This window comes from Coenobita brevimanus, chromosome 5 (assembly GCF_032717465.1).
Source record: "Coenobita brevimanus isolate Jiangsu-jjx chromosome 5, ASM3271746v2, whole genome shotgun sequence".
NCBI lineage: Eukaryota > Metazoa > Arthropoda > Malacostraca > Decapoda > Coenobitidae > Coenobita > Coenobita brevimanus.
In genome coordinates, this window is record NC_136958.1 from 39,798,091 (window position 1) to 39,870,179 (window position 72,089).

The 72,089-nt window shown below is 39.0% G+C and overlaps 4 protein-coding genes across 5 annotated transcripts in view; 2 read left to right on the top strand and 2 right to left on the bottom strand.

The window, feature by feature from the left end:
- Positions 1-4,911: 4,911 nt before the first annotated feature.
- Positions 4,912-17,015, bottom strand: LOC145398091 (WD repeat domain phosphoinositide-interacting protein 4-like). Its single transcript, XM_080271049.1, has 8 exons — positions 16,833-17,015; positions 15,468-15,542; positions 10,752-10,944; positions 10,395-10,575; positions 8,931-9,139; positions 8,378-8,479; positions 6,559-6,677; positions 4,912-5,339 (listed from the first exon to the last, which is right to left on the bottom strand). The coding sequence occupies exons 1-8, from the start codon at positions 16,897-16,899 to the stop codon at positions 5,230-5,232; spliced, it is 1,056 nt and encodes a 351-aa protein (XP_080127175.1). The 5' UTR covers positions 16,900-17,015; the 3' UTR covers positions 4,912-5,229.
- A 14,343-nt stretch (positions 17,016-31,358) lies between these two features.
- Positions 31,359-43,741, bottom strand: LOC145398102 (alpha-1,6-mannosyl-glycoprotein 2-beta-N-acetylglucosaminyltransferase-like). Its single transcript, XM_080271060.1, has 9 exons — positions 43,544-43,741; positions 42,722-42,880; positions 40,540-40,683; positions 40,079-40,176; positions 39,098-39,199; positions 37,824-38,022; positions 34,267-34,481; positions 32,021-32,150; positions 31,359-31,587 (listed from the first exon to the last, which is right to left on the bottom strand). Exons 1-9 carry the CDS (start codon positions 43,739-43,741, stop codon positions 31,444-31,446), a joined length of 1,389 nt encoding a protein of 462 aa, XP_080127186.1. The 3' UTR covers positions 31,359-31,443.
- A 2,794-nt stretch (positions 43,742-46,535) lies between these two features.
- LOC145398113 (D-2-hydroxyglutarate dehydrogenase, mitochondrial-like) lies at positions 46,536-60,283 on the top strand. 2 transcript variants are annotated; one of them, XM_080271076.1, is made up of 9 exons: positions 46,536-46,631; positions 50,173-50,360; positions 50,696-50,934; positions 51,929-52,165; positions 52,540-52,715; positions 53,674-53,902; positions 55,972-56,143; positions 56,906-57,056; positions 58,085-60,283. In XM_080271076.1, the coding sequence occupies exons 2-9, from the start codon at positions 50,179-50,181 to the stop codon at positions 58,292-58,294; spliced, it is 1,596 nt and encodes a 531-aa protein (XP_080127202.1). In that variant the 5' UTR covers positions 46,536-46,631; positions 50,173-50,178; the 3' UTR covers positions 58,295-60,283. The 2 variants fall into 2 exon arrangements, with proteins under 2 accessions (XP_080127202.1, XP_080127197.1); XM_080271071.1 differs by lacking the exon at positions 46,536-46,631 and having other exon boundaries at positions 49,994-50,360.
- An 8,102-nt stretch (positions 60,284-68,385) lies between these two features.
- Positions 68,386-72,089, top strand: part of LOC145398904 (D-2-hydroxyglutarate dehydrogenase, mitochondrial-like) — a 7,854-nt gene continuing 4,150 nt past the window's right edge. Inside the window, exons 1-4 of the mRNA XM_080271629.1 lie at positions 68,386-68,558; positions 69,323-69,561; positions 70,084-70,320; positions 70,852-71,027. Coding sequence (XP_080127755.1) covers positions 68,386-68,558; positions 69,323-69,561; positions 70,084-70,320; positions 70,852-71,027 — 825 coding nt within the window. The remainder of the gene's footprint in view (positions 68,559-69,322; positions 69,562-70,083; positions 70,321-70,851; positions 71,028-72,089) is intronic.

The following is a 72,089-nucleotide window of genomic DNA, read 5'->3' on the forward strand; positions in this document are numbered from 1 at the left end:
GTTTCTTTTAAGCTACATAAATTCTGATGGTAACAAGAATAAAATAAGCAAAAAGAAAATGGCATGGTACTGGAAGAGTCAAATCCTATAGCAAGCTGCTCCCGTCATATCCTCCCTCCCTTAACTAAGCAACATCTCCTCACAGTAAGTTAGCAAAGGGCCAGTCTCCTCAAAAGGCCTCAGCACATAAGATTGGTACAGCCTGACTCCTTCCACATATACAGTACAAGGTGGTCTGTAAACTGCACACCTCTATCTAGTGTGCTGTGGGAATGGCTCAGTTTGCTGGTGGAAGGAAAGCAGACATTTTGGCATCCTCATAAAATCAGTAATGAGGCAAGCAATCAGTAAATACAAGAATGCAAACACCATAATGCATAGAAAGGGTTTTGAGAAGTAAAAAACAATGCAGGGTATACAATGGTGATACTAACTGCACCATCCACAACACATGAAAAATCTCTAACTAGTGGCAAGGGGTGACAATACATGGACTCTTGTACAATAAATGTACCCAATCTGTGATAAGGCACTCCAAGACAACTCACCAAATGCCAGTATGGTAAACAGTTAGATTTAAATGCCATATATTTCTCCTATCATTTCTCTACACTCTGAAAAGGAATGTATTTGTATATTTTTAAATTATTCTCTACGAAAGCTGCTTTGTTTCTGTTTGAACAACTTTAGCTCTTTCCTGACTGGTAACAGCTTCATAACTGACAGTGTTTTTCCCTCTATTGTGTCTGCTGCTTGATAAGTTATCAAGGAAAATCAGGGGAACTCCCAAAATCATATCAACTCTCACTGACCATCCAGACCAACTCCAAAATAAAGAGGTAAAATAAATATCATTTTTGGGAACTCTATATAACTCTGGACATTATTTATTATAAAATGATATATACAGTAATCTTATTCTGTGATTTTTAACAATACTAGTGCAGTTTCACATTACAGTATATACATTAACTTCAAATACAAAAATAGTTTAAATTAGCTTACATATTGTTTTGACAGCATACAGACTAAGATACAATATACAGTATAGTCTTAACACTGCCATATGCATGCTTATATTAACTGCAACAATGTACAATACACAGCATATGCATCAGTCCTCAGAGATCCAGCTGTCAAAAACTTCACACTCAAATTACTTCATCATCATCATCATCATCATCATCCGGACCTGCTTTCCCACATTAGGGCAGGGTGAGGAGTAGCAACGTCCAAACAGCCTAAGTTTGCCCAATTCAAAGGGCCATGCTCCCATTCACTCATCATTCAAGCCCAAGGAATCCTGGCTCCCTCAGATAGGCCCCCCCAAATTTTCACCATGTTCTGCAGCTTCACATATACGTATCTGATAGTCAATCAGAACACCATCATGCTAAAAAGGGGTGCCAAATCCCTGTTTATGCACTTCTCCACACAAAAATTTCTTACTTGCAACATACCTTCCATTCCATTCTTAAAATTCTGGAGGTTGGGAAAGCATCTCCATTAAAAACAATAAACCTAACTAAACAGGAACAGGATGCATACAAACAGGCACACAGTAGAATTTCACCAACCAATCCCTTCCATCTGGGTGACATCATTCATACTTCACTCTTGCTGCTACTGAATGATTTTACTCATCTCTTAATACACCTCTTGAACTGAACAATGACATCTACTTTCTCCCTTCAAAAGGCCTCTAAGCTGCAAAAAACCACGTGAAATAGAATGAGTGAAATGTAAAAACCAAGTCATCAGATACTGATTAAAACAGATCCTCACTTAAAACTATGAACCCACTCCAGACAAATGTTAAGACAGTGGGAGAGGAGCAAGACTTAAACTCACTTCAGTAATATTTATCTGCCTATACTGTCATCTTTAACCTGTTCAATCCAATGATGGTATTTTTCATTTACTCTTGCTACCCACAGACAACTTATTTTTTGTTTATGGGAGATTTCTTGTAGTGAGGGATTAACAAAAACTGCTACTAAGTCCTCCAGTTCAGAAAGTCTCTCCTGAGCTGACTAAAATGATCTAAAGAAGAAAAAATAAAATAAATATAAAAATGACACGACTTTTTGATGTTGATTTTCCACACACTGTAGTTTGATATACACTGGGTATATGAATGTATACGGCTGTCTGTAGCAAAAGTGACGCCATATCCATTTTATGCCATGAGGGAATATATGGGTAGCGTATTTTCGCTTCCATATTCAAGGAATTGCGCTTCATAACAATACAAAAAAATATAAAGACATTTACAAACATAGTATCCTCTGATGAATACTTCAAAGAGCAACTGCAGTACTGTATATAGTCTGAACACATAGAGCAGCAGCAACAAACACTATTATACCAAGATTATCATTGCCATGTACAGTAACAATGTGTTGTGCATTATCAGCCAGTTACTGTGCACATATGTAGTTCAAGCAAGATTTGAATTTTCTTCTTGTACACTCACCACTTGTTTTTCATGAGTTTTAAGGAAGAGACACACCCCTTATGGCTGTACTTTAACTATCTGATTGCTTAAAACCATCTGTAATACCCCTAAAACTATATTAGGCTCTACTTCTTCAAAGTGTATTTTCAGATTATTTAACAACACTGCTTGTTAAATTGGCCTAAAAAACGTCTTATACTAGTGTAATATGAAATGATATATTAATCTGCAAATAACTGATACCAGCAAAACTGAAACCACGCACGCACGCATGCACACACACACACACACACACACACACACATATATGAAGCAAGTGGAACAGCTGAAATCAAACTAATTCACAATAAAATCAAACTCATTCTCAATGAACACAGCCATATTTGGTCTCCATTACTATGTCATGACTACAGCAATTATATTCATTTCAAATATATTACAATTACTCTGACTTCCAAACACTAGTAGCAAATACCCAACCTTTAGTAAAGGAACCATCCTTATTATCTCCAATCCAGTGTAACTACAATACACAGCTACATTCAGAAACATGAGTACATCCTCATATTCATCACTACCACTGGTATCGTATTTCATAATGTGAACCTCTCTCAACCGGGGGAAAAACATAACCGAAACCTCTAAGTAAGAGTGTCCTCACATGCTACTCTTACTCTCACTGCCACTCGTTCACCTTTTCTTTTTCACTAATGGGAATTTCACTCTACTTGCAAACTAAGAAATATTCCTCTTCTAACATCACTCTCCATCCCACTTTCATGAATAATCTTTCGAAGTACAGATATCAACATCCTTTGAATATATCCATTCATCTCCATGTGGTACCTCTGTGTGGTTGTACCAATAATTCTATAGGAGGGCAAAACTGGTTGGAGGAATATGCACTTAACATCTTTTCCACTAGCAAGATGGATGGTCTGGACACAATTCCTCGGTATGTGTTAATTCCAAAACACACAACGTTCCAACCAATGTTCTCTACAGAATTAAAAAATATATTAGTAAAAACTTTAACACAACTACCGTAACCATTAATTCTACCCATTTCTTCCACCTCAAGATGCACCATTTACTCAACAACTTATCTTTCATAATACTGTTCATGTTCTCCAATCACTTTTTCCCTGGTCATCTCTATGGAACCTCACATTTCTTACTGTAATACTTCAATAGTACTGTACAGAGATATGTAATGCTTTGTACCCCCATTCACCTCACTCTGCAGTTCTATCACTTCTGGAGAACTGCTAATTCCAATACCAACCAGGATGGCATTAATAACATAAGTAACTAATTTCAGGTCATCTCACTCTCATCAACTTAAATAATCCATAACCAATAGAATAAGCTCTACACTATAGGCTACAGACAATATGCCCCATGTAGCATATGCAAGACTTCTGTACCTTATTTCCCTGGTAGCGGTAATAACAGCTGCAAAGCCAGGCTCCTCTATACATGAATTACACTTCTTCCCATTCTAAGCCTACCTTTATTGCCTATCATATGTTCTGTAATGTCTTGCACAATACCTACAGGTACTCTGTCCCTAGTATACTATCCTAAATTATAGTACCACTGCTTATCACTTTTGTATTAACTGCATAATAATTTTCCAGTTATCCTTCACTCTCCTCCTGGCTTCTTTTATCATATTTCCATCATCCTGGCTTTGTTTATCCTATGTCCATGCTCTCATATTTTTGTCTTCTTATCTCTTACACTATTCACTCTGTCCCTCAAAATTACATAAATCTTTCTGTTCCATATTCCATGCCTCCAGTTTCTCCATCAAAGCAATACCTCTCACTTATGAACCATCCATTACCTCAGTTATTACCCCTTTTCACTAACATAATTTCTTTATCATGAATTTCCTTATTTGTTCCAGTTATACAGTTCTCACTTCTGTAGTATGCACAGTTTTTCCTATATTTTTCAATAAATACTGTATTTTATTCCAAATTGAAAGTTTCCTCTATAAGTTTCATTATCAATCTGTTTCAAACTACCCATGTTTGTATTTACCTTTGTGTTTACATACATTCATTCTGCCACCGAAACCATTAATTTCCTTCCACACTTCCATTACTTCATGTCCAATCCATGCTATATTCTATCCATCTTAACTAGGTCTAAAACTACTATCTCTCCATCTTAAATACAGCACTGGAACAATAGATCGACACCACAACATAGTGAAGAAACAGCATGAAAACATGCACAAGCATAGTACTGTGCTGTCTCATCATCACAGAACAAGATGAAACATGCTGCATAATGACAAAGACTTCAGCTGAGTTACAGTAAAAGAACCATAACGCTGCACAATAATTTGAATTGCTCTATACAGTGATGATATATCTACATAGTATAGTATCAATTTTACTGGCATACGGGATTAAGGCATCTGTCAATAGACAGACAGACGTTCATGACATTTCACTTAATCCAGTCCACCACACTTCTGTGCTGTCATGTGAGTATAGTCAGTCATGGACAGGGAGTACTTTCAGCTCTTCTAACAAATATAAAGCAACTGGTAGTAAATCAAGGTCATGGGAATTTTGCTTGTGGTACATTTGTGAACACATCCAATGGCAGGGAGAAAAAAAAATTGCAACTGTTAAAGAATATTGCACCTACTTTTGAACACATTTCTACTTTTGTTCAACTAGGGAAGCCACACTGATGAATATAATACATCTTTCCAACAGAGGATAATTGTGCTGATGTGCTCCAGCTTCACTTTAGAATTCCTCATCGGCAACCAGGTCAAGGTAAACATCAAATGATTCTCGATTGCAGGAACCATCTGCTTTGTATATGTACTTATGGAAGGTCCCATCCACACAAATGGCTGAAATGGAAGAAAAATAAAAGTTCGCACAGCTAACACTCTAAGGAATACCTGGGAGAACTGAAAACAATGGTAATTTAAAAAACAAACAAAATCTTAGATGTATGTCAAAAAAAAAAGAAAATTGTATATATGGTGCACATTTCATATTTCACATACAAACTAGTATATAACCCACAAATGGCAGAGAGAGACTGAAATGATTGTTAAAAGAAGCCTGACCGCATATATGCCTGTAAAGAGAAGGACGTTGCCGTGTTAGTGAACGTGAGAAATGAGAGCAACAGGATAAGAATATATATCCAGTACAACAGATTCTGGATCAAAATGCTGAGACATGAACAAGAGGACCAAACACAAAAACTATGCATGCCAATTTTCAAATACTAGGGTAACAATGCATGGTTGTATAATTTGCCTATCTCTTTCACCAGGAACTACTGTCTTCTTTTTTCTTTCTTTCTTTCTTTCTTTTTTTTTCTTTTAATAGCACTAAAATTTTCACCACTCAACTAAATATAATCATCCACCAATTGCAATAAATAAATGCACATGTGGCCTTAACTGTTGAATCATACTACTCATACGGGTCTAATGGCTGTTAAAGCCAAATAATGAGAGCTGTGAAGTGTCTGGGAAGGTACATAAGGAAGAAAATGGAAAATATGATAATTCCAATTCATGCAACTACTGGTAAAGTTTCTGGTAGCTGTGGACTTAAGACAAATGATACAGTGCCTTGAGAAGCCATTCAGTGGGCAACATGGAACTGGAGTTTGATGACTGGGTGGCATAGGGTATGTGTGGTAATGAAAATTTATGGAGGCTATTAAAAAAAAAAAATTAGTGGTTGTGTAATGAATGAGGAGTGTATGACTGCTGTGGATGTACATCAGGGATTTATGGCCATAATGGGTACACATCTGGGATGTGCACATGCACCAGCGGATGATGCAGAAACATGAGTGAAGAAGACTGAGTTGGACAATGACATGTGGCTGGACAGATCTGGTCTATGTGGGATAGAGATTTTGAGATGCAATCTGAATGATGCAGTAACAAAATATATGGGGTAGTCAGAATATCTGGAGTGCAAGGAGTGAATAAAAATGGGACTGCTTTCATGGACAATGTATTGAAAGAGGGTTGGATATTACTAGTACTTCTCTCAGCTCAAACTGAAATGCAAGTTTATGGAAGGGATATTAGTGAGACTCACCATATACTGTCGAGCTGGCTCCAAAGGCACATACACACGCACACTCTGGAGGGACAGTGAAGTTAGCAAGTGCCCATTGAGATTCCATGTAACCTCCCAGGAATCCAATGCGAGACAATCTGAAAATTAAAAGAATATCTAATAATAACTGAGTAACTGCAACAACAGATACTGAAATAGTTTCATACCCACAACTGTAATACCTTAGCATTGAAAAACCATTCCACTCAGTTACCCTGACAATACATACATTAATATTTTATCATCAGCAAATGCAAGCACATACATGCAACAGTTCAACACTTAGAGCACCAGCCTTATAAAAATCTAAGTCATAGCTCCCGATGTAAATTAAGGCCTTAAACCACAGAATGCTCAAAACAACCAGAAAGATCAGATAGGGTGGCTCTGGCTGGATTATTATACAAATATACTCTGTCCTCTCACTTATCCAATCACAGAGTAGGTAACATTAAAATGACACATTTAAACTACATAACACTGCACACCAAATAAAACAGAGCATACTGTCACAGTATCCTGTGTGTAAAATGGCTTACGATCTCAGTTAGTTAACTTTATGTTAGATATGCAGTACAACCTAATGAAATAATTTGGTATCCTCTTTTTCTGCAAGTTTATTTAAGCAAAGCACATTATGAAGCTGGCTAACATCATTATTATCATAATCATCATCACCATCCAGACCTCCTTTGCCATCCAAGGATGTGATGAGGAAGGGTGGGGAGAAAAAAAAAAAGTACTCAACTGGATGCACCACACTCATGCATTCACCAAAGCCCTAAGAATCGTGACTCCAAAAACTCATAAAAACAGTGAGGAACTCATGCCTGATAATACCTCCACTCAGCTGAGCAAAATAATCTTGTGGTAGCCTGAATGAAATAAAACTAATAAATACTCTACATCCAAAAAAGGCAAAGAGGTAAACAACTTAAAAAAAGGGAGAAATGTCATACATTCTACACGTTAAGATCACTAAAACAGGCAATGAAATAAGGATGCCATTTTGAGTGGGCAATTATGAAACTAGAAAGAGTGGAGGGTAGCTGTGCATGAATGATCATACAGTATAACTTTGAGGTGGTGCCAAAATAAGACTAGAAGACAAATGTGTGTTTGGTGTGAAGACACTGGCAGTAATGGAATGGGGCGATCTCTACTTCCATGGCTAAAGAATGGAAGAGATGATGTGTGAAAACAACACAATAACCAAGGAACTTCTTTTGTTGCTTAGTATTGTATGTGAGAATTTCTGAAATGGAGTATGGTGCCAGACAGTTATAAAAAGAACCGAGAAAAAGTGCTGTCTGGGATACCAGAAGATAACAATACAGCAGCATTACAATATTCAGACCAATATCCAATCATAGCACTTTTAACTGATTCACTTTCTTATGCAGTAAAACTACAATACAACTAAAACACCGTACTCTCCAGTATGGCACAAATTAATATCTTTTGATGAAGCCAGGATTCCTTGGGCTTGAATGATGAATAAATGGAAGCGTGGCCTATTGAACTGGGCAAACTCTACCTGGACGTTGCGACTCCTCACCTTGCCCCAGGGTGGGAAAGGAGGTCCAGATGATGATGGTGAACTTAAATTCATCATCACCATCATCATCATCACCACCATTATCCTGACCTTTTTCCTACCTAAGGATGGGGTTAGCTAGGATACAGAGAATGAGGTAGAGAAAGTAAGAAATACAAAGAACTATCAACAGCAAGCCGAGTGAAATGGATCAGAGTGTCATTCACTTAAAACCTATGAAAAATACAAGTGGTGACTGACGTTGAGCGTTTGTTGAGACGCATGTCCTTCAGGGCAAATATGTGGACTGTTCCCTTGTCACTTGAGCAGCACAAGAAGTCACTGTCTGCACTGAAGTTAATACTGGAAAAAAAAAAAATAAAAATAAATAATAATAATAATAATGGCAATAACGTTATACTTAAACAGTTGTAACATCCACAGCATATCACATACTTAACCTCTTCAGCACCATTAGTCTAAGCTGAATAAAATTATCTGATGATGCCTAAGGGGTCAATATGTGTCCTTTCTAACCTACTCAGTCCTCTCACCCCTACTGAAACAACAAAGTCCCTTTATTCTAAATCTAATCACAATGAACACCTTACGGAACACTCAAAGAAGAAACAGCCTATAAGTAGGCATGGATAGCAGGAACAACAAATTAACCAGAAGTACGTATGCTCACTCTTTAGTAAATGTAAAATTTTTTGGCTAGAATGAAAGCAGTAAACAACACTTTCCATGTCCATGACATATTTCTTCAATGAAGCATGATACATAAATGTGGAAAAGGATTAAGTTCACCCACCAATATAAAGTTGCAGGATCTGAACCTCTCCTCAGTTCTGCCAAAAGTATACGTTTAGCAGTATCCCATACTCTGATAAGGGTGCCTTTGACTGAAGCAGTAGCCAACAGTGTGCCCTCACGGTTCACACTTAAGCATGCCAACTCACTCTTGTGAGCCTCCACTGTCAGCGGTGCTTGTGACACTGTTGATTCCGTTGTTAACAGATCCTGCCAAGTGAAAAAGGAAGCTACTGTCACATATTTCTAAAATACCGGTGCATGTACAAAAACTGCATCTTAACAGAATATGTTAATACTGAGCTCTTTTTACAGAAAATGTAATAACAAATAAAATTCTTATATTAATATTGCTTTCATGGGTCACTTATAATAGTTCAATAGTTACCACAGTATCTGCCTGGAAGAGATATTCAGTTTGTCTACATTGGCAAAACCATTTCGATATTCAGTTTGTCTACATTGGCAAAACCATTTCGACAGGTTGTAAATAGCTCTTGTTACTCACTGTGACCAGTGCAATACAAACATGTTTCACTGCTTAGCTACCTCTAAATCTAACGGAGAGTGCAGTTTAATCGTTCACACCCCTAAACCATTTAACATACAGGCCTATTCAGTGGGTGAGGTTTCACTATAAAATTTTTCCTTTTTATTTTTATTATTATTATTATTTTTTTTATGAACAGACTGTCCAAACCATGTTCAGTCATATCAATTCAGTTTCATTCAGGAAACAATGTGGCTTAAACAGGACCATTTGATCCATTAATGCTTATATCAAGTCCATCACAACTATTTCAACTTAGCATGGTCACTTCAGGTCAGTTCTGAGAAATTTAGGTCTATCTGGTCCATTCATGTCCATTACGTCCAATCTCGTCATTATGGTTCATTAAAATCATGCACAACGTTTCTGGCTCAGTCAGGTGAGTTCATGAGAGTTCAGGTTCAATTAGGTCTACCATTTCCCATCAGGCCCTATCAGATCAATTTACCCCAAATCAACTCAGGTGAGTTTATACCCATATTGGTCATTCTAATTAATTTTGGCTATTTTTAAACTTACTCAGATCAGTTCAGAAACCTTTCAGTCAATTTTATTTCCCTCTGGACCAGAAATATGTGCCAAAAATCAGTCCTATTTGTGAAATTTTAATTCAAAACTTTCACTGACTAGAAAAGCAAGAACATGTATTACAATAACTACAACACCAAAAACAAGAAAGTAAGCATATTCTGTTCTTGCAAACCCGGAATCTCACAACACTGGTTAAGAATAAAACTGAATGCACACACTGTCAGTAAAGGAGAAAACGTCTCAGTTCTTGTTACTATAAAATAAGTATCCTACAGTATTCTGCAAATGACACAGGCATACATGAATCACTCATATAATGCATGAAATGTTGTGAATATGTTATGAACCACACTTGTTTTGTACTACTTCCACTGAGGGACATACCACTAACTGGGCAGCACCAAGCTTGTGTGCCGGGAAGCAGAGGATGTGCCTGTCAGCTGAGGGAAGGGGGGAAACCTCACACAGGCCCAAGGGGTTGTCTCGTGTCTCACATGTAAACAGCCGTCGTGGAGAGTGAGGGAAAGAGAACACGTGGATCTGACGTCGGCATACCACCACCAACCTGGAAAATGCAGCATACACTTAACATAGAAAATAATACTGGATGACTGAACATTCATTACGTCAATGGTGATCTAACACATCATGTCTGACATAACTGACAAGAGCAGTATCATACTGTACAGTTTTATCATTATAAATACTGTGTAACCAAAAACAAAGATGGCCCTTACTCACCTGTCTTTGCGAAGCCTGACAGACAGAACAGGGACAGCAAAGGTGAACTCCAACACAAGTTTAGAGGTTAAATCATCATACACTAACACAGTGTTGTCTGCATATCTGGGCATTGCTCCACCACCTACTAATGCCATTAAATTGGTCCGGTGAAGCATCTCTCCATGGCCCACACTTCCAACCAAGCTCTCTTCTATAATAAGAGAGATGTTTACTAGCATACAGGAATAAAGCACACTTACTTTGAAGATGTAATTATTAAACATTTATGGCTATACAACTCCAAACATCAAGTATGGTACAGTAACCAGTAGTGTACAGACGTCGGAATAAGTTCGTTTCCTTTTCTGTGGACTAAGGCGTTTGTAACACTGCTCGATGGAGAGCTACCCCCTCCTCCTCCCTTCATCATAGTCCCACACTCCCACCCAACCCCCCCACTTTTCTCTCCGACCCCATAACCCCACCCGGTACCTTCCATGCTTTCGCTCACAGCCAGCTGGGGGTTTCTGTACTTCAAGCACCTCTCAAATTACGTGTAGTCCGAACAACTAATAAAGAAATAGCACAGTATATACATAAACCAAGTTAGGAAAAATTTACTGCACTTAGAGAGAGAGAGAGAGAGAGAGAGAGAGAGAGAGAGAGTTAAAAGACAGGGGGCGACAGGCGGAGAGGGAGAGTGAGTGGAATAATGAGAAATGAGAATGCAGTTACGGAGAAAGTAAAAAGAGGAGAGGCAAGGAGAGAACAACGAGAGTTAAGAAACAGAGAGTGAGAAGAAGAGACAGTGGGAGGTGAAATGAGATACAAGCAGTGTGAAAGGGAAAGAGAAAAGGGTGATGTGAATCGGAAGGCTGGAAGACAGGAAGGAGAGACAAAAGGGGAGACAGCTGAGAGAAAATTGGAATGGAGCTAACACAGAAATAGGGATAACAAAAGGAGAAAGTGGGAAAGCGAGCTACGGAACAGAACACTGAGAACGATATGAGAAAATTTAGAAAAGAAGACAAGGTAACGGGGAGGAGGAAGAAAGTGTGTTATTATGGAAAGGACGCAGGGAAAGAACTAAGCAGGATAAGACGAAAGCATTGAGGCTGAGTAGAACGAATGACATTCAAGTGAAAAGGGAGGGAGAGAAATAGAGAATTAGAGAAATCTGCAGAGAGAAAGTAGAGATTACTGGTGGGAATAAAACAGGTTAATTATTAGGGCAAGAAAGGGGAGGGGGATGTTAAGAATGGAAGACAAGGGGAGGGAGAGGGAGGGAGGAAAGGAGGGAAAGACAGTGGGAAGAGCGGAATGAAAGAAGAGATTTTGGGTGACAGGGAGAGACGGAGAGAGGAGAGAGAAAAAAGAGCATGCACTTATTAATGGGGAAACAAAGCAGTGAAGGAAATGGGTTTAGTACAAGTAAAGAAATACGGAGAGAGTAATGGAGAAAAAAAGGTAACACATGTGACAAATGAAAAAAGGTAAGACAAAGTTGTGACACAGGGAGGAAGAAGAGTGAGGTAAGGAGGGAGTGACAGAGGGGGAGACAGACGAAGGAAAGGCGAGAGGGAGGAAGGTAGGGACTGAGCAGAGAGCTATAAAGAAAGAGCAAGGAGGGAAAAGGAAACTAGGGGTGAGACAGAGGATCCAGAGAGAGAGATGAGGGGGGGAGGGGGAGGGGCAGCACACAGCCAGGCACAGACAGATAGGTCGACAAATATTCAGAAAGTGTGTGTGTGTGTGTGTGTGTGCTTCCGTCCCTGTGTCACTTCTATAACATTGTTCCATTTTTTCACAGGCGTGTTTTCCTCTTCTCTGCTTCAGTTTCTCTTCTCACTTTTCTTATCAGTATTTCTCCTGATTGTTCTTACCATTCCAAGTCTGTCTGTCTGTCTGTCTGTCTGTCTGTCTCTCTCTCTCTGGGAATAAAGAGATTGTTCTCACAGTCTATAACTCCTTAATACGGCCACTTCCTGAGTTGCTGTGGAATTTTGAACGCTTGAAAAAGACATACGTCGATTTAAAAAGGGTTCAGGAGACTAAGGTATCAGGTTCGCCTGAGGGTTGTGGAACTTTTTTAGTACAAACTCGTAGACTACGAGGTCCGCTCATTAAAGTGTTTAAATCTGAATGGGTTTCACAATCAGTACATACAAAGTTGCTTACTCTTAACACGGACTCGGCACACAACCATGGTTGGAAACCGTAAATGAGAAAATTTACCAGCAGAATTACGTGAAAACTTTTTCACGGGCAAGATCTGCTCCAAATGGAACTAACTCAACATGGACGTTGTATATAATAGAGAAGTTTAAGGCACACTAGAATAAATGTGAACTGGATATGCATTCCCAGGCAAACAAAAAGTATCTCCACGGTATTGGCTGCATAGTCATTAAGATCCTAACTTTTCCTTGCAACTCCTCTCTCTCACTCTGTGTGTGTGTGTGTGTGTGTGTGTGTGTGTGAAAGAGGTGTCTACTACCGCAACATTTAATCACAACAGATTTATTCTGTGTGTGTGTGTGTGTGTGTGTGTGTGTGTGTGTGTGTAAAAGAGGTGTCTACTACTGCAACATTTATTAACAGTCGATTTATTCTCTCTCTCTCTCTCTCACACACACACACACACACACACACACACACACACACACACACACAGTGTGGTAAACCTTTTCCTAACTTGGTTTATGATATATACTGTACTATTTCTTTATTAGTTGTTTGGACTACACGTAATGGGGTGCTTCTGAAAAGCCCAGTATTCCGGTAGATGTCACTACCATGGGAACAAACACATTCCCTGCGTTGTTTAAAAAGCATATATTTCTTTGTTAAATATCTACACTTGTGTGAAACTGTGAATCATAGTAATGTCATATACTGTAATATAAATAATACAAATAGAACATGTATATATAACGTAGCGTGAATTGTTTATATTTGTCATAAACGGAAATTAAAATAATATTGATGGAATGTGATGGTCCTACATTATTTAATGTCTGCTACATTTAGTGCAAGTTAGGTTCTTAATACATAGTTTGCTCAGCTTGTAAATTATTCCTAGTAGGTATCTTGACTCATTCAGTCTATATGTGGGCAGAAATTTAATGCTGAGTAAGTACTGGGACACAACATTTTGCTCACTCTCTTCACGCATGCGCACAAGACAGTCCAGTGTTAAGTTTCTTCACGAGAGATTTGTTTTCAAAACAAACGCACTAGGGCTAATGCTTAAAATAATACAATTTAGACTAGGCTACTTGTGGTCTGGTTAGGTTAGACAAAGAAAGGTACTGTAATTGCTTTGGATAGTCTGAGAGGGCATTGGGCAACACCACGGCCATCTCAAACCGTGGCAACACGGGTCTTGTGTTGTGCATGGGTGAAGGGAGTGAGCAAAATGTTGAGTCCCAGTATTTACTCAACATTAAATTTCGTCCCACATATAGACTGAATGAGTCAAGACACCCACTAGGCGTAATTTACAGTCTGAACAAACTATGTTTTAAGAACCTAACTTGCACTAAATGTAGCAGAAGTTAAATAATATAGGACCACTGAAATGGGTTGCCATCATAGTCCATCAATAATATTTTAATTTCCAATTATGATAAATATAAACAATTCATGCCACGTTATATATACATGTTCTATTTGTATTATTTATATTACAGTATATGACATTACTATGATTCACTGTTTCACATAACAGTGTAGATATTTAACAAAGAAAAATACACTTATTAAACAGCCGGGGGAATGTGTTTGTCTCAATGGTGGTGACATCTACCAGAATACTAGCTTTGAAAGCACCCAATTAGAGAGGTGCTTGAAGTACTATCACGATCCAAAGTTTCTTTACCCCCGAGTGGAGGAAAGTCGAAGCCAAGGTTGAAGAAATGACGGGCCACCGAACACAGGCCAGTTCATGATGGAGGGGTTCACCAACCTGAAGCTTAGGATAATAAGAATCACCCGGATGAAACACACGAGCCTATTTATGAATCACGGTATCATGAACCATTATTAGTCTTGTATACTGGCAGTGTCCGATCATCTGGTCTTGCTACAACCTTGGCTTCGACCTTCTTCCACTCAGGGGGGTAAAGAAACTTTGGATCGTGATAGTACAGAAACCCCTAGCTGGCTGTGAGCGAGAGTATGGGGGGTACCTGGTGGGGTTATGGGGTAGGAGAGAAAAGTGGGGGGGTTGGGTGGGAGTGTGGGACTATGAGGAAGGGAGCAGGAGGGGGTAGCTCTCCATCAAGCAGTGTTACAAACACGGAAAAGGAAACGAACTTATTCCGACGTCTGTACATATAATCAAGATACAGAACATCTTACTAAGTAATATATATATATATACACTGTATATATATATATATATATTTACATACAGGTAGTATTTGTATATTCCAAAACTGTACCGTATCAAATTGTGAGTTTTGCAAACACTGGAGAAAACAACATATACTAGAAAAAACCTTCACTTGCGCCGCTGTTTTACAAAAGATACTTCATGAAACATACACTAGCAGGCCTGAGTGAGGACCAAGAGAACATTCAACTAAAAGAATTTTCTTGCACAGGAGATTAAAAATTGAATAAAATAAAAAACAGGATAAACACTGATGTACTGCATGGAGGAGTAGCTACCAATTTTTCAATGTTATGTCCAACTTTTAACTCAACCATAACTTATACTGTACAACTTACGTAAATGTATCTTCTCTGCAAGGGGTTCTACGTTGTATATTCTAACCCCTGAGTCCATGCAGCATATAAAACAACCTGTGGAAGTACAATATATATTAAGATGAAAACTGGTAACAATAACAATAGTAACAATAATGATACTGATAATAATAATAAAAATAATAGTAATAACTAATAAAATCATCATCATTTTTTATCTTTTGCTTCTACAATCATAATAATGGTTGATCTTTTGCTTCTCAAGAGTGCTACTTCTTATAATGAATTCACAAGCTAAAAACCCTGAAATAACACCATAACTACAGTGCTACTGGTAATTCACAAGTAGTAATGTGTCAGAATAATGGCACCTACTATACCCTTTTCACTCTAGCTTGGCCCAAAATTGCCATCTCTCTACTTTGAATGCTATGCTGTCAAAACAGATTAACATTAAATTACAATGTTAGTCATGATGAAGTGCTACAATAATAATAATAATAAAAAAAAAAAGTACAGCTGTAATACTGTTGTTTTGCTACTGAGCTGTGTAAAATAAGCCACAAAAGGATGAAAAATCAAGACCACATCAGCGTAAAAGAACTATGCACAATTACCAGCATGTATTTCCACTTACTACAATTCTGTTAGATACATGTATGGTAGTGATAAGGCACAAAATAATATACACAGGCATACCTGGAAACAGACAGGAGATAATACATGTGGCACTGAATGTCAGTGTGTTGAAATGAATGAATGTGAAGATCAGTGCTTTGTACTAGAGTGTAAAAGTATTGGAGGTGGGGGGACTTGTCTGATCATTGTGTTGTACTGTAGAGCTGAAGATTATACTCTAAAATTTCACTTGCCTTCCTCAGTTCACCTTCTGTAAAAAAGTAAATCAATAGCCTAAAATGGTATGAAAGTGATGGATGAAGAGGTAGAGAATGGTGACAGTAGAAGAGAGCAGGTACTGCAAAGAAAACAGAAAAAATGCAAGAGATGGGAAACATGCAGGCACATAACAAAACATGACATAATAATGAACTGTAACCCATTCACACTGATCCATTTATCGTTACAAACTTGGGTACTGCCATACCATATGGTAAATAATTGGCAGAAATCACAACTGGAATTCAAGTATTTTGAAGTGTTATCTGGTTAACACACTTTTCTTCCATTGCACTTGTTGTAAATTAACTCCTCCCCCCCCCCGGGGGGGCATTTTGCCTCCCAGGGGGCAACTCATACTCTCAGGGGTCATTTTCAACAGAGGTGTCGTGAAAGAGAAGTGTTCAAAAATACTGATCTGTCAACAGAAAATACTCTGAAATACTTGAATACTAGTTGTGGCTTCGGCTAAATATTATCCGTAATCACCATGGTCTTGATTGAAACGAAGACTGTGGACCTTCTCTCTAGCTGCCATTGTATTTTTTATCAGCATGGGATGAAGAATACCCTAAAGGTTACTTCAGTTCTTCCAGGTGATGTTTAAGGCTTTAAATATACTACGCAAAGCTTTACGTTAGAATCCTTTGTCCTGCGTCTGCGTCGCACTAAACTCTGCTAATCCTAAGGGGAAGTGTTCGTTCTCTTCCAATCACATTTTAGCCTCATACTTGTTGGTCAGTTTAGAGATATATTATACAACTATACTTTTGAAATATGAATAATAAACTTATAAATTATAAATTATAAATTCTGATGTCTCAGAATCTTTGAATAAGTGCCAACTTACTTCATCAAATATGACAATTATGATGGAGAAATCGGACAGTTGCACGTGAAGTTGTATCAAAACAAAGTGCGTTCATGAATAATGTAATCGATATTTCACACAACTGCTGTTCGTTTTCTTGAGCCGAGTTATTGTATTTATTACCGTCTTAATTCTCAATAGCGACATCAACCAAAGTTATCTCAGGGATGATAATTTTACTGCGTGCATTATTGAATGTTATAGTGAGCGGGAGATTCAAACGAACATTATCAACCCAATCAACATTTCACCGTACTCAGTAACGACCCACTTACGATCATTTACTCTCATACGTGGTCCTTCAGTTTTTCTCATAATCTGACACTCCTCCCAACCACTCAATTGTCATGCACTTTCTTATATATTATGACCACTATTGATAGAGCTTGTCATGAAGGATCTCATTCTATTACTGCTCAGCATCTGGGGGATGGGTGAGAAATGAAAGTGGTCTTCTATCAGTTACAGTACATATTTCATTACTGTTGCATTAGTTCCATCTACAGTTGTGTCTTTCATTATATTTTCCACCACAACTGTTCCCCTAAGGAAACTCATCTCAGCTGTTTGAATCTCTCCCATAATCAACATTCACAATTCACAGCCATCAGTATGAGACCCAACAAACATGAAACCTTCCCTAAAACAAGAAAAATGCAAAGAAAATAAGTAATGATATACACGAAACTAAAAGCAAAACACAAGCACCGATAGTGTATGTCTTCATTATGACGATGATGTGCTCCTAAATGTTTTTTTCCATATAACCGATACTGTGAATTGGAGACAACCGACAATCAGCATTACAGGTAGCACTGGAACATTAAGGGGCATTTTTTTTGTCCTTTCTGTTATTCATTGTGGAGATAAATAGCAACAGAAATAATCCAAAAAGCTATATAAAATGGGGACTTTCTAGATATAAAATGGAGAGAAAAAACAGTTGTATGATGTTACTTTTATTGGCTGAAGTTGCAACACCTAAGAAAAATTGTACCTAAAATGACAAGACTAGGAACATCACAGTATATTAAAACTACTCCAAATGAATAAACACACATTATCACATTGAATAAAGCATGGAATGTAAATAACACACAGCCATAGTAACAAAAACTCAAATTATAGATGTTCATTAGGTGACACTGAAGTATGAAAAATATACAGTATCTGTCACTAATGATGTATACTATGCACTTCAAAATAAGATACTAGATTATATTTTCTATTATCTTTCTATTCAAAAAGGCTCTTGAAAAATGTAAAAATATTTGACTAACTGCTACTGTATGCAATTCCTTTGAAAGAATATAATTTTCATGTACAGTACAGTGACAGTTTTAGTGTAGAAGTTGAATACAGCTACTCCCCAACTTACAAACTTTCAGATATACAGTAATTTCTTTTCTTTGTTTTTTTTTATGAAGACTTTATTTTTTTCCTTTATTTTATGAAATCTTTGAAATACTGTATACATTAAGACTTAATTACAGTGATATTACTAAATTACATGAAACAATTGGTACAGCAATGGCATTTTAATTTCTATCTATGATCTTTTATTCACCAATAATGTGTAAAGACAGAATTTGGCCTCTGGAATTAGTGACTTTCAACTCACAAATTTCCCAGACAGACCAATCCTTAGTCCTACTTAACCCTACCAGGTTTCTGGGCCGGGCAGATTGTCTGTGCTAGAGTCAGCCACTCTTGCACTGGTCCACATCTTTGTGCCGCAATATTTTTCTCTCATTGCTCTGTGTAAATACACTTTTCAAGATAGAATGTTGCTTTTGGTGTCATTTAAAAGTTGAACAGTTGTCCTTTATTGTAGCATGTTCAACAAGGGAAAACAAAGAAAATAAAAAGTCAAAATGATGAGTTAAGTTAGGCAAAATCCAAAATTTTTTTATCTTGCTGTTAAAAATATTTGACAAAACACTAGTAAAGTTTTCTAAATCTAGTTTAAACTATGTAAAACTACAATAAATTACCTTTGCAATGATATCTAGATTACGGTTATTTCTGCTTTCTATTGCATGGTATGGGTAAAGAGAAAGGAGAAAGATGCACAATTGTTTATGATTCTTGGCCGCATACTGTATTCGATTCGCAATCTTTTTCTTTGATCAGCCAGTGTAAATACATTTTTTAAGATAGAAAGCTGGTTTTGGTGTTATTTTAAAGCTGAATAGTTGTACTTTATCACAGTGAGTTTAAAAAAAAAAAAAAATACAAAGGAAATAAAAAAACAAAATGACAAGTTGAATTTGACCAAAAATACAAAATTTTATACCTTGCCATAGAAAAACAGTTTACCATGAATGATGCAACAAAGCCATGAGTCATACCAGCTCTGCAGTACCTGCCTTACACAGAGCAATCATTCCACAGCATCATGCTCAAGTTTCTTTATTATGACACGAAAATGCAATTTATGGTGAGTATTTTACAAAAGTATCTTAAAAATGACAAATAAAGTCATCATCGCAATCTCTGAGGTTAGATCTGAAATGACGCCAAAAAGCATCATTGGAATCCCAAAGGGTTAAGTTTGTAAGCTGAGGAGCACCTGCAGCTGGATTAGAGAACAACAAGGGACTTGTGGTCAAATATTCTTATTCTAATGGTTGATGATTTATTACATACTTAACCCTTTGAAGCCTGGGGACATCCTTTGTAATATATTCTTGCTGTTACTAGACAATTCTATTCAACTTGGGAGAAGCTTCATGTATTGGAGAGGCTTATTAATGCTATCTCTAACCCCTTCATTCTGAAAAATCTATCCAAAGCTGAAGACAATTATTAGGGGACAGCAAGAATACACTGAAAGTCATCCACAGGCTTAGTGAGTTAATGTAACAATGCAGACATTTTAAAAAAAGGTACAATTTCTTAATGCCTTTGCTTACTGACAATTCAGAATAACAGCATGTGCTCTTAAAACTGGAATATTTATTTACCATTTAATGCATTCCTTGATATTTTGCTCACAAATGTACAGTGCTAAATATTATTTTATCATGAAGTATGTATCTGAAAAAAAAAAGAAAAAAAGAAAAAAGAAAAAAAAGCAGTCTTGAAAATTAATTATTAAATCTTGGAATGAAGTGTACTGTGCATATTCATGTGACATATGTTATTAATGAGGTTACTAAGAGAGGAAACTTTCACCATTATAATATAAAACACAATATACTATTAAACATATTTTGCTGTTATGTGTTAGTTAACCTTCTCTGCTCATTAATAGTACAATACTATACTGTACAGCACTTAAGAATTTATGGGTAATATAAACTCATTCTTCAATATTCAAATGCATCATAATTTCAGTACCTTGGTGGCCTTGAGCAGAACACTGAACCATATACAGTATGCAGATGTGAATGAAACCCCTGACTGATGAACCTAACACAGAACTACAGTACAGTATTTGCTTACAGCTGCAGTGCAATTCTGTAATCTCATATACTGACTATGATGGGTTTTTGCAATCCGTATTATAGAGCATGTTCAAAAAGCAGTAACATATATATATATATATATATATATATATATATATATATGTACAGTAAGACCTCACTATAATAGACTAACTGGGGCAAAAGCCATCCCGAAAAAAGTGAAATTCTGATAAAAGCGACATCCAACTCCCCCCTGCTAACCCCGGACTTTTCTGATATATCAGACATTAGTCTGGATGGCACCAACAGTTTATAAACTGTTTACACTACCACTGCAGTACTGTACTGTAGTATACACATTCACTACAATAATCCAGTGGTATAATATAGATAATAATACTGTACTGTACACTGATAAACATGTCTTTTATTTACCTTATTGTGGTGAACATAGCTGAAGTGGTCAGACAGTCCGGACTGCCTCTGGTTTTATCAGACTTTTTCTGATATATAAGAATTTAGTCCGGTAGCTCCTTGATTCCAATAAAAACGAATTCCAGTCTACTGAAGTCCGTTACATCGAGGTCTTGCTGTATATATGCGCATAAATGAAATGATGACTAGAACCAAGATAACCTGGACTACTGACTGCATCTACAAATTTGTATGAGTCAATTACATATTATACAAAAAGGCAATAAACAATAATAAGCTCTGAATATGCATCAGTATTTGTAAAACATTATGAGACATGTAAAAAGTTAACAGACCTTCATGTACCTAGAGACCAATTTTTTCTCCAAGTTGGTGTAAATTCAAATAGGGAGAGAGGCAACAAATACATTTCTGACATAAATAAACATTTATATAATGACAGCTTTTTCATCAAATACTATACTACACAGATATTAAGGCAAAGCAAAATCCACATAAGAACCACAGCCAATGCCAATATTCCATTACATTTAAATTATACTAAAATTTCAAGCAGTAATGTATCAGTAACACCTCCAATGGTTTTCCTGGATTAAAAATTTCCCCTTCACTTTCATCAGACCCTGGAGAATACTGGCACATGGAATCTTTGGTACACAAGAAGTTTATGATAAGTAATGTTCTTTAGCTGAACAATATATTATACAAGAAAGATAAGCTTTAAGAAATAATGATGCACACAGCTTCCACAACAATTATGCATATTCTTGATATTCTATAACCAGATATAAAGCCTTTTATATTTCACATACAAAATCATTAAAAATCCTTGCACAGTATTAAGTTCAAGTACAGTAATGTATTAAGTGTATGTAACAATTTTTAAATAACAGATTATTTTAACCCTCTCATGACAGGAACAATTCTAGAACTGAATTCCAGTTAATGGCAGATAATTTATTCAGCTGAGAATAAGTTTCAAGTGACTGAGAGTGTTAATACCAGTACAATTAATCCTCTCATGGCTGCAACAACTTCAGTATTGTATTCTAACAAATGCTGGATCATTTTATTCAGCTAAAGGTGAAGTGTTGGAGCCTGAGAGAGTTAAAAAATCGAACAGCAATAAACTCAAGATTAAATTATAAATTGCAGATACTAAGCAGCACCATCATCAAACACAATACTATACATGTAGCAGTCATGGTACCATATAGTGTTACACTATACTCTACACCTTTAGTACACAGTTATATTATACTACATTTATTGATTTTGGCTATGCATAGATATGAGTGGGAAGAGAACAATATTAAACACCTGTATAAGAATAAAATACAGTATTTTGACACTGTACTTAACAGTGTTGCTGAATAGTAGAATAATAATGTACTCATTTTTACAAAGTTTACATATATATATATATATATATATATATATATATATATATACTGTAGATAGATAAATAGATAGATATTACTGGGGCAATTTCATTCAGATACACCTATGATGTCACAAGGTAATTGTGGATTGCTGCAGTAGTTTGTTAATGCAGTACTGTACTACAGTTCATCATCATCATCATAATAACATAACAGACTGAGTGCATAAAATGAACACTGCATATGAGACTCTCCAAAAACACAGGAATATAGGTGAATTATTGGTAATGGAAATCAAGCATTTCTTTACACACAGACAAATCATACCTGAGGAGAATGAATAATAATTTTGGAAAACAAAAACTAAGGGTGTGGCAGGTTGAGTTCCTTTGAGGTATATACCTTAGGGTAAGGCAGTGCTGTAGTGCAGGGATAACAAAAATTTTCCAACAAAATGCTGCCATAAAATCCTCTAAAATCTTATGTAGCCTGCTATAAACATCAACAAATGCAACCTTTCCCTGTTAATCTCTCTTAAAGGCTGCATCACAATGAGGCTTGAACTGACCATATTCTGACATAAAATGTCCTGTCATGTGAGTCAGATTGAAAGCTGGAATAAGAATACATCACTTCACTGGACCACTCTTGGGTATTCTGTTTTTCAGTGCCAGACATGATGCAGGTGAGAGTGGCAGAGTACACAGAACATGGCCTAAGACATAGGGTGTTCTTATTCCAACTTAGACTCAAACCTTAGTGTGACAAAACCCTTACAATGTAGAGTATTATGCATCTTAGCCAACAACAATGAAACATTCCTGTATTCATTCAAGATGGTAAGCCAATCTGTCAGTACAAACTCCTACTCATATGCTGTTTCAACTCATCCTCTCATTCTTCTGAGTTTACTTACCTACTTTATTCTAGCCCAAGACAAATGATTTTATGAACTGCTTCATTCTGGTAACACATTCCTTGTTATTCTTGTTACTTACTGGTGCTCTGATACAGTTAAGGAAAGACTCTTCAAACTGGAGGGGTGTTATACAGACTTTATTAACCCCATTCCCTAACAGAAATCCCTCCTAACTTGCAGAAAATCACCTCATGTTCAACTAATTGAAATATGTCATCACTGTGAAGGAGGTTAATTTGAGGGAAGCCCCAAACTGCAAATGGTTAATATACATTCAAGTCTTCCTTTTTTAACAATTAACAATTTACATGCAAAATCAACATGCTCTTATATACAGAAAACCAATTATAAAACACAGCTATACAAATAGACATTTCTTTTAAGAAGCTTGACATAAAAAAAAGTGAGATGAATGTTTATGAAAGTCAGAGCACAAAATTCAAGGCCTCTTAGAATTAGTGTCCAGACTGAAATATAAGATACACTAGATGCCTGGTAGGTGGAGAATGCAAAGAGACATACTTCTTTAAAAACAGTTAAGTATATGAAAGGCGTAATACTGTACATAACACTGCAAATGCACACAAGGAAATTTAATTATCCATAAAATGTACACAAGAATATTATGCACGTACATTAAAGTGAATAAAAGTAGGAAATAGGTGGCTACCATACACCCTGGGAGGTATTACCATGATAGTGATGTGTGGCTACAGGCTTGGTAACTAGCCACGTGATCATCACTCTTCAAGAGGAAACGTTCAGCCACAAGTACAGCCACGCAGAGATCTTTCTTTTGAGTGACCAAGTCAATGTCAAAACTGGGACTCTCATATTGTTACAGATCTTACTACACATCTCAAATTTCTTTTTTTTCTTAACTGCTTCCAGCAACTGTTGGGAAGTAATTAGCTGATCTGAACACTTGGTTTAGCTTCTAGTCCATAGAAAACAGCAGCCTTATTGTGGCCAACCCCAGTATGAAGATTCCTTTCAAGGCAGCATTGCATCATTTTTATGTACGTATGTTATGTATTCAAGTGAAGGAAAACCTCTGATCCAGTTATGCTTTCACTCCACACTGACTGATAAACCTTGCCTCACTGCAATGCATACCTCATACATAAGTAACCACAGTTACAATCATATTAATACATCATAAAGCTTTAGTATGTAAATACAGAATAAATAGTGCAGCAAAAGTAAAGTATGACTATGGTATGATTAATTTAAAATAGTATTGACAAAATAAAAGAATCATACAGATTACAGTTGTATGTAAGAGATTATACACAAGCTTGGTATGCAAAATATTTACAAAAGACCACCCTTGCACCTCTCCATGCTGAGAAAAATAGGTTTTCAAATAGTATAGCTCGTTCAGATTTTGAGTTACGGAGGCCCCAGGGATTACAATTTATGGGGAACCCTCCCATCTATCTTTGACCACTCAATTATAGGCTGGTATATTACTAGAGAACTTTTTTTAATGCAAGGTAGAAGGAACCAACATTTGGAAGCCTGCAAGAGTGTTTCCTCCAAGATAATAAATAAATAAATAAAAGACAAATAAGCACCAAATTCAAGATCCATTAACTTCGAGATGCCTGGACACACTGCATCTAAAAGATAGAAGGTCACAGGCAGAAGGGAATACAAATAAAGGAAAACGTTTCCAGAGCTGACCTACTGCATAAATGAAGGACTGAAGTAAAGGTTAATTCTTGCATTAGGGAGCTGGACAGAAAAAGGGTGAGAGTTCGCTGCCAGACAAGTATCTACCACATTGTGCATTTTGTTCACAATATGCAGCAATAAGAAAAACCAAAAAAGCTCTCTTTGTCAAGGAATGCTGAATGCTTGAGTATATTAAATACGCAGCATACACTGCATACATAAAAAAAGCACACAGTATTTACACACATGAAAATCAAAAAATGAATTCCCAGAGACTACTATTTAATAACATACGAAATGGGGAGCTTCCTGAGGGTCAAGAATCAGAGAACAGAACTGACCAGAAAAATAAACTCTTAGCAGTGGGAATTAAAGGCTTCATGACACTAAATTAAGATATGAAGCAGCATGATACAAAGGTAGCACGGAAATGTTACATACCGTACTCGTAATAAACTCTCTCTCTCTCTCTGAATGCATGCGAGCACATGCATATGTGTGTGGAAGTGTGTGTTTGAAAGATAAGAGCCACAAGCATGCTCTAAGCAAAATTAAAAGGCTATTATACTGTGTCTTTCCCTGAAAGTCACTGTCAAGGTCAAACTAGCTTAGGAAATTATCAGCAAGGTTACAGAAGCATGAGTCACAGTGTAAGACAGACTACAAGTGTACAAATTGCTGTGACTTAATAATGTTCCACAGTGAGACACATCTGGCAAATTTCTGATTTTGCACTTGCAACTTATATTCTGGATATCTGGACCCATGAATTTTGACCTCTGACAGTGTTACAGGTTAGTAGAATTTTTGCAAGGGGAGGATTCTACCTAAGTGAACAGAATCAACCTGCAGAACATGAGGATCAAGTTGATGAATAACTTATTTAGTACAACGATTTTTTTTTTTTTTTTGACACGTTATTTTATTTAGCTTAAGAGAGACCTCGAGGAGTGAAGAAGTTAAAATTAAAATGTGTGAAAAACAAAACTAGTTAAATACAGCAAAAACTAAGAAACTAGGAAAACAATACCCACAAAACAAAAGAAAAAGGCACATTCCAGAGGTAAGATATCAACAAATTTAACTGAGAAATCGAACTTAGAGTACCTTCATGTATATCCTCCACTCTACAACCACATTACTCAATGACAGTGTCTGAGGGAAGTCAGAGATAGTCAAGTCATCTTGCACACCTAATAAAACAATTAATAAAATGTACACAAGAGTGGGGCTATGGAAATCTTTGCAATGAAACAGTAATTAAGAGGAAAGTAAAACTCCTGAGTACAGGCCTGTTCCAAATAATGACATGGATGTAAAGCATCATAAAAAATGTTCGAAAATTATATTTGAAAACACTGACATCTCTAAGGCTAAAACAGTTCAGAACTTATAAGTTTTACTGTATACCCAACAGGATAAGATGTAAAAAGAACAGCCTTCACAGAATAATAAATATATGTTCTGTCTATTAAAATTCATTGTGTATTTTTGTACTATTATTAATCAAAAGAAAAGTGGTCTAGTAAACAGAATGAGATATACTTTATGCCACAGCATCAGGGAATGCAAGAAATCATTACCTTTGGATAGGGAAAACACATCATATTATACCTAAACTACTGGTAATATATATGCTTTTCTTCATTCAGGTGCTGACTACATAACATATGCTATTATCTTTTGTGCAGATTCAATACTTACACTTAATATGAGATAAAGTGCAATGCTAAAGACAAACTAGAGTACATACATCATACAAACCTGGTAGAATAATATTTTTCTACACTTATCATGATATACATACTGCATATTTATATAGTATATTACAAATACATATGGCACACTTGATCACATTACACTGTGATTTGATAAAGCTTTGTTTAAAAATTATCTTCAAGCATGGTAACCCTTGTATATAATGTACACACAGCTAGCTGCAAACCTAAGTAAATCCAGTATTATGATTGGGCCACAGTCCTTTAAAAATTAGAAACATAATGAAATAGCAAACTTTGATATTGCAGTGTTACAATGTATCCTCATTTTACTATAGCCTACAGTTGGTGTTTTTATATGCAGATTACACTATTTAACTGGATAAATTCTTGATGATGAGCTATTATTTTGAAGTTTAACTTCCATAAGCCACATGTGAATACAAGTTACCACACAATTCTTAAACAAATTAAAAATGCTGTCTTAAATTCTTTTGCTTTTGATTAATGCTAATGCTTAGAAGTGGAAAAAAAAAAATGTTTTATATTATAAATGATAATTCAAAGATAACAGCAAACAACACACATATAGTTCAATATGTAGCAAAATATTATCAATTACGCTATGGATAGGAACACTTGCCAGCTTTGTACTTCCTGATACTGGCAACATGCAGCGTTGTATGATGTACTATACACTTTTTCTTCATAATTATAATCCCTTCACTCCCATGAATTATTTAATGTACTATTAGTGCTACCATCAACCAACATGTACTTTTATTCAGTTCTAGAGAGACTTTTAAAACCGAAGGCATGAGATATAAATTTTCCTAACCCCTTCACTACCAGAGGTCTGTCCAAAGTTAGTTAAAATAGTTGGTTGGCAGCAAAAATAATATATAAAATACACCAATTGGATTATTAACGGGGAAGAGATGGTATGGGCTTCAGCATGTATCACTTCACATATTCAACTGTAATTCTGGATGTAGGATCACCTACATCAACAGTGCATTAATATAAATACAGTACAGAAACATGAAGAAGTTCAATTACAAAACTGACGGTCCCTTACACTTAAAAGTAACAGCAGCAACTCTAAACACCCTTTACACAGCATCCAATGGTACCTGTACAAGACAACACCCTCAACTTAATTACTCTATACTGAATGCTGCTCAATTAATATAAAGTAAAGCACTGATGATAACAGATGACTCTTTTCATAACAAAAAAAGAAGGGTGCATCTTTTTCTTGAGCAAGAATCGTACTGCACATGCCTTGAACACGTCTCATGAGGTTGGTGGGAAGGAGTGTGACATAAGAAAGAAGAACAGTACCCAAGACACCAACGACAGCTGAGAGACAATGGATAGGGTTGCTCAGCTCTAATAAATGTGTGCAACTTTCATGCACAAGCATCATTTCAAAACATGATATATGGTACCAAATAGCACCATAATGTTTTCTCGCACTGCGGTATAATTTGAGCAATAGATGTTTCCTTGGACAAAAGATTATAAATGAATAAAACACACACAATGTAAATGAAAAGCAAAATATAAATATTATGGTACAGTTCTATAATTATTCTAGCAGTAAGCAGTCTGCATCCCATAATTTAATATTATGATAAACTTAGTGACTCATGATTGTAGTACAAATTAAGATTAACATTTACAAGCTTATACTGTATACTTGTTAAGAGGTTACCTATTTCTTTGCATCAAATGAACAAATAACCATACATCCTGTGGGAGCAGAACCACTAACATTCTCTCTTGATTTACATAAACTTCAGCTCTGGCTGCCCTACACTACTGTGGTAGATGTTACAGTAGGTATGTCATACTGTATTATGACATTATCAAAAGATATTTGTAAATCACTCAGTGACTCTGATCCCTTGAGTTACTTGGACTGTGCAGGTACTGAGAACATTAATCTGAACCTGATCACACTATTTTTATTCCGATTTAATCAACAAGCTGAACTAATACTCCTACACTCAGTACATCCTGGGAGGAAAGGACATATAAGCCAATGGTGACTCAAAGAGAAAAAGGGAAGAGGCAAACTGTAAATGCTATGTAATGTTGTATGAGGTCACTACAGTAGATATCAACATTTGTTGTAGCTGATAGCAGCAATTTAACACAGAGCTGGGACTAAGTCACAAGAGCATATGAAGCTGCAAACACTCAACCACCCTGATAATGATTTAACTCAACACAGTCATGCTTAATAATTAATGAGGCAGGAATGACAGAAGCTGCACACTGAATGTCACACATACAGTACCTCTTTTTTTTCTTTTTTTTAAATAATTCAAGATGAAATCCTACCTTACCAAGGTGGTTTGTGACAGCAATGTATGGTACAGTATCAATACGAAGGGAGAAAATCCCATCTAACGTATAAACAAGTGCAAACATCATCATCTACTTTGACTTACTGTACATAAATGATCCCTATATCTTGCACACCAGATTTTATACCCAAGCTAAACTAGTCAAGCTCAAGAAGCTTGTCCTATAATTGCAAAAATACTGGCACCTATATATGATGCAACATACAGTACATATGTGACACTTAATACTTTATTTATATAAATACACTCCATAATCAAGAGATCTCTGTAATGAATAGAAAAATATATACAACTCCATGAATAATAGACGGCATACTGCTCAAAAAGGTGGAGCACCAGAAGAAGGATTAGGTGGGTCTGCACACAGGACAAAATAAATATATAAATGAGTAAACGAGCTCTACCATCACTGGAGGTATGATATGAGTTCCTAAAACTACATTGTGCACCAATCTGTGATGATGTTAGACTTTACCCCTTGAATCCGTTGACTGATTTCTCAAACTATTCTTGCAACCTCCAGATGATTCTCTTCAACTTAGGGAAATCATTTGTAGTGATGGGGTTAGGAACCATCTCCATTAATACCTTCACAATCTGATTTCCCCCCCTAAGCTGAAGAAAACTGTTTGGTGGTAGCAATAATAAAATACAGTATTAAAATGTCATCAGACTGAAGATATTAACTTCATTCTGATGATGTACACCCAGCAAACATTCTACCACCTAGACACAACAGGCATATAACGTGATGTTAGTATTTACCTAACTGTATTATACAGGTTTTGAGCTAGGCTTGTGTCGTCCTGTCTCTTTTCTACAATTATACAATCTAGATTTAAAGACATGGATGCTCTCTGTTCACACCACCTCCCCCTCCAAATTATTCCAATTGTCTATAACTGTGCTTGTGTGTTTACATGAGTATTCTTGCTAAAACAACAGTGGGATCATTAACTCTCCTTCCTTAGTGTCCCTGAATTAGTCTTTAACAAATACACATACTGTACCTCACAACTAGGAGGTACAGACAGAATGTTTGCCAGGTGTATCAGTACATCTTGATTTACTCTTGCTACTTTCCAGGGTTTTTCTTCAGCCTAGGAGAAACTTTTTGAACTGGAGGGGTTAGACTGAGACTTCCTTAACCCTTTCACCCAGAGAGAGTCTCTCTGAAATTGAATACAACTATCTGGAGGTGGTACAAACAAAATACACTAATATGTCATCATAGCAAAGAGGCTAAACAGCCCTACCTCAAACAGTACAGTACTATTGTGGCTAACTTCCTGCTAAAATACAAGCTAGATCAAGAAAGTAATGTCTGTGAGAACCCCACTAAGGTATCAAAGAAGCACATATTCTAAGCAGTAACAAGCACACTGCTTTGATGATACCACTGGTGTGATATCTGGAAGGCTTACATACTAATGAAGGTTGTGAAAGTGATGGCAAGGCACATATTCTCATCAGCTTAAGAGTCTTTCTACTGTCTATCCTTAGCGTTCAATCTGCATATTTACATAGTATTCTCTCTCATGATAATTTAACTTTTCTACCATTAACAATTTCCATATTAATATTAATGTGCCATGTGTAAGGATACAACAGTACGCAGGAGGTGCTATGGAGCCTCGTAAACTGACAAGAAAACAGCCCAAGTGAAACAGGAAAAATATGAGACACCTACTGGCCTTATCTTACATTTGGTTGACTCACTTTGATATGGTGGTGATGGTAGCATCCTTCATAATACCAGAATAAAAATTTACATGATAAAATTTTGCATAAAAGTTAAAAACCAACAGTCAATGAACTACGGTAGCTTAGCCTTAGGTCCCTACACCCTGATAGGATATGGGACTGGCTGTTACCATTCTTTGACTATCATTCAATAAATGAAAACTGGGTGATTGTCAGCTTTGTCTAGGTTTCTATCACAATTTCTAAGTATGAACCATAGAGACAGCTTTACCTCACATTGTTTCACTTTACATGACTTATTTTGTTAAAAATGAAAAGAAATATACAAGAAAGATAAAATGTGTCCGACTGGGAACTCAATCTGCACTGGTCACACCAGCCTAAAATACAACCTCAAATACACAAAAAGAAAGCAGATCATCAATCAAGAACATCCTTACAACAGTATCAGACAACAATAGTGAAAGCATTACCAATCATCGTTGTTTCTAACACACAAACCACCCTTACCATAACCTCAGACGATAATATGAAATTTACAATCACTTCAATTCTAGCACACACAAAGAAAAATAAATTCTTATAAAAAACACTTCCCTCCTACTGTAATCAAGAGCCCACCGCCAGCGAGGTGTTGGCAGGTGCAGCTGGAGGGCGGTGGTGGGGTGGTGGTGAGGGGGGCAGGGAGAAAGAGCGACACAGAGCGTGGTCCCTCAAGTCGCCCCATCCACCATTACCTTTGTGCTTCTTCACCTTGGGGAAGAATGAAATGTTCATGAGTTTTGAATGAAAAGCAGGTCCCTGTTGACATTTTTTGTCCTTCAGACATTAACTAATCCTACAGCAGCAGGGTTACCATAACCTTCTGTATCACCATTTGTCTTTTATAATACACATATTATTTTACACTCATCTAGGAATTTTCCATGCTTCCAAGCAAGCCTTAACATGGTATATACCTAATTCATTACTACTGTACCGTACTGCATTTTAACTTTACCTTAAGTCCTTAAGTAAGAAATGTAACATCTCAACGAATTAAAAACCATCTTGTGGTATTCAGAGTAAAAAGGTTTCATGACTGGGGGTCAATGGTGAGAGTTTTTAACCTCTTCAGTATGAGGCATAGAAAAAAAAAAATTATCAGCTTTATGTAAAGCTGTCAACTGTGAGACTCCTCACTTACCTTTTTAGGTGGTGTGTGTACAACTATGAGCTGTCGAGGGAAGAGCGTGCGCTGGCCAGTTTGAAGGGCTCGGTGGACCTTATTCAGCACAGACTTAGAACTACAATCCTTCTTTTTATGGTGCACACCACTGCCAAAAGAAGACCAGATTTAGTAGATGCAATATTCTTGGTACTGCATATTATATATATCTTGAGCATGAAAATATTAGCTGACGGATGGAATGACGAATGGCTGAGTGAGAAAATATGGCACAATGGAGAGAGATTAAATAAAGGAATGACTGCCTTAATATGCACTAGCAGTCCTTAAAAAGCTTTGCAAGCCCAAAACCATTTTCTCACTCACACTGAATGAAAATGGAGGAATGGAGGTACTGCCTTAATATGCACTAGCAGTCCTTAAAAAGCTCTGCAAGCCCAAAACCATTTTCTCACTCACGTTGAATGAAAATGGAGGAATGGAGGTACCCTGAGGAAGAGGCATCAAGACAGTTGACATCACCTGGGTATTTTGAAATCTTTTAAGTTGGGGGTACCTATCATCCACTCAACTTGTGTTTCTCTGAGTAACCCTACACTGAGTGACAAGCTAAATGGTTTCCGATACCTGGGATACCATTTAACTGGTATGCCAGGGTGGTTGACCTTATAGGCCAGGGTGTCAGTATTACTACTGTCTCAAATGCATGATGACAGCACTGGTGGGGGAAACAGAGGGATTCCCATTTCACTAAGTGATTTTAATGCTTGACTCTGTGGGTTGGACCCTCAGCACCAAAAGGTATGTTGGTTAAGTGGACCTAACTGAGGTGCAGTATCATGGAAGGTTACACATCAGCAGGCAAAAAATACCATGTCTGTTGCAGTGCAAGTCACACTGCTGCTGGCATGGTGGGGTGTCCCATGGTAAGGATGCTACCACAGACCTCAGACAGAAAAGTGGTGGTGGCAACTATGCTAGGTTATACAGGCAAGCCTAAGCAGGATGGGCCCCCCTCATTCTTGCCACCCAAACACCTTAATATGAACTGGTCCCAAATTATAAACTATAAACCCGGGGACAATACAGATGCAGCATTACATATGCAGCAGCCTGGTGGAGAAATGGGAGAAATGGAGTTCCCCCGAATTAAGCCCTGTATTGGACTATATAGCCCCGCTAGGGTTACAGGAGGGAGCTACCCCTCCCGGCACGGCAGCCCGGGCGAGGCTCGAACTTGCAATCCCCCGATCACAAGTCCAGTGCGCAGCCTGGTGGAGTGACTGGTAGAACACTCCGGTTGGAGCACACACTCCCCTATGTACCATGGTTCAATTCCAAGAGATGACCAGTGGTTTTTCTATCACGTGGATGCTGCCCAGGACGTATGTTGACCCTTAAATGTTCTGGACTTGTGGCAGCCTAGCCTTCGACCCCTATGCTCTGAAGAGGAAAAAATGGGATTTGGCAGTATTAAACATGTTTAACCAGCAGTCTGAGATGCCAGCCTGGAGGGCTGCATTTAGGGAGGCTAGCCTGGGAACTGCATCCTGGAATGTTGGCACTATGCAAAGATGAGAAGGAGAGACAGTGGTGACACGAGTGAACATAGGCTAATGTCTGATGTCTCCAAAAAGTTAGATGGAGGGGAGGTGGCCAAAGAACAAGTGTCAGAAAGATAGCAAGGAGTAAGTTCTTCTGCTTCTAGTAGTACTGGTTGCAGCTGTAGTAGAGTAACCCCAGACTGTCAGGCAAAGCAGCTGGTCTCTCTGACCTTCCATGTCTGGACTGAGTGGCCTAGCTCCAGGCCCTATGTTCCTCATGGGACGAAACTGGATAAGATCATGGATGGATGCAATACTATGCTAAACAAAAAAGTACTGGTACTAGCTTAATACCATCAATCTTCTTTGACAGGACTACAGAGATCATTCAGCTTCATCTCAATTTTAGCTTCAACATGTGTAACACAGAACACACCCTCACTAATCATTTACACCTCTTCATGTTCATTACACTACTCCTAAAATAAAGAAATCATACTTATATTCAGTACTGGAATCATTTTTATCTGAAAATACAATACTAAGCAACAGGTTTCTGCTCAAACTGGGCCACAACCATTGTATCTTCACTACAATCATAATTTCAGCACTGGATGTGGATATAATTTCTTCCATTTGAACAACTCATGACACAGCAAAATTAATACCCTCTACTCTCAAACAGTATCCCTCCACACATTCTCCACGTGCATGGCTCACCACTCGCCAATGTGGAAGACCCGGGGAGCACGGAGGACCAATGTGTGGAGCTTCTGTGCCAGGCAAGTGTTGCTGACATGCAGAAGTGACCAGTCCCAGTTGTAGTCATCATGGTCACAGAACTGCCCACTGCATGCCTTGATCTGGTCCCATACACTATGGTTAAAGGCAAAACCCATGTTGTGCTTTGATGACACCCACTGAGTCACTTCAACCTGAAAAAATAAATAAATAAAATACAGTATAAAATGCCCTCATTATCAGTCAGGGTTGTCTTCCAAACTACCACAACATCTATTATGCAACTGGTACAGTAAACTGGGGGAAACTGACTACCAAACTTTAAAGGTAGACATATAATAATAACTGAGCAAATCATTGTAGATTTAAAAGCACAAAATAACCATACATGAAGCAAGTCAACAATTATCTAAGGCTTTATAGTCTAATACTCACAGCCAATCCCATATTACCTTCTTCAAGATACTAGGCCCCAGGTTTGGGTAACTGCAGTTCAACACACTTAAACCCATACATCAGAGACTCTTTTTTCTTGTTCTTGTTCTTTTTCTTTTTTATTCTAATTTTACTGTGGCTACTGCCACATGACATGATACAAAACAAAGGACAACCCTATATGACTCTGTTCAGGGACACAAAGGTCCAATTATGTACATCCAAATCAATTCTAACTCATCATACCTGAACCCTACACATTAATCTGGCTCAGTCAGATCAATTCAGGTTCAGTCAAGACAAATCTGGTTCATTCAGATCCAATTAGGTCAACTAGGTTTTTTGGTGCCATTGAGATCCAATCAGGCATCATAATCACTTGAACATTTGAAAGAAATACAATGTAACAGGTATTATACCAAAGAAGGCACCTGACTACGACACTGATTGTAATGCTAGAAGAGGATGACCATATATGGTACGTACTACTTTATTCTTTTCTTATGTATGACATGATCTTCCTCATACCGCAGTGCTTTCAGTCTGAATTTCATACCGTAAGATGGGGCTATTCAACTCACCAGAGCAATTAGACTCACTAAGGGGTAATGAGACTCAGGTGGTCCAGACAGTGTACAAAGGAGTATAGCTTCCTTTTACATATGGTACTGTATAAAATAACTCATTTATACTGTAAATGAAATTTTGAGATAGCTTACTGAAGGTAGGCAAAGTGAACTGTGATCAATTTTTCATTTCTGTTATTTTCAGATTTTTCTGTGCTGTGATTTACAACAATATAACACAAGATTTACTGTATTTTGCTCCACTGTCCCTTGGATATATAATAACAAGCTAGGTATCTATCTATCTATCTATCTATCTATTGCCAGACGCCTCAATCCCGTTTGGGGTGGCCACAAACAAATCGCCTCCAAGTCGCCCTGTCCCCCGCCATTTCACTGCCCTGCTCCCAACTCACACCCCCCTCTCTCATATACCTCTCCACCCCATCCCTCCATCTCATCCTCGGCCTCCCCCTCCCTCTTTCCCCCTCCACCTCACTCACATACACTCTCTTCGTCAGTCTTTCACCCTCCATCCTCTCCACATGGCCAAAGCTAGGTATCATTAATGTTAATCCATCTACCAAAGTAAGTTAGCAGCTTTCATTTATAAAATATTGTGATATTAGACTAATGGGGCAATTTGACTTGGACCCCTGGGGCAATTTATTTGCTACTTCTTCATATGCTATCTGGAGAGCTGTAGACACTACAACGCGGATTTCAAGGATAATCTCCCAGGTACAGACTGGGTACATGGCTTCCTGAAGAGACATAAATACCTGCTGTCCTCCAGGATATGCCAAAATATTTCGAGGAAACAGGCTGCTGTCTCTGAAGAGGTAATAATGGCCTACTTTAAAAGGCTAGAAGACGGCCTTAGTGGAGTTCCTCCTGCAAACATCATTACCTATGACGAAACCAACATCATGGATGATCCTATGGGAAAGCTCCAGATATTCTGGCATGGAATAAAACATGCAGAGAGTATCAAGAATACAACAAAGTGTTCAACATCCATCATATTCTCCAGCATTGCCAGTGGAAAGCACTTTAGTACATATGTTGTTTACAGGGCTGATGCTTGCAACGGTCATGAATTGAAGGAGGACCAATTGACATATATAACCGAACTTCTTCTGGTTGGTTCAATTCAAACTGAAGCAGGGGGAGCAGAGAAGTGAGTCTCCAGAAGGCACACAACCAAAGGATAATATTGGACAAGCGATTCAAATGAAAACTGAATATTTCACTGAAGGAAAGCGCACAAAGTCCAACTGCCCCACATCAGGTGTTGCTAAACATTACAGCAAGTGATCACATAATGAGCAATTCTCACATAACATGGGATGTGCCATTTTGTGTCCCAGAAATGTCACAACGCAGAAAAAAACAGATATAATGCAGTCAGCAGAAGCTGCTCATTTTTACAGCTCCTGACCACGCGGTGACAATGGATATAACTCGGCGGGAAGCCCCAATCTATGTTTCAAAGTCATACTATGCAGCCAATGACAGACAGAACGTGGCGTGAATTCACACAACTTGGCAAGTGACAGACAGAACATGGATTGCATCAGACTATGACATATTACTATCACGTGTCTGCACGGTGTGTCATCACAGTCCACTGAGCATTTCTGCCCCAGTGCAGCCTACCCTCTCCCTGCGCTCTGGCTGCAAACGTGCTGTGTGTGATCTTTGATCTTTTTTTTTGGCCACCTGACCGAGACCGACCAGAGAAAGACACTATGTCTGATGTTTCTGTTGACTTTGAGGGGCTTGTGCTGGAAGCAGAAGAGTGGCAACAGAGGAATCAGGATGTACAGGACTCATCTTCCTCCTTAGACAAGGCCTCTATGGAACCAGTATGGAAGGACAACTGTGCTGGGGACCAGTAGGAGTCCTGCCCTGCCTCAGAACCCCACTCAACCTCCCCCCAGCAAGCCCACAACCTCTATCATTCGAGGGTGAGGAATCCTCCAGTGTTTGTATGTAATGAAGTCTTTATTAAGTAGGTAAATGTCCTGGAAAAAAAGAAACTGAAAATTGCCCCAAAGTTTGAACTTGGGGCTGGCTTTGGTACCAGGAAACCCTTTAACACGTATACATACGGCCCTAAACCATGGAATTCCCATAAAGCGGGAGCCTCAGGGTACAATATTCCCATGTTATGCAAGCGCTCGCTGTATTTTTATCCTCAGGTAGTGGGGTGTTCGTAGGGAACCTCAACTTCAGATGGAAGAGGACAATGTTTATGCTACTTGTACTCTTCCTTCTGCATTTTTATTTTTCAAATATGCTGTTTCTGTTTTTTTGTAAATTAAAAGCCACTTTCACATATGAAGCTGGATCGTTTGTGTTTCATTACCCATGCAGTAAAGCTTTTCAAGTGTCCTAAATGTTGCACTACAAACCTTAGTACAATGAAAAATAGCCCTATGTGAGTCGAACAGCTCCGTCTTATGGTATACTTTTTTTTTTTTTTTTTTTTTTTCAAGTATGTTTATACAATGTCAACACAGGAGCTAATACCTTTCTGGCATCAGTGTGAAAGTTGTAGTTCTTCAGGTAGTTGCCAAGTGTAATGAGGGAGCACTTGGGACAAGCACGGGGAATAGCAGCCTGTAGCAGCTTCAGCGTGTGCAGGAAGTCCTCAGCAACATAGTGGTCCTCCTCAAGAAACAGCACCAGCCCAGTATGGTTTCTTAATACCCATACCTCATCAAAAATCCTAAAGTGAAAGAAAAAATAAATACTGTATAACTTGTTTGATAATGTAAATAGGCAGACATAAATAAAAGTACTGAGTCACTGTATTAGTAATGATATACTGTATACAGGCAAACATAAATAATGATCCACTGCATTACTGCAAGTAACAAAATAAGGTGTACTGACTTTGAAAACCCAGTGACACAGTCTTTGAAACCTAACAAACTTTTCAAAAAATCTACCCTATGAGCTTCCTAATTACTGGATTAAATGTGGAGTGCCGCTACTATCAACTACTGAACACGTACTATATTTTAATTTCAGGTTACCAAAGGCTAAACATGACTGAAGAATGTTCGTTCAACAGTCAGTACCAAGTCTTCACTACGACATTCGTCAGTACAGGTATCCCTCAGTTCACGATCAAAATGTATTGTTGATAATGTTAACTCCTTCAGTCCAGTGATATATTTTACAGTTATTCTTCCTACCTTAAGTTAATTCTGATCAGCTTACAAAACAGTTCTCATACTGAAGAGGTTAAAGCGGCATCCAATTTATCCAGTGTTTAAAATCTCAACAGAATACAATCGTGTGGTATTAGCAACAATTTTCCTGTATAAAATAAATGTCTGTAGTCAATGGTTAGTCATACGAAAACTACCATAATCTGAACAGAGTCTATCGTTGATTCAATGGGATTATTCCAAGATAGAAGTGCCTCTTAGTGAAACAACACAATTACTAATGTAGCCCTAAAAATGCACTACTAACCCATCATAAAGATACTGTATACAAACATAAAGGTGGCCAAAATAAATGAAAAACTACAGTAAAATAAGTCTGCTGAATACTGTTCGAAAGACATGGAAAAACAGTGATTAGGAAAGTAAAACATACCTGTATATCAAAATGCATGGTGAATGATGAAGTGATGAAGAGGTTGATGGAATTACCTTTTTACCGCTTTACTACAGGAGGTCTCCCCTAAACCCTGCAACTATTCAAAAGCAGCAAAAAATAAGCAGGTATCATTGCATTAAGTAATATCTATAGCTGCAGATCAGCTACTATACTTCTTGCTAAATACGTACTTGTTTGCCTTCCACCACCAGTGATGTTTGGTCTGAGTAAAGCGAGCCTCTCGGTAGTGCTTATACAAATCAGGGGTTCCCACACACTTAAGCTGGGCAGCCCTGCAAAATAAGCAGGCAAGAAAATGTCACACAAACACTAGCAGAAGTGTATCAAGTGGAATGAAGGAAATGGAGAGAGTAAAATATTTGTGTTTACTTTATCTACATACAGCCAATCCCTTTAGAATCAGAGGAGGAAAAATTACCACTAATGTTGAAAAACTGGAACAGAGGAACAGTATGTAGTTATGGTTAAGAGGACTGTATTAAAATGAGTTGGATACATAAATGGGATGAGGCAAAAGGCTGAACAAGAGTGAACAGAAGCAAAGCTAAAGGATGAATGATGTTGGGAGAATAAGGGAATGACATGCATAAAAGGAGTTAGAGAGCACTTGAGGCAGCAAGAGCAGTGTGTTCAGAGAAGCGGAATGATTCTGATAACCTGGAAGGGATACTATGTGAAACTTTAGATGCTTTAGATTCCTTGCATAAGATGCAGGCTAGCATTTTACATAGCATTTCTGTATAAGGGTATAATTCTTCTATGGGATGGTATTAGTAGGGGTAAGATGAGCTATGGAGGGAAAAATGGGTGTTTTGATTGGGAAGGTATGACTGACACTTCAATCTTAAATGTAAAAGCTCGTTTCATTTACACAGTTTTTAACTACACCGTACATTCAGTCCTGAAGTCCCATAAAAATGGCAAGTAAACTGTGTATAAGAGGCAACACCGTATTAATAAATGAAGCACATTTTTTTATTCTTCTTTTTCCCACAAGAAGGAACCAAAGACTAGACACTCACAAAATTGTTCCCCTCATGAAAAAAAAAAATTAAATAAATAAATAACAGACATCCAATTTTAAGATCCATTAATTTCGAGATGCCTGGACATGCATGGTACCTAAAATGGATGAAAACTCTTGTACTCACTCCTCTGGCTTAGTGTCTCTAGGGCAGTCCCCCGGTGACTCCCCAGGGAAGGAATGGGGATGTGTCTGCAGTGAATGTGGGTAGAAGATTTGCATCACCTGAAACAGATACAATAAAATGCCATACAGTAGTAAGACAGTTATTAGTGCTGGAGAGGAACATCTTTAGGTGATGGCAATGATATAATCATTCACTGTCTGGCTATAAAAATGTCCCTCAACACTCTCCTATCCCAGAAAGGAGTATCGTGGACTGCAGAAGAGCAACCTCTCCCTGCAATCCACTGGGTTCACATTCAACCGAGCCTTGGGTCACAACAACAACATGGCAGTTATTAACCACCACAATAAATTCCACACACACACACACACACACACACACACACACACACACACACACACACACACATACAAAATCACCCAGTTTCTTTAGTAACCATGCAAATGCTGGGAAACGTATACCTTGCAGAAGTCAATTGTAGTAATGAGTTGGTTTATGTCTTCGTCATAATAATCATGGGAGAAAATTAGCAGGACTGAATCAATGTCTCGAGCCTGAGCAAGTGACACAATAAGATGGCGCAAGTATTCCAGACGATTATGGACCTGAAAATGAACAGAAATAAATTCAGTATTGTACAATCATTCACAGTGAAATACCAAATACTGTACTTTAAAAGCATAATAGTCTCAAAATAATACCAACTGATACCAATTACACAAGGCAATGATGACTTTTTCATCCCCCCCCCTCACAAAATGAAAAATTTAAATTAAGAATATTTAAATACAGCACCTGTACAATATCTGTATATTATGAAAACATCCCTCACCTTCCTATTCTAATTCTGAAAAGCAGATTAATAAAGATACACCTTAACAATCCTGCTGACAACCAACACAACGTCTGTCCAAAAAGAAACCAAACTTTTCAAACAGCACAAGAGGAGCGCTATGCAGTGGTGCCTTTGAGCTTTAGTCTCACACTATCCATATTATGCAACGTCATTTAGTTATCACGGTACACATGCTTGAGTGAAAGTGTGTTTAGTGCACTTACCAAATTTTCCTCTATCTCTTCTATCGTCTGAAATCGGCAATCTTTCAGGGTGGATTTCAAATCTGGGAACAAAGAAAAAGTCCGCAGGGGCCAAATCTGGTGAGAAGGGAAGGTGGGGGATGACCATCATCTCATGTTTTGCTGCAAGTCACAGATATGGAGCGACACGTGAGCAGGTGCAATGTTATGATGCAGCATCCAGGTTTCGTATGTCCACACCTCAGGCCTTTTCCTTCACACTGCATCCCTCAAACGCTTCAGGACATCCAAATAAAACTCTTTATTGACTGTCTGACCATGTGGGACAAACTTACAATGAATGATGCCCTTCCAGTAAAAAAAGATGATCAACATCACCTTCACATTTGAGTGACACTTACATGCCTTTTATAGTCATGGTGATAAAGCTCTAACCCACTGCCTTTTTGTTTTGACATCGTAGCCGTACACCCGTGATTCATCACCAGTTATGACATTTATCAACAAGTTTTCATCAGCATTCAAACAATCAAGTAGCTCCTGGCTGAATGTGACACAGTTCTCTTTTTGTTCATCTGTCAGCAGATGCGGCACAAATTTTGCAGCAACATGACGCATCTTCAGTTTTTCAGTTAAAATTGTGTGGCATGAACTTTTTCAGATGCCTACTTCTTCGGAAACTTCACAGACAGTCAGGCAATGATTTTCATGGATCACAGCACACACACTTTCTCAATGTGATCATTTTCTCTTGACATGGAAGGCCATCCAGATTTGATATCATCTTCAGTGGATGTGCTTCCCGAGCGGAACCTCTGGAAACACTTGTGACAATGCAAATGGCTCAAACAATCCTTGCCATAAGCCTGTAGCAACATTTGAAAAGTCTCCATAAAAGTTTTTCCCAATCTGAGACAGAATTGCACACAAACACATTGCTCTTCAAGATCCTTTACTGTCAGTCTTGCAACAAATCGCCAAGTGCAATAAACACACGTTCATTCGAGCACGTGTACTTTACCCTGATGACTAGCACGTGTACTTTACCCTGATAACTAAGTGATGTGGTGTGATACGGCTTGTGTTAAACTAAAGCTCAAAGTCACTGTCACACAACACTCCCGTCACAACCATGCAAAGTTGGCTAGTTGGTGTGCTATTTCAAAAGTTCGGCTCCTTTTTGGACAGACCTAATAGAATTTACCTTCTGACTGACAAATTCTTTCATTGCTCACTTCCCATGATATGTATACAAAGTAATGCAAAAAAAAATAATAATAAATAATAAAAAATAATTCTGCTGAAAGAAGCCCCCAATACAGTACTTAAAGTGATATGAAAGACAACAAAATCTACAGTACAACAGGTAGTAAATTTCTTAACGGCATAACAAAATGCTTTCATTATATGTGCATACCAGTACTGTATAATTTACTTGTTACTCTAGGGCACCACTATCCATTTTAAATACCGTATAACCATGACAAGGTGTAACATGTTAATCTGCAGCTGATTCACATTACTGAGAATGTAGATCATGACTTATTAACTGCACTTAATTATTATTAAATGATCACACATCTCCATTACTAATGTGAAACACACCTGAACAGCAATGACAATACTGTCTGGCTGCACTGGACCAAAAAGTTCTTCATTTAAAACAGTCTCATTGCCAGTACGAAGTTGGATCTGCTCTCTGATTTCCAAAATTTGCTCTGGGGTAAGAGTTGGTGTTGCTGACACACTGGATCGGGCTTTGGACTGAAAAGTGAAGAACATCAACTTGGGGAAATTTATAGCATAAATACAAAATACAAAGGTGAACTTTAAAAAATAATGTAAAGTACATGATGAAAGCCATATCTACCTGGAATGAAGAATACAGTAAAAAATGGATGGTTTTCTAAGATTACTGCATCTACTGTAGTTCTATGAACTCAATAAATATGGCCAAAATTGCTCTCTCTGCACAATATATACACTCTGATTAGTTGGACTTTTTACATAGCAACCATATGTTGGTAGCCTAACTGGGCATGAATTAACAAAATTAAATATGTAAGGCATCATTTTCACCATCATCATCATCCCACTTCTTTTATTCCCATTCACAGGTGGAGTGAGGAAATATGCCAATACATACTGTACAGTACCTTAAATGTGATCATGAATTAATATACCGTAAAATACACTTCATTTTGTGATGGGCAGGATAACTCTAGTACTCTCTTCCAGTTAGTTCCAGATGATCTGATTCAGCTGACAGAATCAAAGAAGCCAGGCTGTAATACTGTCACTATCCAATATCATGGTCAGACAACTCTACAGTTCTGTTCCAACTACAGTAACACCAGATGATTTAATTCATCTGAGAATGAGTCATAGAAGCCTAAGAGTACTTAATGCAGCACAGTAGCTAGCTACCTGAAAGAACTTTGCAGTTGGGTTGCGTGGGCTGTTGAGGGCTGGGTCAACCTCGGGTGTCTCCCTGCTGGCAGTACTCCCTGTGAGGGATGGAGGTTCATGTGGCAACGGTGGGAGTGCCAGTTGAAGCCATGCCACACACAGCAGCACAACCACGCCCACCACACGCACACCTCGCGCCCAACCCCCACCACGCATCACAATAAACACACCTGTGGACAAAAAAATATCATATGATACTATAAAGTACCAGCAATGCTGATCCGAATTTCAATAACAGAAATGACTGTTCTTGAACAAATGCAATGGATTCTTCACATGGTCAGTGATGAAAAAGATGATCAACTAGTGTAGTACTGGGTATTTGGAGGAATTGGCTAGAATTTCCATTATTCTGTACAAATCTGAGCTATGTAGTTACTAGAAGCCTCACTTTACCCTTTCAAGTTACTGTGTATACTCCCTACTATCCAATGTTCATCCACATCAATGTCTAATTATATCATGATAAAACAATGTACTGTACTGTAGCTATATACACAGGCACACCCTCCTATTGATTCAGTGCAATGTTACTCTTCACAATCTGACATACTGACATCAAAATACAGTATATAGCTACTGTACTGTGCCTACAAACTTCATGCCAAAAACTTTTATAATTCTGGCAAAGAAGATATAGTTCATTCATTCATTCATTGCCAGACGCCATGTATCCCACACAGGGTGGCCAAGGGCTTAGAGTTAATTGTTTTACAGGGAGGGGCACTAATCCTCCACCAACCCCACTTGACACGTAGGGATGCCAACAGCATCTGGTGTTCCCAGGCGGTCAACCACGTTGGGTACACCGCTTCCCGTCCAATCAGCGAAGTTAAGCAACGTTAGAAGATATAGTACAAGATCGAATTCAAAAATAATTTCCAAAACCCTTCACTATAATTTTTTTTTTTATGTAAAAACATGAAATAGAGAAGTGTTGATATAGTATCACTTGTCCTCCCACATTCAATGCTTAGCTACACAGTATGATTTTTTTAAATGGACACGTATAAGCACAGACACTAAATGAGCCCTAAGAGGGTGAAATGTCCACACCCTAAACATGGTGTAACAGTTGATCATTTGACTTTGCCCTGACCTTGATGTGCCAATGACTACTGTCATTCAAAGAACTTCACCCTTCCCAAACCCTCAACCCTTTTAACAACTTTGGTCCAAACTGGATCAAAAACTGCTTAAGTTGACCTTTCCCTGTGACACTGACCTTTTCTTAAAAATGAATCTCTTCATCTTTGCCTGACCTTTAACATTTCCACAAACTTTGGCCCAAATAAAATAAAACCCATTTGAGCTACATTGTAAAACCCTTGATGTAGCCCTATGACCTTGACTGCTGACTGATTGTTCTCAAAGCTGAATCACTCTATCCTTGCCTTACTCCCAACTCTACCACCAAGTTTGGTTTGAATCAGATCGACACTGTTTAAGCTGACCTTGCCATGAGACCCTGACCCTGACTTATTGTTTTGAAAAACAACAGGTCAACCCCAGGAAAAAGCCCTCAACACTTCAACAAAGCTTGGTCCAAACCAAATCAAAACTGAGCTATTTTCACACACACACACACACACACACACACACAGTAAGCAAAACATTACCCTGCCCTATTATCTAAAGCATAGGTGTAATTACTGTAATAACTGAAATGAAACTTAACAGATTAATCACCAGTCTGGCCAAGATTCAATCCCTGGTCCATGCTCTACACATGTGTACACAGTACAACTGAGCCATCCCCACTGCCTACAGGCAATGTGGGCATTTACAGACCCAGTTATATTCCTCTTTTCCCCCATTGATGATCAATTTGGTGAGTTTTGAACACACATGATAGTGTAGCACTGGAGGCCACTATTAGGGATGCTGCAGACCACACCAAATAGCTCATCCCCAGGATGTAAGGACAAGTAATTATACTTTAATGAGAAAATTATACACCTGTCAATTTTATGTATGGGAGCTCTCCTTCAGTTTCACCCCATTCTCTTTAACTGTAACCTTGGCTGAGTTGAGATAAATCCTTCACTTCCACTCCAGCTACTAGAAGAGAAAGTGTACAGTCATAAATTTCCTTCTTTATAGTACCTTCACAACTTCATGACTCTTGGCAGAACAATTAGAAGTACTGGGAATGTAAATATTCATTATGTCTCTACAGTTCTGTAAACTAGCCTGTGGTACCAAAACTTTCCAATCCACCCAATCCAACGCCATAACATACCAAAGTAGCTGAGTCTGCTGCCAGAAAGCTATGGAATCAAAGAATCTAAGTAATCACAAGGTTAATACACTGCATGGGATAAAGCTACAAAGAATGACTTCAGCAGCTGCTCTACAACCCTGCTGTTACTCAATCAGGTGCATGTCAGGCTAATGAAGATCCTGACGTTCACTCTGAGGAATAACCTCTGCCCAAGACACTATTTTGCACTCTTCTTTTTACCAAGTACATGCGAGCTTCTCACCTTATGTGTCATATGCGCCCGACAATGACAAATACAAGAAAAGGACGACGCGGTGGCCTCCTGAGGGAAAGAAAATCTCACCCACCCTCGGCCATCATCACGGTAGTAAACAAGCAGAAGACACGGCCCCAAACTATTGACATAACAAGATATATAAATGATTTGCTGTAATTAATTCCTGATACCCTAGCTTATTAGTAAAAATTTGATAACGGAATTCAGCTAATTTTGTACCCTATATGAAATAACAGTACATCCTGAGCAGAATATTTTTCGACATGTTTAATAATATTTTCCTATATTGGCTGAGTATTAAAGCATAAATGATATGTCATTCCCATACTATGCTACACATAGAGAATAAAATGGACACTCAAAAGACAAATAACTCTCCGAGCATTCAGTTCATTAATCTTACTTCAAATAAGAAAGCCGAAGCCTCAGCTATGAAACGGACACGTGTCCTTGAAATGAGGCTGGTGCCATCGGGCGTGGGGCATTTAAAGTTCATGTTTATCGGAATGCCAGTCGTGGATTCTTAGGGTACAGCAGTGCCAACCGTGAGGATTACACTTATGAACACTTCTCACCCTCTTTTAAGTGCTTTTCATTTTAAGTTCTAATTTCCCGCAGGACTAGAGATGTTGTGTGGCAGTAAAGTGACAAGTAACCAATCAGCATGATTACGTTGTCCCATATGATAATCGAAATTAAGTAGGCTATATAGTACATCAGACAATAAGGTGATAATAAACAGAGGAGGAGAAGCAGTCAAACCATATTAACGGTGCTGAGGCAAAGTGTAATTGTCCATCCAGTGTCCAAGTAGTCTAGGGTACAGTAGTAATTTTCTTCCTACAGTTAATTACCGTAGTATGGTATTGAGTTGTAAACCATCCCAATACAGGCTCATATGTCAGGTGTGTGAAAGGTGAAAGTTATCATTCATTGTGAAACCGCATATGTTGCACAGTCACTGTGTTAATTTCACTTGTTAGGTATCATAGCATTAGTTACATACGATCTCAGTAAATTTTTATCCAGCACCTTCCATAAGAAGGACAATTGATCAAGATTTGTTGGTCAGGTTTGGCAGTAAGGGTAGCCGTTTTACAGATAGGGACAAAAGAATGACAATTGAAACATTTCTCAGTATGGCATATGAGACGTTGAGAATGATAGGGGCGATCTTGCCACCCAACTGAAACTTTTATTTTTATACGAGCATTTTCAGTTGACCGTTTGGCATTATAAGAATGAATGGATGCGAGTTCACCTCTGTCTTCCTAAAGTTAACCCCATAAAAAGCAATGGAGTATCAGCCAGGATCATGAGCAAGAGTTGGTGTCAGGCTTGGGCTGACAGAGGCGAACTCGCCTGTGGCGTGAGCCAATGAGTATCATGTTACAGTTGCTTCTGGGCAGCTCCCAGCTTTCCCCTTGGCCATTGTTTATCATCAGCATCAGATGATGACCAGATCGACTACTAGCTTTTAGTCGAGGTGCACAACTCTGAGGTTGTTATTATTGTGCCCTGGCAACCTACCATTCAAAAGTGCATCTGATTTTGTGTATAATATGAGACGCATGTGATTCATGTATAATATGTTTGTATATAATAATATTCTTGTAAAATATATTCGTAGATAATAATATGATTCGTGTGTAATATGATACGTAATCGGACGCACTTTTGAATCATAGGTTGCCAGGGTACGATAATGACAACCTCAGAGTCGTGTGCCGCGACTATAGTTGCCAACCATACCCTTAGCACACCATTTCTTCAGTGGAACAGACACATCATTTCGAGTGAATGTTACCTTTGTTTAACGTTTATTTATTACTTACAGTGATTAAAAATGTTTTTAGAACAAAAATTTATTATCATTAATTTCATTCATGTTCACTTCACATCATTATATTATTGAATATCAGCTTTCACCATAATCATACATAGCAGTTTATTTACCACAACAGACATATACTGCATTAAATGACCTTTAACATGAGGCCTCATTCAGCAATACTTGTATTGAGAAATGTACAACGGAGATATGATGATTTCCATATTGGCAAACCTTAACCCTCTTTTTTTCTCAAAACTGTGTTTTGGTGAGTTCTCGCCCATCATTCTCAATGCCGTATATGTAAAGTGCTTCATTATTCCCATCTTCATCCTATCCCTTTCATATTTCCCAGGTACCAAAGAGAGATGCCTTCATGTGGTGGCAGTGTGGCACCTGTAGTATAATAATCAGGTGCTAGAACTGCCCAGTTATGCAAATGTCCCTCAACTCTCTCCCTATACTCAGAAAGGAGGATGGTGGACTGTAGGAGAGGGGCATCTGCAACCTGCCATCTGCCATGTTCATGTTCAAATGAAGCTGGAACCACAATCACAGCAAGTCTTCCCCAAACCCTCCATTATTTCTCACTCACCATTCTCCTCTTCCTAAAGCTCTCCAACATTCTCTCCCAGATGTCTTTTTCCCTCCTCCCCAAGCCCAGAATCATTCATTTCCAGTCCATCCAATACTGTAATCTTATCCTTTGTAGTTCTTACCCCTATGCTTCCATATCACAAGGACCCCATCATGTCTTTCTCCCAATCCTCCATTCTTCCAAGGCCTTCTATCACTCCTTTCTCTTACTTTCGAAGCTTCCTCGACTTGCCCATTCTTTCCTGAGTCATCTTTCACTTTTCCTTCATTCTTTCACATTATTCTAAGCCCTCTGCAATTTCTTTCTTTCAGTATCCCAGGTCCTATCAAACTCATTCCTATTATTTTGCTGTTGAACACAAAATTGCTGTGAAATATAAGACTTTAGCTTCTTTAAAAAGTATTATTTATTTTTCCCACATTTAGTACAGTAGAGTACTGTGTTATCACTTATCACTCTTAATTTGATGGACTGTTCTATTCCTTAGGGGAAAGTGGAGTTAATTTAAGTTCTGTCAAGGGGTGAGATTATTGAACACATTTGCAGCTGATTCTCTGCTAATCCTTAGATTTGGTTTTGAAGGTAGATTTAGAGACATGAAATGACTACCGTACACTTATTCCATGTCTGTACTGCAAATGCAAATCTCACATACAGCAAGGAATTGGTTGTAGGCTAAACATGTTCGAGAATCCAACTCCAAAGTGCCATGAAGACTTGCTAAAACTCAAAGTTAATCTTATCATGGACAGGGATACTAGATAAGATACCTCCAAAGATGGTTATATAATAAGGGAATACACTGCTGTTATTGTTACTGTAGTTTTGAAAAATTTTGCTTCATTTTTGAAGCAGTGGCAGTGGCCTCTTTTATTGCATACCTTATATAAGCTGACTCTTTACTTCCAGTGTTCCACTGATGTATAGTATACTGTATATTAATGTATTCTTACCAATACCAGACAAGATTAGTTAGTTAAGAGGAGTCCCATTGTAGAGAAAGAGCTGAATAAGATTATATAGGCTATAGCCTCTCCAGTCTGAAAAGTATTCTCTGAGCTAAATATAATCAATTGGAGATGGATATAAACCCACAAAAATACATCACTAAGGCAAAGGGATTAAGTATCAATGCGGTAATTGATGAAGTCAATGAATGTCAACTTCCAGACAAAATACCGTATGTGAAAGCTGAGGCCCTCACCTAAAACCTGGGTCTTGTGGATGATCAGTTAAGGATACTTTAGTGAAATTGAGAGTATCATAGTGTTCCTGCCCCTGCTTGGGATTGATTATGCATCTTTTCAGTCTGTAGTAACATATTTCATTGCATTTCTTTCTGTGAAGGAAATTGAAGTATGACTGAAATGTATCTTGCCTTGAGTAACAGATAAAGAATGTATAGTGGCTTGGATAATGGATTTTGCATTCTGTAACTGTACATTTTTCATACAGGTATTGTACCAGTAATAACTTGGCTCAGTATATTGCCTTGGTGTACTTTCTCAAACATACTGTGGTTTACAAATCCTGCATCATAATGTCTGCAGACATTAAGAATGAGTCCAGTAAATAGTTAGGAAATGTAGGTGTCTTGATATCACATCACCGTAAAGTGTTCGAATGGAAGAATTATGCCCACATATATTTAATGCAGGTTATCATGCTTGGCGTAAGAGGAAGGAGAGTGTTTTCAGCATTGGGTAGATGGGAGAACGGAGTGACAGCTATGGCTGTGGTCACCGCAGCCCCTTCATCACCCTGCCACATCAGCACCTCACCTCCACCCTGTCACTTCCACACCTCAGCTCGACAATCTTACAAATGTGAACTAACATCCAAAAGGTAAATTGTGATACACAGTTGATCAAATAATTACGGTATTTGTATTCTGTGAAGGACTTAATATAGAAAGAGAAGTTTAGCCCAATTCCCGTTATCCACTGAGTTTGTCTCTTAATTTGCCTGGGATTGCAACAGCAGCTGTCATACTTGCTCCAGACACATTACTGAATGAAACAAAGCACAGTGTTAATTCTGCCGCACAAACGTAGTCTTAACCTTGGATGGAACCCTGTACCTTATTTCCCCTTTTATGTCGTACCTAAATGTGTACTGGTATGTGCCCTTAACCATACTCCAGTAAGAGGATTGTGCCTGTTGAGTCACTTCTCTTGCAGATATGCTGTACAGCGGGGAGGATTCAGCCAGGTGTGTGAGGCTGATGTGAAATTCTTTAATGATCTCTTGGAACCACATCGTATTGTGGTGGGTGAGGCAGAGTTAGCAGGCCATAACACTGACTGGTTAGGCACTGTACGAGGGGCATCTTCTGTCCTCCTCAAACCCAAGACCACTCAGGAAGTGTCCACAATCTTGGCCTACTGCAGTGAACACAACCTGGCAGTATGTCCACAAGGTCAGCAGCAACTTAATTGTGCTACTGTATGTACTTGTCATATATCACATATTCATAAGTTTTATTTGTTATCTTTTGTTTTTTAAAATAAGACCTAATTGTGGGTGCATACGCTTCAAGGAAGATAATACAGGCTTGGTTGCTGCAGTTTTATCTGTATAGAGTTAAAAATTAGCCAAGAAATTGTAGTTGGCTTAGTCTCCACTGGAGCCAAGGCATTTTAGGGTTGATATATATTTTTTTTTTTTTTTTTTTTTTTTTTTTTTAATGTGTCTGACTCCTGACATAGGCGTCACAGCCTGCTCCCAAGGCCCAGTAGTCCTCCTACATACCATTCACCTTTCACCACTTCGGCATTAACACCCACCATCCGCATTGAATACATGCTACGTCTGTCTCATACAGTATTAGTATTAGCAGGGGTATTTTTACATGTCGGCAAGTCTTCTGGTAGATCAGTAAAGTGTGATTTTATGAAATTCAAATCCTTAAACATTTCCTTACGCCAGCGGGAATTTGAACCTGGGTCCGGTAGGACTGCAGGCTATCTCTCTACTGATTGAGTCACCGCCTCCCCCAAATACCATACATCCTGATTAATTCTGTGCTCAGAGATCAGTTCATGGGTGTTATAATGACATGGGCATTAAAAGGATGTTATAATGACATAGGCATTAAACGGGTGTTATAATGACCTGGGCATTAAAAGGGTGTTATAATGACATGGGCATTGAAAGGTTGTTGTTATGACATGGGCATTGAAAGGTTGTTGTAATGACATGGGCATTAAAAGAGTTGAGAGAGAAAATGTGCCACAGCTGTGATCATTAAACTGTCTCATTGTAAATTTAGGCATTGATTGAATGGGTTACCTGTACCATAGGCTATGTGCAAAGCTAATTAGCTCATCTGTATCCTCATAAGTTTTGTTTTCACACATTTACATTGAAAATGTTCTGAAAATCTGCATAGCATATTGCCCTTATTTTTTCAGGTGGCAACACTGGTTTAGTTGGTGGCAGTGTTCCTGTGTTTGACGAAGTGATTGTATGTACATCATTGATGAACCAGGTGGAGAGTGTTGACACCTGGTCTGGGGTGGTGACCTGCCAGGCTGGCTGTGTTTTGGAGGCTCTCGACCAGCATGTGGCTCAGTTTGGACTCATGATTCCTCTTGACCTTGGAGCCAAAGGCAGCTGCCATATTGGTGGCAATGTCTCGACCAATGCAGGTGCTGTCAGGAGTCCCTCACATATGGACAGAATCAGTTTGATTTTGATATTCAAAATTGCATCTTTTTGTACATTTATGAGATATCAGAGCATAATATGCTGTACCTATACAGCGTTTAACAGTACTGTACACAGTGCATATTACTGAATAAGTTTAGGATGTTTTATTGTTATTGGCACCTAATAAGCTGATTTGCAAGTTTTTTCCAGTGTACAGCAGCGGTTAAGTTAGGTGGATATAACTGTGATGTTACTTTACATCCCTGACATATAATGAGACTAGTTTATGAAATTTTAGCACATATCCCATACTTGGAACTAGGGCAGCTTATATGTCAGGGCAGTTCTACTTATGATACGCGGGTCTTTGTAGGTGGTCTGCGGCTGCTGCGTTATGGCAACCTGCATGGATCCATACTAGGGGTGGAGGCTGTGCTGGCATCAGGGGAGGTGATGGACTGTATTTCAGCCATGAAGAAGGACAACACGGGCTATGACCTTAAACACCTTTTTATTGGCTCGGAAGGAACACTGGGATTAGTTACAAAGGTACTAGTCTTTTATCAAGGTAGTGGTTGCAGTAATTATTCAGAAGAATTACCTGGAATACTTACATATAGAAATTTTTTTTAGTTGGAGGAGACAACAGTTTTGATCTGACTTATTCATATATGGGTATAATTCTTCCATTTGACTTCACAACACTGTGATACCAAGAAATGTGGCAAAATGTAGTTACTGTCATTAGTGAGAAGTGGTTTTTCATCAGTGCCTCTTCCTTACCTATTTATTTCTCCACATGGCCCCTTAATAAGTGGTAGGTGGGGGCGCTTGCCATCCACTCACTCGAAGTAGTGTTGTTCTCGAGTGTCTGCCCTTTCCTCTCCTCCATCCTTCTTTCCTTCCATCCTCTTCTGTCTTTCTTTCCTTCATTCTTTCCTCATTTTTCTGCCTACGGGTGACTTTACACTCCCTCTTCCGTCTTTCTTTCCTTCATTCTTTCCTCTTCCTTCTGCCAGTGGGTGACTCTGCACTTAGTTACAAGCCAAATGGTTGCCTGTACATGAGGAAACCATTTAGTACGCTGGGTGGTAACCATATGACCAAATTTTGGCGCCTGGTGGTTTAGTGGGTAATTACGGCACACCAGTCGAATTGAGCCGGTGAAAGTTGATATCCAAGGGGTTGTTAGGGTTTATTACTCACGTAATGCCACTCAGGGATGAGTGAGGCTGGTCACTCTCATCTTAAATGTCAGGACCAACTTACATAGCCCTGGGCTCCTACGCTCCTCATGAGGCAACGTAGGATTGGATGATGGATGGATGGCACCATAATATCGTCTAGTATGTTGTTTGTGCAATCTGTGCTAATAATCAAATAACTTACAAGCGAATAATAAAGCATACCATTAGCAGAAAATAAATTGCTAAGGAAGAGCTACAGTACAGGAAAGTGTCTTAACCCCTTGAGCATATGACTCTAACAGTAGTGTCTTGGTTCCCAGGTGGCCATCAGCTGTCCCCCTCGCCCAGCTGCCGTCAACCTGGCCTTCCTTGGATTGGTCACATTTGAAGATGTCCTCAACACATATAAAGCTGCCAAGAGTCAGCTGGGAGAAATCCTGAGCTCTTGTGAGTTCATTGACAGGAGTTCTCTGGAGTGTGTGGAGACAAATCTTAAATTAAAGGCACCCATAGACGAGTATCCTTTTTACATGCTACTGGAAACTTCAGGTTAGTTACATTAAACACAATATTTTCCCCATCTTAAGGTAATGGCTGTGTTCAATACTGTGAATTGAGCATAGCTGTCGTAATGTTGCTTGGGCATTTAATACTATTTCTGTCACACACTTTCATACTGTTTTGGCAGTAATACCCACCATCCATTCTGAATACATGCTAAATTGTCTAATTTGGAACTAGCATGATGGTAATAATGTTTTTTCTTTTTATGTTGATGGGTTTTGTGCAAGAGTATGGTAGTAAAGATTAGTAGTCCACAAACAGTCTCCTGCCATAAACCAAGATTAATTTCGCATTCTTTCATATCACAGCCCAGTGCACTCTCCAGTGTACCACTTTGTTTTCCATTAATGTGAGCTCTAACACCCTTTCATCCAATCCTCTTGCAGCCTTCCTACTCGGTCCTGTGTTTTGCATCAAGACTTCCATTACACTGGCTGTCTTTCATTCGTGAGCCACTCTGCTCATGTTTTCATTCTGCAGCCATCAGTGTACACTTAATGATATTAACTTTTACACCATGCAACTTACAGACACATTCAAAAAACTATGTGAAAGAATGCAAAAGTTTTGTTCAGCGTTAGCAAGTAGCACATCATCATCTATGTCCATGAGATTTGCCAAAGCCTACTCCTTAAAGTAGTTGCAACCTGTAGCAGGTATCAAAATACTTTTGATACCAGAGTATTAGTTATACTTACCAATTTAGATAGATGTTGCCACTCAGTGTCTGCACACTAATGGAGTCATGGAAAGAAGTGTTGGTCACAAGAATATATTGTCATGTAAAATATGTAATGTTATTATTGAAAGGTTCATTTTGGACCTACATTTACTTGAAACTTAGAATGTCAGTGTCTTGAATGATGAGTGAATTGTATGATTTTTTTTTTTTTTTTTTTTTTTTTTTTTAATGGCTCCTTCACCAGATTGTAATAGAAGTACTGTATAATATATTGGAAGAGGATATTGATAATGGAAGGTTCACTTATCATTTAGGTTAATTACTGTGGTTGATAAGTAATGGGTAAAGTAGGACTCGCCTACGTTTGCGGCTGTGGTGTAGCCCACACCTGTGTACAGTGTTGCCACGTTTTCTATACCGTTATCTCTCTCTCTCTCTTTCTCTCTCTCTCTCTCTCTCCTGGCGGGAAATGTGAGCCACCCTGAGTACTTTTGATTCTTTTATAAGTTACAGTATTTATAATTGTGCTTTCATTTGTTAATTTGGTTTTGTTATATTTAGTGATGCCGACAATGCATTCAATGCATGCCCCTCTCCTGCCTCTCTCTCTCTCTCTCTCTCTCTCTCTCGCCGACTGGGTGTGGAAGTGTTGCCGCTCGCGAGTGAATAATGTTTTTTTTTTTTTTACTTCGGTATTGGCATATGCCTACTATTTTGTCCTACATATTAGCTTATGATTATAAATGTGATTATTCCTCGTCCTTAAAATTATGGTAAAAGCCGGTAAATGTGAGCATTTTTCCCTAGCAACACCTGTACAAGCTATGGTTGGGTATACGAAGGTACTTTACCGTAGGCCAGACTGGTAAGTGTTGCCACTCAGAAGAATTACATGAATTATTTCTTTTACTTTGGATATTGGCATATTTCTTCTTTTTTCAGGCTTATTATCTTATATCCATAACTGTGATATTATTACCCACCCTAAAACTACGCTAAAAACCATTAAAAGTGACTACAATTTCTTTTAGCAACACTGTACAATATGTATGCCATGTTTCTGTGTTACTGTATAAATATTTTATGCATAATAAGATTACTGTTGATTCATCCATCAAAATACACAAGTGTAAGTTTTATTCATCTGAATTTATCGAATTTGTGATGCCTTGTACATAAATAGCTTCCGTTTCACATCGCAAGTTGGGGAAACATGGCACCATTGTACACAGTTGCGAGCCACACCACAGCCGCAAACGTGCGCGAGTCCTACTATAGTATCACTATTTGGTATATAAAAGCACCTAAACTCTTAAGCTCCTGTTATCATATGGTTTTCATTATGAAATGTCTTTGTTTTTATATTCATCAGGATCAAACACCAGTCATGATGAAGAGAAGCTGAATAACTTCCTGGAGTCAACCCTTGGCTCTGGCTTGGTTGCGAATGGCACTGTGGCCACAGAACCTTCAAGAATGCTCAGCATCTGGGCCTTAAGGGAGAGGATTGCTGAAGCTCTCATACACGAAGGGTACACTTACAAGTGAGTAATTGTGTCCAAGGGTCACACTCTTGTTGGCCCGGGAGGTCTTAGCAACTTTTCCTTAGTGTTGTATTTTACATAGTAGGGTAGGTATAGATTATTGCCTTATAAGTTAGCTTTATCTGTTGTATACTGTAATTGCATTGGTTGTAGAAATAACATCATCGTCATCATCCCAACCTCTTTTCCAACCTTTTTTTCCCATCTAATAACAACATATCAGTTACAGAAGTAAACTGGTATGGAAGAGGTACAAGAGAGCTTCCTTAACCAAGGATTGGTGGTGATGGTAATGGTAGCTAGTTTTTACAAGTGCACCAGATACTGACGATGTTTTGCAGAATAGTTGCAGTATTCCAGCTTGGATTATTGGCCAGAACGTATAATGTAGTAGTACAGTATAGATGGATAATAGAATTTGATTTAGGTACAGTACTGTATTGCCAAATAAAGTTTTGGAACGTGATATATATGAATGCGTAATATCTTTAAGTTAACCCCTTGAATATGGTGCTCTTTTAAAGTATCGTACAGTACATGTACAGTATATTCTTCGTATTCCAGTTGATTTTTATTTGCCATAGGAAAGGCCTCTTGTTCATGTGGGGTTAAAGAAGGCTGCATCTGATCCCTCCCGTTCAACATGCCTTTTGCAGCTAGATACTCTGTGATCATTTTGCAGTAGCAAAAATAAAATAAAAGTTCTTATTAGGGGAAGGGGTTAACCAATATAAACTTCACATCAGGTGATTATATTTTCAGGTATGACATTTCCCTACCACTGCCTGAATTTTATAAGGTGGTTGAAGACATGCGACAGCATTTAGGCCCCAGTATCATACGTTGCTGTGGATATGGTCATATAGGCGATGGCAATCTTCACCTCAACATTACTAGCAAGGAATTTGAGAAGGTATATTGAACACATTCTGAGATTTGCTAATGTTTCTATCAGAAAACTGCAAAAGGATAATTAGAAAAAGCCTATAGCTACAGCAGCATCTTATTAAAAATGAAACTGTCTGTATATGTACACTGGCAGTAAAATGAAGTACTTGACTGTCATCCACAATATGAATCACAACCAAATGAAGTTAAAACAGTGGTGCTTTGGAAGGAAGACGACATGAGATGTTGAGGGAGTCAGATTTGTGCTCCTCTGTTGGTAGGTTCATATTGTGACTGGGAGCAGGATGTAGCATTTGAGTGCCAGTATACAGTACTCTTGTGCTGCGATTTTCTAATATTCTTCTAAAAATAATAATTAGGGTTGATTAGAAGCAACTTGTATACACTATAGTGTTTTTTTGTTTTTGTTTTTTTTTTACTTTAATCTGTCTGCACATTTCAAAATTATTTGAAAGTAGTTGCTCAGTGTTTATTGTAAATCTTTGAAGAAAAAAAATTCATTGAGATAAAGATCATCTAAGCAAACTTCATAAATATTCATCATCATCCTGTGGTAATAGTAATTTCCACTAAAGAATATGGTTGGTAAAAAAAAATGAAGGTGGTACTGTACTGTATTATAGCCTATGAACATCCCTCTTTGCCTTTTTATGATAGGTTTAAAAACAGATTGCTGCAGTAAAATTTGAATTTGTTATTAAAACTATGGTTGTTTAATAGAATGAAAGAAAATGGCCTAAAAACTTGATTTGACTATAATGTTAATATTGCTTAATGGTGGTCCTCCCAACCAAGCAGACCCATCGACTGCAGGTCAGCAACTGCCCCTTTGGGGTTGTCTCCAATGTTCTCTACACTGGTGATGTTGTGTCTACATCTTAGTGTGTCATGTGCTGTGCACATTTTCATAAGCAGGGCACGTGTTGTCTGTGATTTCATCCAACCCAGATCAAAGTTGGCAACTGAGGAGACTAGGATGATGACCTGATCTGATAATTACTGCACACTAGTCATATGTTTATTTTGTTCCAGGAAATCTTAAACCGCATTGAGCCAACTGTATATGAATGGACATCCAGAGTAAATGGCAGCATCAGTGCCGAACATGGTGTGGGATTCAAGAAACGAAATTACATTCATTACTCCAAGACTGCAGGTGCAATAAAACTCATGCAGCAAATGAAGAAACTTATGGATCCCAAGGGCATCCTTAATCCATACAAAGTTCTTCCTGATGAATAGCCATGAGATGAAAGTTACTTTAAACTATGGCTGTGATCAGGAGCAGGTTCCTGTGTTATTTATTGTATTGTAGAAATAGGTTACAATGACATATACTGAATTGGAAGTTTGGAATGGTAGGTAGGGGAGTGACAAAATTTACAGTTGTGTATTTACTGTATTTAAACAGATTGCAAAGATGTTGACAGCCACCAGTTTCTGACGATATTTCTTGAAGTATGCGATGATAATACAGTAGAGTGTGCCTGACCATGCTGCATCATTTCTGACTACTCTCCGTGCAAGTTGTTCACATCTAGCAATTAAAGGTTTTCCATAAATTGCCATCATTTATCAGAAGCTTGCTTACACCTGGGTGCATTAATTTTTAATAGTTAATATGCCAGTAAGACTTACAGTAGGGCATTTTTAATGTTGCCACCCTAGATTAACTGAGGAATTGGGCATCAGGTATACCACAGACAGAATTCATTCTACTTTCGTTTTTATATTTGTGTGATAAAATACTGTATAAGTAAGAAATTAGTTGGATCATTCTCTAAAGGAACCAAAGCCTTTTCTAGTCTGTTATCCTGTTTACTCAGAAGGATGTAATGAAGGATAAAGATAATTGTTGGCTTTAGGCAGGTGGGAAGACAGATGTGTAGGATTCGGAGATAGAAAATAGTATTGGTCTCATTTTAGGCTTTCTTTTATCTTAGCTCGTGTAATACTCTAGTAAGTCCAAGAGACTGTAAACTTGACATTTTTTGTCATGACAGTTGAATGTAAATGACATTTTCTTCTTATACTGTTATCTCTGAAAATTTGTCACTCTACCATTCAGTCCTTTACTACGGGTCAGGAGTGTTGGGTTGAAGTAAATTTGTGTGTTGTACAAACAGTCATCACACACTATTTGCAGTTTCTCTGTTGCCAGCATCAGTTATTCATAAGTTAATAAACCATCTTAAAATGCATTAGTTTAAGAGATATTTGGGGATTACCTAACAGCCTTTTATTAAATCATCTTAAAATATATTTTAAACAAATAGATTCTTAAGTCTGGTGATGTTTGGGGACACCACAAAAAGTTTCACTCATGGTAGTTAATGTACAGCTGTAAGGGCTCGTTTAGAAAGGTTTTACATATTCGCAGAAATTTGTGACACGGAGGTTTGTGTTCCCATACCACTGTGAATAGTGATGGATGACTGGTGCTTGAAAACAAAACTTTATATGGTATATTGTATTTATGTAAATCTTGAAAAGTCTCATTTTAAGTATTGTTTGAGTTTATTCTCTCCCTTTGTAAACTTTTTCAGATGTTTGAATTGTGTTGGCCTGAGACAAGGTTGTGTGATAGCCCGATGTTTGTTCAATGTACCGTATATATAGATGGTGTTATGATAGAGGTAAAAACATGAGTAATGGAGAGAGGGATGGCATTTGGTATTTAATAATGCAGTACTGTACATATACTCAGTGGTTTTGTGTGAGCCTAGATGGGTGGTATCTGCAGCATAATCTGACCAGTACTTTACAACTAGTGACAGGAAATGAATGTCCCAAGTGTTTTAGTAATCAGGATTATTCTTATGCTTTTATATCCAACCGTTTGCAGTCACATGTCTGTCCTAATTATTTATGGAACTCACTATTGAACTGTCACAAATATGTTGCTAAGCAACCTGATCCACTTATTGACTTTTCCTCTTTGAAATAAACATCTTCCAGTCTTCATAATGAAATGGAAATTTTCAGTTTTGAAGTCATTGGTATGCATTATCTCATATACCAGATCTCCAGAAACACTTTGTATGTGGCCACAGGTACAGTAGCTTTTTCACTATTATTACTGTACATACAGTACATCATTGTTATCATCATCCAAACATTTTTTGCCAATTAAGGATGGGGTGAGGTAGAGACCAGAGAGCAAAAGTCTGATAAAAGGAGATGCTAACCAAAAAAGTCTGCCCAGTTCCAAGTGCCACACTATCGTTCACTCACCACATACCCTGCTTTCTTTTTTGTTTGGAACAGAAAAATAAAGATAACAAGGTAAGTTTCTCCCTGTGTTATTATCTGCATCAGGTCAGTTAGGGGTGATAAGAGAGTTCATATGAGGAAAATGAGGTTGATGCAGGCAGACAAATTATGTGGAAAAGGGACTGAAAGGACAGGTGGAAATGAAGTAAGTCTGCTAAACCTTATACTGTATTCTTTCTCATGACCTCGCCCCACATTTTTCCTTGCTAGCTGTTCTGCATGCATGGGGCTGTCCCTTACACATTCAGATCTATACAGAGCTTCACCCAGTCAGTTCCATTCTCTCCATATGTCCAAACCACTGCAACCTACCCGTGCACACACGACTAGGTAGAGCTGACATGCCTGGAGTATGGAAAGGATGGGTACAAGGGAGGAAAGAACCTACCAATGGGAGGAGGGAAGCTGGCTGCAAGGGTTAATTAAAACTAAATGCAGATAACTGGTATGGGTTCAAGATATGAAGATGCGAAGTTCTGTGACCACCTCCCTTCTTGAGGTTAAAGCAGGGAAAGACCTCCAATATACCTCATGGGGCAATGTAAGCAGTTTGGTGGCATGTGTGAATTACAGCCAAGCATCCTGGAATGCATGCAAACTTGTGCAGGAAACATCTGCATGTGTATGCATGCCCACATACATCTAGTGGGGATGCAGTTGCTGTGTCAATCCTGGTGGCCTGTTAGTGAGTGGGTGAGCACCTGTGTTTGTGTGGAGCATTTGTCCACTAGGGTTTCATATGGTTGAACTGGGTTCACCCATTTAGGTAGGTATCCCATGTAATAAGAGTGGGCATAGAGTAAATGAGTTCCAGAATTATACTATTTTCATTAACGACCTAAAATGTCATAATTCTATCTTGATTGCTCACCTGTAACAACAGATTAGCACAAGAATATGATGTTCATCAGGTAGGAGTGCTACAGAAAGGATGTTGAGCCAACACATTAGCTTTCTCTGCAACGAACTTGGTAACGAGCGAGTGCAACACCCACACCCATCCATCAGTTGAAGGTAAAACATTTGACTGTCCTGTTACCTTGACCTTCAACCTTTTATTTGGTGTTTTCAAAATCAGACCACTTTATCCCCACCTTGCCTAATACACTTCTGCAGTGTTTGGTGCAAATATGATAAGAATTAAGTTGACCTTGCCAGATGACCTTTACCTTTGACCTATTGTTGGAAAAAAGTTTATCAACCACTTGGCTGCTTCTCAGCCATTCTACCGAGTTTGGACCAAATCATATCAAAACTTTATTTTGTTCATGCATAAACACATGGAGTGAACATTGATCTTGCTTTGTGACCAGAGCCCCCAGCCTTTTTGTTCTGAAAAACTGATCTTCATTCTTGTATTGCTCTCATCATTTTCACTATGTTTGGTCTGAATCTTAAAAAAATTGTTTCAGTTGCCCTTGCTAGGCCAAAGTTAGATCTAGTTCTGTGACCTTGACCTGGACCTGTTTTGAAACAATTGGTCAACCCCTTGGCTCTCCCTGTAATCCTTCACCAAATTTAGTTAGAACTAATGAAAATTAGTTATTTTGCACTCTCTCTCTCTCTCTCTCTCTCTCTCTCTCTCTCTCTCTCTCACACACACACACACGCACACGCACGCACCATGCAAAAATAACACCCACTCTTGCATCACGAGCATGGGAGTCATAAATCTTGAGCAATCTGGTAATGAGTTCGAATCGCAACCTTGATCAGTGCAACACGAAGGGCGAGAGAGGAAGGTTGTCAGACACGTTCGTGAACCAGCATACTGGACTGTACGTAATCTCTAAAGCTCTTGTTCTCGCACAGCACCGCATCCTGATCGAGTGGTATAGGAGACATTTCAGTACTTCTTCCTTAGCTGTGTGTTTTGCTTATTACACCATACCATTCTCTTGTGTGTTGTTAATTGTAGCTTTTTAACACCAGCCCTTGCGAAGAGTGTTATATTTTACTTTACTGTGTGTGTGTGTGTGTGTGTGTGTGTGTGTGTGTGTGTGTGTGTGTGTGTGTGTGTGTGTGTGTGTGTGTGTGTGTGTTTGTTTGTTTGTGTGTGTGTGTGTGTGTGTGTGTGTGTGTAATTCACCGGGTCGGTCAGGATCACTTGATGGTCGTGATCGTCAGCTTTTTACCCTCCCGGAAGGGAGCTCTGAGAGCTCATATAGTCCGATCTAAGGGCAAGGCTGTGACCTTCACACACGCACACACCCGTCCCCTTGCTCAAGGGGGACAGTAACCACCCACTTCGTCAGTGAAACTTTTCGCAACCTGAGCGAGGCGCAAACTCCCGTCCACCAGTTGGCAGGCGAGAACGTTACCACTGCACCAGCGAGCGGTGTGTGTGTGTGTGCGCGCGCGCCCGCGTTCGTGTGTGTTTGGGTCTTTGTTTATTCGATTTACGTCAGACAAGGTGAAGGGGTTGAACCATTGTTTTTAGAACAATAGGTCAGAGGTCAAGGTCACAGGGGTATGCCAAATTTTGACTTAGCAAGGTCAACTAAAACAGCTTTTATCTATTTTAGACCAAACTGAGGGGATGATTAAGGGTAAGGCAAGAGAGAAGGGCTCCGATTTGGTCAAACGTCCAGGTCACAAGACAAGGTCAAAGTTCAACCCGTGCGTCGGTGTATGAACAAAATAAAGTTTCCATTTTATTTGAATCGAACTTGATGGAAGGGTTAAGGGTCAGGCAAGAATGAAGTACTTCGATTTCGAGGGCAATCGGTCGAAAGTCAAGGTTAGAGGGTAAAGTTACAAGTTCTGCCCGTAGATCGCTGGTCCACATTCACGTCACTTCAGAAGGCTCCCTAGCACCTCTTCCATAGCGATTTATTTTTGGATACGGCCGGTTGATATAATTTTGTGCATAATTCATGTAGAGTATGATGATATCAAAATGATCTGGAGAGCACAGAAAAGGACAACAAGGTGTAATCAGCAAAATAAATAGTTTAGGAAGAGGTGTTAGGGAGAGTACAGACCTCGAGTGCCCTCCTTGTTCTCATTAAAATACGAGTAATAAGATGATATGTTTGCATCACTCTTAATGCATGGTATTGCGTGGCGCCACATGATGAGGATACCTGATAAATAAGCAAGCACGACCTCACCTCTAACGATACAAGGGAAGGGTGCGATGAGGTGGGTGGGTGGGGGGTCTCATACTGACGCGTCACACTACAAGTGTTCACAGTACCCCTAATCACAGGCTTTCATGGACGTAATTTATGTGTATGGTGGTAGGTGGTGGCGATCATCATCCACTCACTTCATGCAGTGATGTCCACTTTTTCCCTCACCTTTGTCATCTTTTTTCTGTGTCTGCTCTCCTCTCTTCCTTTCTCCCATCTTTCCTATCACTTTTGGTCACTCTACTTTTCAGGTAGCTTTACACTGAGTGACAAACCTAATGGTTTCCCGTAAGCCAGGAAACCATTTACAACGTTGGGTGGTAACCATATAACCAACCCATACGTGTTCCCTACGTGACAAGTGGGTTGTCGGAGGGTTAGTACCCCTCCCCGTAAAACCACTAACTCAGAGACAAAAGGCCAGCCCTTACGGGATTATGGCGTCTGGCAATAAATAGATAGATAGAAGTTATGTGTAATATTCTTAATAATTTTATCTTTCCTCATCCAGTCACCACAAGCACCACAAGCAAATTAAAGTGAAGAAAATATGCACAACTTTTAAATGTGGTCTGGTAATAACTAGTCGATTTAAGAGAGATCCCTAACCCCTTTCAGTTTCGTTGGTGTGGTCATATTGAAGCGTTGATTTGGCTAGTAACCAAGGAGATTCATTGTTACCCAGTAAGTTCGCCGAATTTCACGCCACCACGATTTAGTATTTAAGTTCTGAGAGTGGTCCAGTTCCCTCAGATGAAAGCAGACCAAATATAATCACCGAGAACACTTGTTTATCGCAAAAGTCGGCTATGATTGATTTATGAATGTGTTCCTATATGTCTACCAAGAGAGAGAGAGAGAGAGAGACAGAGAGACAGAGACAGAGAGGGAGAGAATACCTGAGTGTGCCTTAGCATAATGGCCGCTCATTCTGTGTCGTAACTGGGGTGAGTGTTCCCAGTAAGGATGTGGAAAGGAGAGCTCAGGCATGCTCTCTTGTTCCTCTTACAGAAAATAAATAAATTACTAAATCTATAATTATATAAACAAATAAATGAATAAATAAAGGCCCCCAGTGGACGCGGGAGGGAGTAGGCGCGTACTTCCATTGGTTACAGAGATATAAAACTCCCTCCCTCCCCAGCAAGGACCTTTTGACCTCTCTCTCTCTCTCTCTCTCTCTCTCTCTCTCTCTCTCTCTCTCTCTCTCTCTCTCTCCGTGTGTGTGTGTGTGTGTGTGTGTGTGTGTGTGTGTTCAGGAAGATGATACGACGGAGAATCACTTGTAAATAAGATTATGAGTTCCATCATATTCAAGAAGCAGGCGAACTCGTTAATCCCCCAGTCATCATCACTACCAAAACCAGAATCACCCCAGCTGGCCACAAACACACATACACTAATTATAAGAGAGCCAACTGGGAGGCCTTTGTAACTGAAACAGAACAACATCTCGAAACACTAAACAGTACACCTATCACAAACATCAACACCGCTGTGCACACTTTCAACACAATTATACAAAACGCAGACAAAAGACACATTCCTAGAGGCAACAGAAAGAGACACAACCCCAACTTCACACCAGAAATTCAAGGCCTCATCAGACAACGGGACACACTGCGACACTCCCCAACATCCCATACACAAGACACCGTACAACAAATACAAGAACTCAACACTCAAATAAACAATAAAATATCAGAACAGCAAACACTATACTGGAAAAATTACCTCCAAACACTTGACCACAAAACAAACATCAGCAAACTCTACAAAACACTAAACAGCATCACACTTTCCAACAGCAACACCACACAATCACACGCTGCCATCTCAACAACAGACACCATACCCTCAAACAAACAACAAGCAAACACTCTCATCAATCACTTTTCACAAGTCAGCCATCTAAACCCCCATCTCGAAGACCGACGTATCATCCGACGTAAGAGACAGTTCCCCACAGACCCGGACTTCGCACCTTTCACTTACAACCAGACGAAGCACATCATTAACAACCTCAAGTACTCATCTGCCTGTGGACCAGACAACATAAGCAACATTCACCTTAAACACCTAGGACCACAAGGCATACAAGCACTCACCAACATATCAAACTACAGCTACTCACACAACATAATACCCAACATCTGGAAGCATGGCAGTATCATCACTATCCCTAAACCCAACAAAGACCCCACGTTACCCTCCTCACATCGCCCCATCACACTCCTCTGCACCCCCTCTAAAGTCACTGAACGATTGATACTACAACTAATCACACCTCACATTCCCCTAGCCCAGTCACAACATGGCTTTAGACCACTACACTCCACAAACACCCTTCTCACAGACCTTACACAGAGAGTTTTCGATGGCATGAATTCAGCTAGGCCACCACACAGAACAATCCTAATCACACTAGACATTAGCAAAGCTTTTGATGCCATCCCCCGCCACAACCTCACAAACAAAATACTCAACACAAACATGCACAATAACACAAAAAGATGGCTGGCAAACTACTTAGCAGGCAGATGTGCACACGTAACATTTGCCGGTCAGTCTTCTAACATCAAAAACTTCACAAACGGCGTCCCCCAAGGATCTGTTTTGTCCCCTACACTCTTTAACCTATACATGCACGACGTACCCACATCCCACACACCACAGATACACATAGCTTCCTATGCAGATGATATAACACTTACATGTACGCACCAAAACGCAAACAGCTGCACACATCATTCAACCTTACCTCAACACACTACACGAATGGTTCACCACAAACAGGCTCAAAATAGCCCCAGCCAAATCTACAGTGACTCCTCTCACAAACTGGACATCAGAACACAGTCACATCCCACACCTCACCATAAACAACACTCCCCTACCACACACACACACACACACACACACACACACACACACACACACACACACACACACACACACACACACACACACACACACACACACACACACACACAAAATCCTTGGTGTAACATACAATACATCAATGTCATTTAAACAACACATCACAAACATTAAAAATAAAATAACAACAAGACTCAATGCCTTGAGGTCACTTGCCCATACAACATTCGGACACAACAAAGAAACCACCGCCACAGTATACAAACAATACATACGTTCAGTGATGAATTATGCAAGCCCTGCCTGGACTTCTAACCTCACCAAAACACACTACAACACTCTACAGACCATACAGAACAAGGCCCTAATAATAATCACAGGCTGCACAGCTACTACACCCACAGACCACCTACATCAAGAATCCAAAGTCCTCAAAGTCAAGGATCACCTAGACATGAGAGGCACCCAGTTTCTTGCTGCAGCCTCCACAAACCCACAACATCCACTACAGTACATGGCAGCACATCCACCCACACCAAGGAACATCAAAACAACACCCAGCACACGATACCATGCACAAATACTGTCATCTCTCCCCCTTCGCCCACCTCAGACCAGCTTCCAGAAGCATATCCACACTCAGATCACTCGCCGCTCCATTCAGTCACTGAAAGACAACACACAGCTGCATGCACGGCCTCCTGACATCCACCCTTCTGAATCCTATCTTCCTCGTGAGGACAGGGTCCACCTGGCCAGACTGAGATGTGGGCACCATCCAGCCCTCTTAAGCTACCAGAAGAGGCTGGATGACTCCTTCGCTGATGCCTGTCCAGGATGCAACACAGCACCCCATACTATTAAGTACATTATGCAAGACTGCATTGCACACAATCACCTACGTCAACAACACAACATACACTCCTTGAGAGCTCTGTGGGAAAGCCCGGTCTCGGCCATGGCCTTCCTAAGGGACTCAGGCCTGTTCGGCCAGTCTGCCTAGGGAACAACTACTACTCGTTAACCCCTTCAATATGAGGACCTTGCCCCCCCCCTCTCTCTCTCTCTCTCTCTCTCACTCCCCTGATGAGTTGTAAGAGGAGATTAGCACTTGAATATGCTACTGGTCGAGAAGAAGTGCAATGTAAAAGCTGTAGAGATGTATTGTCTTTTTCTCCCACAGCTACGTGGAATAAGCTATAAAAGAAAAAAAAAAAAAACGAAAATTTTGACCAGGTTATGATAAAAGTACTATAGGAAATATAACATCAAAACTGACACCGTACTAATGGATCAAAACCTTTATACATTAAACCATTATAGATGCCGGACTCTAGATGGGAGGATTCGTAGGACCTCTTCGTTTGTGATTTATTTTGCATATCACGCCTTAACCTTCCATTGTATCTTCCTTATATCGTTAAAATGAAGACATATTTTGCGTCGATAACATTCAAGATGATACTTAAGCGTACTATGCAAAAATAAATCGCCAAAGTACATGTCTCCCGTGATCTGCGGACCCACGAGCTTAAAACAAAACTATAGCTGTTCACGTTAGGGCTGGTTCTCGTCTTGTAAACAGCCTGCAGTACAGAGAAAGCTTTTAATACGTGAGGTAAGTGTTTCTGGTTGATGGAGATGATTATAGTCACACCAGGGGGTACTCTGCATCGCACCACGCCACACCATGTTGTCTTCCTACACCACACTACGCCACACCACACCATGCTGCTTCCCTACACCACACTACGCCATTCTGTCTCTCAGCAACACACCACATCATACCCATGCTCTGCCTTTCTACACACATCCACTACAAACACTCCTCTATATTATTATTATTATTATTATTATAAGTAGTGGTAGTGGTAGTAGCAGTAGTAGTAATAGTAGTAGTAGTAGTAGTAGTTGTTGTTGTTGTTGTTGTTGTAGCAGTAGTAGTAGCAGTAATAGTGGTAGTAGTATGGCTGTATTACTGCTATTTCTTTCATGCTGTTATTGCAGGTAACGATGCTTAGAGTGAGAGGAGAGAGAGTGTTGTCAATGTTGGGTGGGTGGCAGGGCAGAGTCGCCAGGCCCTCCCCTCCACCCCCTCACTTCCTCACTTCACTCCTTCACTTCGCCTCACCTCCACCCCATCACTTCGCCTCATCTCCACCCCGGCATTTCCACACGTCACCTCTGCAATCCGACAGATGCGAGCTAACGTCTAAAAGGTAATAAAAAAGATTATGTATTGATTGTCTGACTGTTGTTCCTAATAAATTCGCGTATTTTGGCACTGAACGGGGAAGATACAGTGCAATCAGGTAAACAGAACCAGTCTTATGTTCGTTTATTTTGCATGTACAGTTCAAATCGTTCTTAAAAGGGGCTAAAATACGAGAGTATATTGTTTTATAGGCCTATCACAAAGCGTTTTTTTTTTTTGGTAGTGTACATACATGCAAGCCAGGTCAATCTTTTTTTTTTTTTCATTTAATCAGAATAACGTTGAAATTAATAATACGACGCTAAATACATGAATGAGACGGCCAGGTAAGCGAGGGTAGCGTAAAGTTCTTTCAAATCCCAGGTATAATGTTGGGTAGGCCAGGTATGCCCAGGTAAGCAAGGATTATATGAATTTTTTTGCAAGACCTGTTGAGGTCAGTCTGAGTGGGTGGTTCACAACTCGAGTTAAAATAGCCGAAAGAGTTGTGTTTATCTCTATTTATTTATCTATTTATTTATTATTTATTTATTTATTTGATTCCGGGGGCTTGAATGGTGAGTGGATGGGAGTGTGGCTCATTTACTGGGCAAATTTTGGTTATTATCTCTATCATTTTCTTCCCCTGGCTTTCACAACCGTACTCCACCGGACCTTGGGGTGGGGAAGGAGGTTTGGATGATGATGACGGTGATGATGATGATGATGATGATGACAATGATGATAATGATGGTGAGGATGATTATTTATTTATCTATATATTTCCAGGTACAGAATAGAAAGGGGCAAGTACAGCCAGGTAAGCGAGGCCCACCTGCAGTTCTTCCGAGACCTCCTGGGGCCACACCGAGCCATCGTGGGGGAGGACGAGCTAGAGAGGCACAACATGGACTGGATGGGCAGTGTGCGGGGGGCGTCACCTCTCCTCCTCAGACCCACCACCACACGAGAAGTCTCCAGCATCTTGACCTACTGTAACCAACACAACCTGGCCGTGTGCCCTCAAGGTTACTATTTTTTTATTTTAACTACGTGAGGGAACCGGTATCGACTCAGACTTTTTTTAAATCCGATTTTGATCAAACTTGGCGGGACTATTAATGGTCTGACGACAATGAAGTAATTCGGATTTTGAAGATCAGGGTCACAGGACAAAGTTCGGCTCTGAAACTAATTCATGGGAGCGGGTACTGCACTTTCTGAGAGCCATTTGTTATTATTGCTACTGTTACTATGATGATGATGATGATGATGATGATGATGTTGGTGGTGGTGGTGGTGGTGGTGATAGTAATGGTGATGATGATGATGATGATGATGGTGGTGGTGGTGATAGTAATGGTGATGATGATGATGATGATGATGATGATGGTGGTGGTGGTGGTGATAGTAATGGTGATGATGATGATGATGATGATATTATTATTATTATTATTATTATTATTATTATTATTATCATTATTATTATTACCATTTTGATGATGATGATAATGATGATGACGATGACGATGATAAACATTCTCCCCCAGGTGGCAATACAGGCATCGTTGGTGGCAGTGTTCCCGTGTTTGATGAGGTTATTGTGTCCACGTCGCTGATGAACCAGGTGGAGAGTGTCGACACCTGGTCTGGGGTGGTGACCTGCCAGGCTGGGTGTGTCTTGGAGGCTCTTGATCAGCATGTGGCTCAATTTGGACTCATCATTCCTCTTGACCTCGGAGCCAAAGGAAGCTGTCAGATTGGCGGGAACGTCTCGACAAATGCAGGTAGTGTCTGGCGTCTTCTTTTATTTTTATTTTCTTTTTCGAATTTACTCATAAACTTTGGGGATAGCCACATTAATTTCCATTTCTCCGCTGCTCCTGTTGATGAGTTATGTATTTGAGTTACTTGTGTTATTTGAGAAGAGCGTGTAGAGTCACATGGAGAGATAGGCGTAGTGAGGAAGTAAAGGAGCGTTGTGGCATTGATGTGGATGTGACTGAATGTGTTGGACGATATTTTTTTAGACGATTTGGTCATGTGGAAAGGGTGGAGAATGAGAGACTAACTAGAAGAGTATATGTAGGTGAGGTGGAGGGGGAGGAAAAGGAGGGGAGACCAAGGATGATATGGAGTTGAGAGATATATGAGGGAGGGGTGGGGGGTGCGTTGGGGAGAGGGTAGCAAAATGACAGAGGACAGTGCGACGTGAAGGCGATTTGTTTGTGACCACTCTTTACGAGATTAAGGAGTCTGGCAATAGATAGATAGATAAATAGATAGATAGATAGATACTCACGACAATTCTGCATCAGGTGGTCTGCGTGTGTTGCGGTATGGGGGACTGCACGGGTCTGTCCTGGGACTAGAGGCGGTGCTGGCGAGTGGAGAGGTGATGGACTGCCTCTCCACCGTGAAGAAGGACAATACAGGCTATGACCTCAAGCACCTCTTCATCGGGTCAGAAGGCACCTTGGGGATTGTCACAAAGGTACGGGGGAGTTACAATTGATTTCTGTCGTAACTAAGAGCTTTTCTAGTGTGTGTGTGTGTGTGTGTGTGTGTGTGTGTGTGTGTGTGTGTGTGTGTGTGTGTGTGTGTGTGTGTGTGTGTGTGTGTGTGTGTGTGTGTGTGTGTGTGTGTGTGAGAGAGAGAGAGAGAGAGAGAGAGAGAGAGAGAGAGAGAGAGAGTCCTGAATGATCCGAAGTCTTCCTAAAAAAAAAAAAAAGAAAAAAAAAAAAGGTATATTGTAAAACCATTTGTCAAAATTTTCATCTCTCCATCTTGAATGCTGAGTTGTAGCAATAGAATAACGCTAGAATATGATACTAGTCACGAAGAAGTGCTGTGGAAAGGATGTACAGCCACAGTACTGTCTTCCCCCGCAACTGAGCTATGTGAAATATGCTGGAAGAGGACGAAAATCTGGGCCAAGTCAAAGTGAAAAGAGTATAGTCACGAAGGGAATATTTTTGTAATTTAAACTGCACTCTCGGGAAATCAAAGAAGTTAAGCAGATTCACAGACTTACGATAATTCTTAAGATTTTTTCAGGGAAGATAGTGGACTTCTTATCATTGACCTCAAACACCACCTTATCAGCTCTTAGGTCACTCTTTAGGTCATTATTTTCACTGGTCAGAGATTTTCGTCCTTTTGCAGCTTATTTCCCTTAGCTCAGTGGCAGAATAAGACAATACTACGGCTGTACGTCCTTTCCCTAATCATTCTTCGTGACTAGCACCATATTCTAGTGTTAGTCGTCTTTTTACAACTCAGCATTCAAGTTAGCGATGGCAGATTTACGCCTAGTTAAAGTGAACAGAGTATAGGCTAGTTTTAGTTACAAAGGAAGTCTGCAAAGATTCACAAACTTTCCATCAATTCACTGTAAGATCCAAGACTATTTTTGCAGAAAGGACGTGGAGAATAAAAGAGTGTAAGAGTGTAATCCATTGTGTTCACGTTCCGGATAAAATTAGGGCTACAACATCTGCTTCCTCTACTGCTTTAACCCCAGAAGATGCCAGGCCCCTTTTAGCCCAGTTGATGG

Coding starts and splice junctions, on each gene's coding strand:
- LOC145398091 (XM_080271049.1), bottom strand. CDS start 16,899: ATGCTGATAAAAAATACAATGGCAGCTAGAGAGAAGGTCCACAGTCTT. Junction 9,140..10,394: donor TTGGTGCTGCCCAGTTAGTG/GTATGTCCCTCA, acceptor TTCACTTGGCAG/GATCTGTTAACAACGGAATC. Junction 6,678..8,377: donor CGTCTCAACAAACGCTCAAC/GTCAGTCACCAC, acceptor TTTAATTTTCAG/ATTGTCTCGCATTGGATTCC.
- LOC145398113 (XM_080271071.1), top strand. CDS start 50,167: ATGCAGGTTATCATGCTTGGCGTAAGAGGAAGGAGAGTGTTTTCAGCA. Junction 50,935..51,928: donor CCTGGCAGTATGTCCACAAG/GTCAGCAGCAAC, acceptor TTATTTTTTCAG/GTGGCAACACTGGTTTAGTT. Junction 57,057..58,084: donor CTAGCAAGGAATTTGAGAAG/GTATATTGAACA, acceptor ATTTTGTTCCAG/GAAATCTTAAACCGCATTGA.
- LOC145398102 (XM_080271060.1), bottom strand. CDS start 43,741: ATGCGTGGTGGGGGTTGGGCGCGAGGTGTGCGTGTGGTGGGCGTGGTT. Junction 39,200..40,078: donor AGAGACACTAAGCCAGAGGA/GTGAGTACAAGA, acceptor CTTATTTTGCAG/GGCTGCCCAGCTTAAGTGTG. Junction 31,588..32,020: donor TACACACACCACCTAAAAAG/GTAAGTGAGGAG, acceptor TTCTTCCCCAAG/GTGAAGAAGCACAAAGGTAA.